This window comes from Myodes glareolus, chromosome 7 (assembly GCF_982192425.1).
Source record: "Myodes glareolus chromosome 7, mMyoGla1.1, whole genome shotgun sequence".
NCBI lineage: Eukaryota > Metazoa > Chordata > Mammalia > Rodentia > Cricetidae > Myodes > Myodes glareolus.
Window position 1 is genome coordinate 48,773,246 of NC_142032.1, and position 72,089 is coordinate 48,845,334.

At 36.3% G+C, this 72,089-nt stretch overlaps 3 protein-coding genes and 1 pseudogene across 3 annotated transcripts; 1 reads left to right on the forward strand and 3 right to left on the reverse strand.

Moving 5' to 3' along the window:
• Positions 1–10,295: 10,295 nt before the first annotated feature.
• On the reverse strand, positions 10,296–11,228 carry LOC148121374 (olfactory receptor 5B2-like). The gene has a single exon (XM_087907592.1). The coding sequence runs from the start codon at positions 11,226–11,228 to the stop codon at positions 10,296–10,298; it is 933 nt and encodes a 310-aa protein (XP_087763718.1).
• An 11,048-nt stretch (positions 11,229–22,276) lies between these two features.
• LOC148121375 (olfactory receptor 5B3-like) lies at positions 22,277–23,203 on the reverse strand. The gene has a single exon (XM_087907594.1). The coding sequence runs from the start codon at positions 23,198–23,200 to the stop codon at positions 22,277–22,279; it is 924 nt and encodes a 307-aa protein (XP_087763720.1). The 5' UTR covers positions 23,201–23,203.
• A 16,385-nt stretch (positions 23,204–39,588) lies between these two features.
• LOC146893590 (olfactory receptor 5B3-like) lies at positions 39,589–40,515 on the reverse strand. The gene has a single exon (XM_085692630.2). It carries the CDS (start codon positions 40,510–40,512, stop codon positions 39,589–39,591), a length of 924 nt encoding a protein of 307 aa, XP_085548756.1. The 5' UTR covers positions 40,513–40,515.
• A 21,530-nt stretch (positions 40,516–62,045) lies between these two features.
• On the forward strand, positions 62,046–62,994 carry LOC125397448 (olfactory receptor 5B3-like; annotated as a pseudogene).
• The last annotated feature ends 9,095 nt before the right edge of the window (positions 62,995–72,089 follow it).

Here is a 72,089-nt window from a genome sequence, read left to right on the forward strand (position 1 = left end):
GTATCTTCATAGTAAGTGTCTTTCATTTAAGTCATTCATTTATATTGAAGACATTCTTGTATCTGGCAAGGTGGGGTGTTTTAATCTTTATGTTTTGGTTCCTAGATGATAACATTTATTGAAGACATTCCCTTGTTCCAGTGTATTCTCTTAGGAAATTTTCAAGAATTACTTAGCTATGTATACATGGTTTCATTTCTATAATCTCTGTTTTATTAATCTTTGATCCAGATCCAATATATATATATATATATATATATATATATATATATATATATATATATATATATACACATATATGTTATATAAATATATAATATATTTAATTTAATTGATTTAATTTCTAAATACCTTGTTGAGGAATTTTTATCTACACTCGTCAGAGATGTAGAGCTACCACTTTCCCTTTCTCTGTTCCCTCTTTTAGTTTCAATTCCTGTTGCTGTAATAGAATGTCCTTACAAAGTAACTTAAAGGTTAGATAGTTAATTTAGGTCACAAGCCCAGGTAATAGTTCATTGATTATTGGAGCCAGTGAATTCAAGCCCTAAAAACCTGAAGGAGCATTTCACATTAATCAAAGTCAAGAATAGAAAACAATGAATTAGAAATTCATACTTAAGCTCAGCTCACTTTCTCCACTCTTACAAAATTCAGGATCCCTTGCCCAGGGAAAGATCCCACTCACAGTGCACAGGCCTTCCACTAAATCAAGACAATTGCCATCAGTCATTCATAGGTCAGTCTAATCTAGACGATCCTTCACTGAGACTCCCTTCCCAGGTGATTCCAGTTTCTTTCAAATTGCCAAAATTAGCCATCACATATTCTTACCTGATTTTGGCAACAAGTTAAAGCTAGTTTCATAGAATTATTTGAATTAATTTCTTACCTCATCTATAGTGTTTTACTTAATATACAATTAAAATGTATTAAATAAAGAAAAAATTAAAATATAATTAAATAAAATTACCCCCTTTCTTTCTTCTCTCTAGCCCTTCTTATATACCCCAAATCCAAATGAATCAATGATCTCAACATAAAATCATATATAATTAAGCTGCTAGAACAGAAATTGGAAATTAGCCTTGAACTTATTGGCTCAGGAGACAATTTCCTGAAGAGGGCAATGATGGTGCAGGCACTAATCACAGCAGTTAATAAGTGCAATTTCATGAAACTGAAAAGTTTCTGCATGAATAAGGACACTTGCTGACAAAGCAGCATCCTACAGAATTGGAAAATATTTTTATCAATTCTACATCTGATTGAGGACTGATGTCTAAAGTATATAAAATAATCCATTTTAAGATGAAGTAGAGATCTAAACAAGGAATTCTTAATACAGGAAACTCAACTTTCTGAGAAGCAAATAAAGGTTTAATATTCTTGCCTATCATGTACATAAAAATCAAAACTCATCAAAGTTCTATCTTATATCTGTTAGAATGACAAAGGTTAATATCACAATTGACAGTTTATATTGATGAGGATGTGGATAAGATAAGCCCTTACTTGTTGTTCATGGAAGTGCAATGTACAACCACTAGCAAAATCAATGTTGCAGTTTCTAAGATGAGAATTGGTCTATCTCAGGACACCGCTCTACCACACTCGGGGATAAACCCAAAGGATGCTTCTTCCTACCCCAAGGACAATTTCTCAATCATGCTCTTTGTTACTCTATTAATAGCCAAAAATGGAAACAACGAAAGGAAGCCAAAGACGTCTGTCAACAAAAGAAATCCAAAGAGAATGTATGGTTACAAAATAGTGTCTTATATAGATGTCAAATAAAAAACATGAAATCTGTAGGCAAATGAATAAAGCTAGAAAAAAAATCATGAGTTAGGTAACACAGACCCACGAAGATAAATATTGTGTGATTCACTTATATGTGAATATTACCAGCTAAATAATAGATAAAAAAGCTGCAATCCAGAGACACAAAGAGGTTAAGAATGGAGGAACGAACTAGAGGAGGACTCATGGGTCTCTCTGGCATAGGAAAATAGAACAGATTATATGAACGAATCAAGGGCAGAGGAAAGAGGAACAAAAAGGAAAGTTTAGGTGGGGAGAGAGAGGGAAGATGGGGTTGAAATAAAGAATGCAGGTATGGACAGCTAGAACTGAGAGGCATTTGAGAGGTATTATGTAAAAATAGTGCAGTGGAAACCGCTTAAAATATATGAAGGTAACTTTAACGGATTCCCCCAAAAATGGAGAAGACAGCTTGCTATCTCTTCATAACAAATGAATCTTCTAGTACCATGATTGGGTGACAACAAATTTAGTTGCTGGCCAAAGGGATTCCATTGAAACTGTCAAACAATGTGGGTTGCTGTCAGTCAGGAAAAAAGGTTGCTCTCTACAAACCAACAGCAACACCCCATTGCTGAAGACAACATCTACACAACACACAGAATGTGGAAATATCAAACTGGTTCCTACATAGAACTTTCACGCCTATATTCTACTGTCCTCCATACAGAAAGGTACTCTGAAGGCTACCAAAAGAAACATGTAATCACCAACCCAACCACAAAATTCTTTTTGTACAGTGTACTCCTGCCTGCAAAATTTGCCAGGTCAATGATGGAAAAAAGTGTTTGGGAAAAACTGACCACAATTGATCTGATTTAAGATTCACTTCACAAAGTGGAACACACACCCAACACTGCTTATGTTATCAAGAACCAGAGACTATATATCCCAGAGACATAGTTTGAAACAAAATATTAATGGTCTTTAAAACAAAGAAACAAAATATAGTTATAAAATGACTTCTAATGATATTGAGCCTTATTGAGCCATCATCAAAGGAATTTCCTCATGCAGGAATAGGAATACAAACAGAAACCCACACCATACATTAGGCAGAAGAGCAGACCTCAAAACACTCATCACTAAGTAGGTTGTCCTACATTAAATCTATTCCCTTGGAGCTCATGGAAAGAGCTGTGAAACAGGAGCCAGAAATGGTGCAAGTGCCAGAGGGGACAGAACTCACCAGGTGAAGAAGACCCTCTAAATCAAGTGATCAAAGCTCATAAGGACTCACAAAGACTGAACAAAATACACAGGGTCTGTGTAGTTCTGCACCAGGTCCTCTACCAACATATTATGGCTTTCTAATTAGTATTTTATGGGACTTCTGGATGTGTGAACAAATGGGTCTCTGGTTCTTGTAACTTCCCTTCAGCTCTATTCCTTCACTATGCTTTGGTGAGGTTTTGGAAACCTATTCCTCATATAGAGTTGTCTTGCCTAAGCCTTAACAAGAGGTGAGGAACTTAATCCTACCACAGCTTGATATGCTTTGCTTTGTTGACACCCAAGGGAAGCCTGCCCCATAAATCTCTTTTGAACAGTTTCTCAATTTATAGAGCATGTGTTCTTGTCAGTGACCTGTGTGCTTGATTTGATCTTCAGATTTTCAACTCTCCCAGGCCACAGGCAAACAAACAGTCAGACTTCTGTGCCACAAATGGAGACTGGTATAGTGATTTGTTTTGAGTCCCTATCTGACAAAGAATCAAAACTAATATACAAAACAAAGAATATCATTATAATTCCTAGAGAACAATGAAAGCCATTAAAAGATGAACTAGGAATTTTGTTGCTATAGGAGGCAGTCGTGTTTTTTTTTTCTCAGTTACTTTTGTCAACCAAACACTCATAGCTTACTTAATGATTGGGGCTTTGTCTATTGGCTAGAGGAAATACAGTACTAATTCATCCCTTTTAGCAACTAAAGGGGTTTTCAGCAGACCCAAGCATTCCTAACATGACTAAATATCTAACATGCCAAACGTGACTAGAAGTTTGTTTATTATAGATAACTAACTACTAACCTGTTTGTGTTAATTATCCTAAATAGTTTGCAATAATAACTTTCAAGTATTATATATTTACATTGTTAAAATGCTACATAGGTTCAATGTCTTGAACAAAAATTAAAACATACATACATTACAACAAAATATCCTTAAATTTGTATCAATATTCAAAAATCCATACTAATGTAAAATATTTGACTAATAGTTGCTTTTTTAGTTTAAATTAGATACAATAATCTGCCCTTTCAAAGTATCACTCCTATATCCCCCTTTTCCTATTCAGAAAGAGATTCCTGAATCTAACCTCTTTTGCTTAGGTTTTCCCTGACCATGACCAGTAGCAACTTGCAACCAATCCCCCTTTAATGATAACAAACTTATATAATTTATGAAAAATCATCCAGCCCACTTCTTTGAAATGTAGATATCATGCTTTCTCTACATCTTTCTGTTGTCTGGGCAATAGCATATTTAGGGGACTCTGAGAAAATTGAGATAATTATCAAGTCCTGGGAGAGCTACCTATATTATTTTTTGTTTAATCTTATGTGATTGGAAAGTGTAGAGCTTATCTGAAGTCCTGGATGAAGTAGTCCATGAGACTGAACCACCTCAGATAAGTGCCTTGATACTGTCCTGAGCAGTTTGTAGTTCAAAGCTGGATTTTTGGGGGTGTTTGTCAGCTTAATGGCATTACCAGAATCCAGGAGGAATAGTTATAGAGGGCAGCTCCCTTTTTGGGACTTCAAACATTGCTTTTAGGAATGTCCATAGTTCACTACTTACATTAAAGAACCACAACCTATTAAATACACCTAGGGCAAACAGGCTTAGTCCCTAGTTACTTGCTTTAGACTCAAGCCTGAAATCATTTACAGGAAGCTAGAGGATGCCTATTTATAGAATTAGATAGTAAATTATATGATAATATCATGACAGTATATATAAGGAATACAATAAATATTATAAATTATGACAATATTCATAACTCAAAAAGAGTTTGTAGGGGTTCAAATAAAAACCAAAGATTAAAAGATTAGTGGTAGTAGAATAATTTCTTAATCTTGGTTTTCTTCAGTTCTATAACAGTTGGCTCTTCTGACATATGACAGATGTTTGGACATGTTTTGGATTATAGAAGGAGAGAGCCACAGTCCAGCACCAAAACCATCTTTAATTTTAATTTAACTGGGTCTGCAAAAAGTCATCTGCCCTATATGACTGTAGAGAAGAAAAGAAGCAAACATTGTGAAAGATTTATCTAATTTTATGCTGTTGGAAATGAGCTATACCATTTGAAAAATTTACTCTTTTTCATCAAACATCTTTTGTGGATAATCCTCTTCTTTTTCTTCTTCTTCTCCTCCTCCTCCTCCTTCTCGTTCTTCAAGAGTTTCATTTGTCCAGTGTTCTTCAGATTTTTTAGTTGGATTCTTTTATTCTCCTGGAAAGACAAAAACAAAACATTTCCTCAAACTTACATGGAGTAGCTTTCCTTAGTCAGTAAATCAAAGGCATTTGTTAGTCTTATAAGTTTGGAACGAATTATTGCATCTTCTAATCAAGAGGTCTCTCATGTTAGAATTTAATCTTTACCAATTTTGATGGTATCCATAGGTTTTCTTCTCCTATGGAAGTGGAAACAAAATCACTTGCCCAACGTAACATATACACAGATTTCCATTCGAAGGTCAACACATCCATAAATAATGCAGGCTGATTTAATTGAACAATTTTTCCAACTGTCAAATATCTATTCAGTTGCCATTCCTTTTACTTTAGCATCCAAAAATTTAGTTTAAAAAGCAGTGTATAATCTGTCTCTGGGGGTTTTTATTACCCCTTTTCTATTTATTAGCCATATTTTAAAGAACAATTATAACTTTCTATAACTGCTTGTTTTGTAGGATTGTGTGGAATAATTGTAATATGCTTTATGTTAGAATATGTAAAAACTGTTTCATTTTCCTAGAGAAATATGCTGGAGCATTGTCAATCTTAATTTGTATAGGTATCCCCTAAAGTTCATTACTTCTAATAATTTATAATTATAGAATCAGCATTTTCAGAACTTGAAGCAGTCACCCATTGAAATTCTGCTTATATATCTGTTGCATGATGGACATACTTTAATTTTCCAAACTTTACAAAATGGGATACATGAATTTGCCAAATTTTATTTCTTTCAATACATTTTGGGTTAGTTCCTACAGGAAATGAAGCTTGATTATACAAAAACAAGTAGGGCATTCCCTTATAATATCCTTGACTTGTTACTGAGTGATAGAAAAATCTTTGTCCAAACCTTTGCTATTAACATGGTATTTCTTATAAATTTCTGAGGTTTCTATCACGTTTCCTACTGTTATCTGATCAATACCATGATTGCCTTGTGCTAGGGATCCCCCTAGACATGTATGAAATCTGATATGTGTTATATATAAGGGATGTTTTTTGTTTCTGATTATGTATTTTATTTGATTAAATATAAAAGTTAATTCTGAATCATCTGAAATAAGTTCAGTAGTATTGATATATAAAACAACTCTATATTTTGAGAGTCTGTTACTATATAAGAGGCTCTGGAGAATCAATCCATGAATATAGCATATAATTCTGACTTTTAAACCTTGCTATCCTGATTTATTTACTTCAATATAGAATACAAGGGCTTTAGAAATTGATGTTCCCCATACAATGTCAAGAGGGAAATGAGTTCTATTTGTAAACTGAATTCTTTGCTTTAGGGATACTGGTTGCTAATCTCTATCATGAAATTACTACAAGCTTTTTGCCAGTTTTTATTTTCTTCTCATAATGAAACAATTATAGCCTTATTAAAAGGTATGAATATTTCTATTTGGTCTATTTCTGTTAATTGACAAAGTCTTAATTTTCCTTTCAGAATCAATTCAGAAACATTTTCTACATAGGTCCTTAATTTTATACTCTGTGTAACAAAAAATCCATTCTACAATATTATCTATTTATATTAGAATTCCTGAAGGATTATGCATAGAAGGTAGTATGACCACTATGAAATTCAATCTCTAAATACAAATGATCCACATGTGTAAATTGATATTTCTATTCTATCAAAGTCAATTCTTCTTCAGCATCAGCTATAATTTTCTTGGACTATTTAGGTTCTTATCACATTTTAGTCTTTGAAATAAATTACTTAGTTCTAGAGTTACCAATTCAATTGTGGACCATAGCCAATTAATATCACCCAACAAGTTTTGAAAATCATTAAGGGTTCATAATTGATCTCTCCTGATTTGTACTTTCTGAGGGTAAATTTTTTAAAACAATCTTATATAATAGATAATTAATAGAATCTCCTTTTTGTATTTCTGGGGATAAATTGTAATCACCAAAAAGGCAAAAAATAAACCCATTTACCACTTCAAACATTTTTTAAGATATCTGTATCTGAATCAGTTAGTAGGTTTCCATATAATGGCAAATTACAAATTGAGGAAACTGTTTCAAATTATATCCAATTGCTGTTGTACAAAATATTGATACACTGGTGGGGCTCTTTTGCACCTTTTTTGGAAGAATATTCCATTGACACCTTTCAACATGTTGGGAATTCTAAGTAGGCATTATGAAGGCAAATATTTCTCTATCCTATTCCTGTAAAGGTATAGTAAATGAAACCGTCTTTTAAATCAATCACCATAAAAGACCATACTTTAGCTAGTAAAGAAGTCAAGTAAATTGTAGGCTATTAATATCTCATTGACTGATCACCTTATTAATAGCTCTTAAATTTGTTACCATTTTCTTTTTTCCAGATTTCTTTTCAATAGCAAATATAGAAGAATGCCAAGGACTTCAATATGTAAGTTTTTAGTTTACCAGCTGTTCATATGCTTAATTTTTCTGATGCCAAAGATCATTGTTCCACCTGGACATGTTTATCAGTTAACTATTTTAAATGTAGGACTGCTGGTACCATTGAAAGATCAGGAGCTTCTGTACCTTGATTATGTAAAACCTGGTTGATAGGTGACTGTCCTTGATAATGCCTTCTAATATTTTTCTCTGCTGCATACTTTAGTTTATGGTTGGTTTATAAGATTGGAGGAATATTAATCTATTTCTTCAATTTCTGTAACAAATCACATTCCCATAAGTTCACTGTTATCTTTGCTACATATGGCTTTAATTTCCCTACCTGTCCTTATGATCCTATACATTTGAACCCCCTTTTAATTTGTTTTACCTGAGATAAGGTTTCATTCACTACAAGTTGAATATTTATTTCCTGAAGAAGGCCAATCTAAATGCAAAGAAGTTGATATAGTTATTGTTTCATTCATACCTGTATCTAGTTAAACCTTAATTACATTGCCATTTATTCAAAGTTTTAGCTTTGGGTTTTGATCATTTATCAAAGTTTGCAAAATATTTGTTCTATGTGTCTCTCCTAAGACGTTTCCTAATAGCAAAGGGTTACATTATCTGTCTCTTGTCTATCAGAATTCATTAGTTCAATGCTGTTTTTTTCCATTCTTTATGCATATTCCAGAAGGATGTAACATTTTGTTTGAATCACCATCAGAGAAAACATTGTTTCTAGGAATGCCTTGCCTCTAATACCTTTTTCTGATGCCCTAGTTTACCACAATTAATTATGAGCACTCTATAATTTTGGAAAATTTCTGAGACCTCTTTTTTGATTCTTCAACCCTGTTCCAAGCATCCAAAGCTGTCATACAGCATGCACCCAAGATATGATCATCAAATAAAGTCTGTCTTTTCAAAGCAGCAAACTCTGCTTCACCAGAAGCTGTTTTTGAAAAAATTTCTTACCTCTAGGCCTACTTCATTGTTCTATGACTCTACCTTCCTCTCATCATGTTATCTACTGTATCTGAGGACCACACCATGTCTTATGGTTATTTCCTAAGTCTCAGAACACATAATTGAAAAAGTTACACTAAGCAAAGGTCATAATTAACATGTTCACATAACTTTTCTGGAAATTGCTTGAACTGCATCTATATAGCAAGTGTTAAAGCATAAGCAATATAAAACCACTAGAATATTGCAGAAGTTGGTGACACATTAAGGTCTTAAAAGATGAATAGTATGAAACACACCTCATGTATATAGAACTCATCAGATTAGCCTCTACAGAAACACAATGGCCCGTGGAATTTAACAATGAATTTTTAGGCATGTTTACTCTGCAGTTGACTCAAATTAACACCTATTATGTGAGCTATAACTTCATTTTTCTAGTAATTATCACTCATTCTTGTACTTGCTTCACAGATATATTTATAACAAATCATTTGTTTCTTTCTTCTCAGGGAATACTAAGAAAAGTTATTTTGATTTCTCCACTAAGCATTTACACTTGGGCAATTATGTTTCAGGAAACCTCATCATTTTCCCAATGTAGAAAATTTTGCACAGTTCTATTACATTATGAAAATTTGATAAATAAACTTAGTGATAAATATGAAAAACTTCAGTAGACTTATGAGTAAGACACACATAATGCCGTGTACAAAAGTAGAAATAATATAGAAAGTCAATTCAAGAAATTTTAAAAGGTCTTCTATCTCAATGAATTTTTTAAAAATATAATAATACGGAGTATATTGACATAGTTCTTCCATTGTTAAGGATAAATTGCTATATCTGTCCTTTTATTCAAAATAAAAACGTTCATGACACCTGTGTCTTCTTCAGATTGTGTGGAACAATGTATTCTTAATTTAAGTTTTTTCATTAAGACCATATATCTAATGATCTGAACATTTTAATTCTGAGTTAGAAGCAATAACAGCAGATCACTCTATAGAAGAATATTCTAAACAACCTACAAAGCATCATGTTGCATAACAGAAAAGAATATAAATTTGTGAATATATGCACATTAGCAAAATTAACTTAAGAAAAGAGAAAAATACAGAAATCAAGTTAGTAATAAAAACATTCAAATAAAGACAATTCCAGAGATAGGGAATATTAGTGCTAAATTCTCCCAATACATATCTCATAGTAATATCTGAGTTGAAAGAAAATGATAATCTAATGATTTGCATTAGATTCTTAGGGCTGATGCAGCAAAACACAGCAAACATGGAAACATCTTATGTCACATCCTGAAAGGTATATTTTAATGAACATAACAAACACAGTCAATTTGACAGTAAAGATTAACTATCATACTATACCAGAAAAAGAAAGTAAAAAGAAATAATTGAGAATTGTTAAAAAAATGTTTGACAAATGAACTAAAAAATTAAAAATTATGTTTTTAAATATGATATTCCTTGATTCTCAGGACAAAATGATATCCAGATACACGAATAATAACTCAGATCTTGAACTAGTATGTTTAAAATACAACACAGTACATCAGAAGATCTGACAAAAATGAATTTTAATATTCTATATCATAAAAAAGTAATGTTGCAACCATAATGATTATTTTTCCTTTAGAAACATTTTCATGAATGCTCTCTTAACCTCTTTGTTTCTCAGGCTGTAAACTAGAGGATTCAGCATAGGGATGATCATTGTGTAGAACACAGATACAATTTTGTCAGTGTCCATTGCATGTTTAGAGCTGGGCTGCAAATACATGAAGATGATAGTTCCATAGAAAATAGAAACTGCAGTGAAGTGGGAAGCACAGGTGGAAATAGCCTTCTGATGACCTACTCCTGAATGCATCTTTAATATCGTTATAATAATTATAGTGTAGGATACTAATATTATTATGAGAGCAAAAAAGATAGTGAAGCTGGCTAGACAAATAAGAATCAGTTCATTTGCATGTCTATCAGAGCAAGAGAGAGCCATGACTGCAGGCATATCGCAGAAAAAATGATGAACCACACGGGAACTACAAAAGGAGAGACGGAATGTGTTTCCAGTATAGATACAGGCACTCAAAAAGCCACAGGCATAGCACCCTGCAATCAGCCATATACAAAAACCTGTAATCATGTTACTGGCATAGTGTAGGGGTTTGCACACTGCTGCATAACGATCATAGGCCATTGAGGCCAACAGATAATTTTCCACAGTAGCAAAAGCTGCAAAAGAAAACATCTGAGCAGCACAGTTATTGTAAGACATAATCTTATCTCCTACTAGGAGACCAGCCATGACTTTGGGAGTGATAGCTGAAGAGTAACCAAGATCAACAAGGGAAAGATTACACAGGAAAAAATACATGGGGGTGTGAAGCCGAGAGTCCAAGAGAATCAACAGGAACATTCCCAAGTTTCCCACCAAGGCGAAGGTGTAGATGATGAGGAAGGTGATAAAGAGGGGAAGCTGAAGGCCTGGGGCATTGGTGAGTCCTGTGAGGAAGAACTGTGTTACTTCTGTCATGTTCTTCATTATTATCATCTGACTACTTATGAATGTTGTCTGAAAATTAAAAAGAAAAATAATACAATAATAATAAACATGAAATTGATAAGTATAAATATAATATATAGATACTCATTGTGCTAACAATTTCTTTGGAAAGATTGTTTTTTTACAAAAACCTGTACCTTAACTGCCTATTTAACGTGTTAGCTACAAATTTAATTTTATGCTATTAAATCTCAAGAGATCTGATGAAGAGTACATTCAGTATAAAAGAGGTCTCTATCAGTGTGCAAAGAGTGAAAGACCTTGGTGCACCTTATCCTAAGTGGGATGTCCCCAGCAAAACTCCTGCTTACAGTGCTCAAGGGATTATGTAGAAGAGGATGTGGAAAAACTGTAAGACTTAGATAGAATGTATGACTCCAAGGAAACACTGTCTTCCAGATACAGCAGGATTGATATACATATCAACTCACAGAGGCTAAATCAGCATGCATTAATTCAATCAGATGGGCCTCAATATGGAGAGGGGAAAGTAGACACATGCCACAACTTTCAACCAAGTAGATATCTGTAAACGATGCACACTGGCAAAGAAAAAAAAATCATAGTTTTTCAAAATAGTCATACTGAGTATTTCAACCACACTCCAGAACCATTACCATAAATAGGAGTAGTTGACCTTTACAAAAGGAACTCCACGGGTTTCTGGGATTTTTGTTAATTAGGGGATAACTTTAGCATTTTTGTCCTTTTGTTTTTTTGTTTAGTTGTTTTGTTTTTCCCTTTGTATGTATTTTTAGACGGAGATAGTAATGGAGAAGACATAAAGTTGGGGGAGGATAATGATGGGTCCAGAAGTAGTGAAGGGGAAAGAAAAAGATGATCAAAATATTATACCACATGAAATATTTAAATTAGAGAGAAAAATGGCTCCTCCATATGTAAACTAATTCTTAAGCAATTAAATAAATGGACAACAAATAAATATATCTTTCAATTCACTTCTGAACTCAATAAAGCTTGACAATTCCACATTTTCCCCCTGTCAAGAACTGTTTTCAACAGTTAGATTGTATTCACTGTCTCCTCTCAATGATAAGAATTTAAAGAAAATGATAAAACAAAGGATCTCTCTGGTAATTTATTCAGGATCATTTTAACATTTAAACAAGGATCGTAACATTTTCTTCATTACATATATGTATTATGTTGTCTGTTTATTTTACAGCCTTCTATGATAGATAAACATATTTTAAATCTACATTATCAACTAATCTGTCAGTATTATTTTTCTCAGTTTTCACCTTAGCTTTGCACACCATATAAAGACATTAAGTAAATTACCTATGGTGAAAATTTCTGTAGGTATATCTCAGTTAGGACTTGTTTGTGGAAACAATGGAAAACAATATTCCGTGAATCACAGTTGGTGCATTTATCCCTGAATGACAGAATTAAACTTCTTACTGTATACCCATCATTAACAGCTGTTTTGAAAGTGAAAATTTGTTCACACAGCTCACTCTGCCTGACATTAAGTCACCGAAGGAATGTAGCCTAAATATGATCACAGGCACATGTTCTCTTAGTTGCATTCAACAAATTCTCAGTCCTCTGCAGAAAAAAAAGAATTAGATTTAACATGTATTAATGTTCTAGTTGACCATAATTTCTCTCTTCTTCATCGGTAACATCACATTTGCCACATATTTTACAGATTCTAGCTGCCAGGCTAATTAAGAGACATCAGTGAAGATCTCAAGACAAAGTTAACAATTTAAAAGTATATCAACCTAAAGTTTATCTTTGAATTTCAAAGTTTAAGAGTGTAATATTTATCTTTGTGTATTTTATCTCACCATGCTTGAGGATCCTAGTAAATCCTCTGGTCTGAAGACTTCATAGTTAATTATTACCACTGAATAAAAACATTGACTATCTAAGTAACATATGAACTTAGTTCCTTCAAAACTATGGCATCAAATTGTATTTGTGATTCAGAAACTCCTGTATGCAGATCTGGAGCAAATTATATAGTCCTGGCAAGCACTGGAGACTTCTCTCAGGAGTGTACCTTTAGTTTTTCTGCTCCTACATTGTGAGGAGAAAGAATTAAATGACCCATGGGATTTGCATTGGTTACTTTAATGTGAACACATTTTTGCCTTAATATTATTAATTGATTTTGAAATTGAAGATTTATAATGGCTCTTTTACTTTATGCTCATTTTCAGACATTCTATAACATATTTCAAGAAATAACATTGTATTATTAATGGATATTTTATTTTATTCTTATAGAAAACAGATTCTCCTCTCATACAATACATCCTGACCCAATTTCTCCTGCACTTTAAAACTGTGCAAAATTAATGTGCTTCTTGTTAGGGCATTTTGATACTTTGTTTTTGTTGGCTCTCCTCCATAGTCCTTTGTTTTACCTCAATACACCACCTTAATGCTGGCACCCTTCCTTCCCTCGGCAATGCTCCTTCTTCAGAAAATAGTTTTCTGCTTTAACACCTACATTCTCACAATCTCACTTCAATCCTAGGAATGAATTTTTGTAATAGGAAATCAATTCATGCTTTTTATTACACACGATCATAATGAATTTATAAATACATCCCCAAATACATATTTGCTAAAGAAATGGACCTCTCCCACCCAAAAGCATATGCAGCTAAGGAAGGTAAATATAGGGAAACACACACACACTACAAAGAAACGATAGAAGGTAAATATAGTGTCACAGAACCTAAAGAAACACACATCTTGCTACAACCATAGGGACAGGATTCTGAGGATAATGGAAGATTTCTCATCAGGAAACCTGGAAGCCATAGCAGTAAGTTTTATAAAAGGCAACAACCATCTTTGAAGACAGATGAGTAAAAAGATTCTTGAGAACTGACACTGAGGCTGTATTTTTTATTACATGTCAATGGTGTAATAATTCCTGGTGGATTTTTCAACATTCATAACTATATGGAGTTAATTTCAAACGACAAAGTCTCCTTTCTGCATCTCTGTCTTTCTGATATCTGTCTACACATACAGAGACACATACACAGATGCACCATGACTACACACTTTTTATCTCTTTAATTTTTGAGTGACAGCAATTTTCATTAGGATGCAAGTTATAAGAACTTATAGTTCAATTGCCAAAGTAAAATTTATTTGCCCCATCCAACCGGAGACACTACTCTGTTTACAATCAATGGTCAGGATTTTTTTTATTGATTTTTATTGAGCTCTACATTTTTCTCTGCTCCCCTCCCTGCCTTTCTCATCCCCACTTAAGCCCTCCCACAAGGTCCTATCTATGAGTATATAAGAATATAATTAGCAATCATTTTATTGATTTTTTTATGTCTCTCTGGGTCTATCCAGGTCTCTGAACTATTCAGCCTCCTGTTCCTGGATCCAGGCAATCTCAAAAATGGGCTTGCTTTCATGGTATAGACCTCAAGGTAGGTCTGTCACAGACTGCCCACTCCCATAAGTTCTGTACCTATCTTGCCCAATCACATCTTCCATACAAGGATAGATAAAAATTTGAAGGCTTTGTAGCTGGGTTTATGCTCCATTCCCAATTCTGGAATCAGTCCCTCATTCGAGAGGATGGCTGGATAGGGCTTTGATTACTCCATTATTAGGAATCCTCACTATGATCACCCTTATAGAACCCTTAGAGTTTCCTACTGGACTAGGTTTCCTTATAACCCCCCAAATGTCCTCAAATTCTAGTCATTTCTCCCCATGCTCTGTCACTCCATCCCTCCACACACCTTATCTCTCTTGTTTGCATTCACACCCACCTCTGTTCACTCACAAAATCTATTCTATTTTCCCAATCCAAAGAGATCCATGTCTGACGCATAGAGTCCTATTTGCTACTTAGCATTTCTGGGTCTGTAGCATAGGATTGTATAGCATGATTATCATTAAGTTAAGAGGTGATATCTATTTATAACTGAATACATGTCATGTTTATGCTTCTAGGTCTTAGGCTCCTCCATCAGGACGATTTTTAATCCCATCCACTTCCCTGATAATTTCATGATTTTGCCATTTTGACAGCTGAGTAATACTCCACTGTGTAAATGTACCACATCTTTTTCCATTCATTGTTTGTTTTCAGGTTCTGGATATTACAACTGCTGTGTATACAACTGAGCAAATGTCCATGTGGTATGATTGAATACTCTTTCAAAATCTGGCCAAGAGTCATATAGATGGGCTTGAAGACTCCCAGTGTTCTGAGGAAATGCTATATTGATTTCCATTGTGTCTGTACAGGTTTGCACCTTGCACTCTCACCAGCAATGGAGGAGCATTTTCCTTCCTCCACATCCTTTGCCTGCATGAGCTGTCATTTGTTTTGTTTATCTTGACCACTGTGACAGGTATAATATAGAATCTCAAAGTAGTCTGGTATGCATTTCCCTGATGGCTAAGGAATTTTAACTTTTCTTGAAGTTTTTCTACGCTATTTTGCTCCATTCTATTGAGAATTCTCTGTTTAGATCTGCACCCCATTTTTAATTGGATTATTTATTTTTTTTATTTCTATTTTCCTGAATTCTTTATATATTTCAAACGTTAGCCTTGTATCTGATGTGGAGTTGGTGAAAATCTTTGCCAATTTTGTAGGATGTGTTTTTGTGCTGTTGGTATCCTTTCCTTAGAGAAGTTTTTCAGTTTTATGAGGTCATATTTATTAATTTTTGATACTAGTTCCTGAGTGGGTTTTTTATTATTTAATTGAAATTTTACATACAAATCCGAGTCCCACTCCCTCCATTCCTCCTGCTCCCTCCACATTCCATCACACACCATCCCCCATCTGTTCCTCAGAGAGTGTAAAGCTTCCCATGGGGAGTTAACAAAGTCAATTTGAGGCAGGACCAAGTCCCTCCCCACTATATATATCTAGACTCAGAAAGCTATCCCTCCAAATAGAATGGGCTCCAAAATGACAGTTCAAGTAGTAGAAAACTCCTGGTCACACTGACAGTGGTCCCACAGACTTTTGAAGCCATATAATTGTCATACACATTCAGAGGGCCGACTTTGATCCAGTGCTGATTACCATGTTTTCAGTCTGAACTCAGTGAGCTCTGGTCAGCTATATCAGGTCAGTTGTTTCTGTGGGTATCTCCTTCATGGTCTTGACCCCTTTGCTCATATTATCATTTCTTCCTCTCTTATACTAGGTTTTGGGAGTTAGGGAAAGTGCTTTGCTGAGGATCTCTGCATTTCCTTCCTTTAGTTTCTGGATAAAAGATCTATGATGACAATTAATGTAGTCATTAAGCTTATTGCAGGCTAAGGCCACTTCAGGCACCTTCTCCACAATTGTTTAGGGTCTTAGCTGGGGTCATCCTTGTGGATCCCTGGGAATTTCTCTTAGTGTCATGTTTCTTGCAAGCCCATAATTGGGTGAAATTATTGTTACATCTATGCTCCTGTCCAATAAACCTTCAACCATAATACCTTTAGCTTTGTTTATTTATCACCCGTAGAAGTTTGCCAAAATGTTTGTTTTATAGACTCTCTGAATTTTTTTGTCTATCTATTGAAGCTGTCAAGTCATTCAGAGCAGTACGGTTTTCAACAATAGGCATTGTTTTTTAATTGCTGTGGAGGAATTTTTCCAAGTGCTAAAATGTTTGATCCCAAATTGACATTTGTACTTATGAGAGGCCCCTTAGGTGTTTCACAATAGCTAAGAGTTCATTCATCTGTCTTCATTTGTTGTTCTAAACCTGGTCTTGCCACACCTTCTGCATATTCAAGAAGTCTCTGACCTTCTGTTTGGATTGTCTAAAAAAATGCTTTCAGGAATGCCTTGTCTGCAATCCCTTTTCTAGTTAATCTTGTTTACCACAAATAAAATATCTGACCTTTCGATTTTTCTTAAAATTTTTGGAAAACACTTCTCGTATCTAAGTATTATCACATGTGAGGTCTAATATCAACTGCATTTCAGATCCATTCATCTATGGGTTCTAATCTTGTTCTTAAAAGCCTAATTAAAAACAATGGGTTTCCAAAAAGCCTGTATAAGCAGTAGGGATAAATTCTGGTGTCACTGCCAGTGGCCCTGCAGTCTACCCCAGCCATACAACTGTCACCCACATCAGAGGATGTAGTTTGGTCCTATGTTGGTTCCTTCCCTGTCTGACTGGAGTTGATGAGCTCCAGGTAGACTGTTTCAGTGGGGTGTCCCCATCATGGTCTTGACTTCTTTGCTCATATTCTCACTTCTCCTAACTCTTCAACTGGGACTTTGGGAGCTCAGTTCAGTGCTCTGCTGCAGGTCTCTGTCTCTGTTTCTATCAGTTGTTGGATGAGGTTCTATAGTAACATTTAAGATATTCATCAATCTGACTACATGACAAAGGGCAGTTCAGGTACCATCTCCCAACAACTTCTAATGTCAGAACTGTACCCTTGTTCTGCTTAGCTTGGTCACTTCCCTCCCTTTAACTCCTGACATGTATAATCATCCTTGGATGGCCTCACTGTTTCTGTTTCCTCCCACTTGCCTTCCTATTCACTTGCACACTTTTTAGCCCTGAGCAATTTAGGTCAGAATTTCCTGTTGTTCATTTATTTCTTTCCTTGGGAAATGAACTTCTTAAATGAAGGGGCAGGGCTATATATTGTTCATGTTTTACTCCTGTACATATTGTCTAAGGCATAGAGAAGAGTAGAGCTGTTTGCAGCCTCCATCAGTTATCAGAGTCAAGACACGGACAGGATGTAACAGAGAGAGAATTGAGAGGACAGAATAAGAAAGCAATTCTGATATTCTATCAGGTATTATAGACTTCTACTGTTTACCTAAGTCCTACATCTTGGAGCCCAGCAGAGAACAGAGACCAAAAAAAAGCCTAATTAACATTTGACATCATGAAGTACTATTTTTAAAAGTCAATGATTCAATCAATATTAGTCCACATACTGGGTCTGATATCATTCTATTTATAGCTGACCTCAATCTTTGTAAAAAATCTGTAAAGTCTTCTTTTGTGCCTTCTATAATTTTTATAAATGACTCAGTCCTCTATCCTGATTTTTCAAGCCTTTTCCAAGCATTCAAACATTCAAATCTGCACTATGGCTTAGGGCCAATGTGTGATTATCAAATGTGAACTGAATGTGAACTGTCTTTGTAAATCACTATATATATGATTTTTGAGAAAGAATTTCTCTGTAGCTTTGGAACCTGTCCTTAAAATAACTTTTATTGACCAGGCTGGCCTTGAACTCACAGAGATCTACCTGTCTCTGCCTCCCAAATGCTGTGTTTAAAGACATGTGTCACCACTGCCCGACTTATATATATGATTTTTTTAAAAAATCTAATCTCCACTTTAATAATTCGCAGGTGAAATGTTCCCCTTACTCCACATCCTTTCCATCATAAGTTGTCATTGGTGTTTTTGAACTTAGCCATTCTGACTGATGTAAGACGGTATCTCAGAATCATTTTGATTTGCATTTCTCTGATGGCTAAGGGTGTTGAACATTTCCTTAAGTGTCTTTTAGCCATTTGAGATTCTTCTTTTGAGAGTTCTCTGTTTAGATCTATACCCTACTTTCTAATTGGATTATTTAGAATTTTGCTAACTTCTTTATTTCTTTATATATTTTGGAAATCAGTCCTCTATCTTATGTGCAGTTGGTGAAGAACTTTTCCCATTCAGTAGGATGCTTTATAGAAACTTCTCAGTCATTGCTGATGGAAATGGAAACTTGTACAAGCACTCAAAATCGGGATGGCAGTTTATTGGAAAATTGGGAATCAGCCTGTTTCAGGAACTAGCATAAACCCAAAGGATGTTCAGTCATACTACAAGGGCATTTGTTCAACTATGTCCATAGCAGTAATAGTCAGAACCTGGAAACAACCTAGATGCCCCTCAAGTGAAGAATGGATAAAGAAAATGTGATACATTTACACAAAGGAGTACTATTCAGTGGTAAAAAGCAATGACATCTCAAAATTTGCATGCAAATAGATGGAACTAGAAAAAACTGTCCTGAGTAGGGCAACCTAGACCCAGAAAGTTGAACATAGTATGTACTCACTCATGTCTGGATACTATCTGTAAAGCAAAGGATAATGAGCCTGTAGTCCTCAACCCTAGAGAAGTTAAGTAAGAAGGTGAACCCTAAGGAAAACATATATAAATTCCCCTGGGAAGGGGAAATATACAAGATCTCCTGTCAAAATTGGGAGCATGGTGTCGGGGAGAGAAGGGAGAAGAGAAGAGGAATAGGAGGGAAGAAAGGGAGGGAAGAGGAGAACTTGTGGGAATGGAATAGTGGAGATGGAGGAAGGACAGGGGTGGAGAACAAAGAAAGATATTTTGAATGAGGGTGCCATTACAGGGCTAGCAAGATACCTGGCACTAGAGAAATTCTCAGGAATTCACAAGGCTGACCCCACCTAAGACCCTAAGCAACAGAGGAGAGGGTGGCCAAATTGTCCTTGCCCTATAGTCGGACTGATGACTATCTTAAATGTCACTATAGAATCTTCATCCAGCAACTGAAGGAAACAGAGTCAGAGACTTGCAGTGGAGCATGGGGCTGAGCTCCCAACGTGCAGTCAAAGAGTGAGACAAGTGAGAATATGAGCAAAGAAATCAAGACCACAATGAGGACAACCACTGAAACAGTATGCCTGAGCTAATGGGAACTCACCAACTCCAGCTAGTCAGGGAAAAAAAAACAGCATAGGACCAAACTAGAACCCCTGACTGTGGGTGATAGTTGTATGGCTGGTTGAAACTGTGGGGCCACTGGCAATGGCACGAGGATTTATTCTTACTGCTTGTACTGGTTTTTGGAGAATATTCTCTTTGGATGATATCTTGCACAGCCTAGATATAGGAGGGAGTGTCATGGTCCTTTTTCAAAGCAATGTACCTTACCGTCTCTGTAGAGTGGATAGGAATGAAGTGGGAAGAAAGGTAGAGGGAATAGGGGGAGGGAAGGGAGTGGAAACTGAAATTGGTATGTAAAATTTTAAAAGATACTTTTTCTTTTTTAAAAAATAAAAAAAAAAGAATTCCCAGGGGTCTCATCAGATCTGCTAATGGTCACAGAATAATACTGAGGCAAACCTTTATTGAGGTAACCAGCTGTGGACTTGGTAGTCAACTATGAGGGGGAATGGCGAGGCAGCCTAACTAGCTCCACTGGACTCAGGCAATTATATCAGGCCATGCAGGACTGGCCTGAGAGGGGCCAGGCATATGTTTTATGAAGTCAACCAAAAAGCTTGTACCAGACCATGGTGGAAGTGGGAGGGAGATGGCTGAGAAGTATACACAAGGGAAAAACAAGCAGGAGATGCCCTGCAGGATGGCTGTACATTCGTGAGCACTGGGTGCATAGCTGTTGGGATGTTGGCAATGGGGAAAAGCCCCAGTGGGACAAATCAGCGACCTACAGTGGAGGGGAAGAGGTAGTGCCATTGTTTGTTGTTGTTGTTGCTGTTTCTAAACTGATTTCATTTCTTGTGGATTTTTACTTAGTAGCAGAATGTAGGATTCTCCCTATAATTATCTGTAGTGGTAATATTAATCTATATTTTTATCAAAAGTATATAGCAATCACCATTATCTATGGCTTCAGTGTAATAGATTCTGTAATAAGGCAACAACCACTTGTGGTGTGGACTATCTGTGTGCCAGGATTATGGACATCTGGCACCCTGCTCATATTTTGCATAGGTGATTAATATCTAAATCCATAAACTTATGCTCATACAGCAAGTGATTTTCCGATGAATCATCTCCCAAGTTTTTCAGATTTTTTACTATAAGTTCATGAGATTAGGATAGTGAGACCTATACTGAACCATTTATAATATAAAGAGCCAGATCCGGCTTGAGCTCAAAGATCTGATAATGTATTTTATCATTATAAATTAACTCTGAAATTAGGATGTCTTATAGACTGAAAATGAGAGGGTAAAGGAGAAGAAAGTGGAGATAAATATAACACAATAACTATTTTAAAGAAGGAAGTACCTTGTTTTTCATAACTTTTGACTCTATCTAGGTGAGCCCTTGATGGGTTACATGATAATAAAGATTGACAGTTTTTAACTAAGGCTGATTGTTTCAAGTAACACTTTTTAAATATAGCCTAATATGCTAGTCATTAAATAAAATTTAATGTTATCCCTATTAGTTGAGAACAATTAAAAGAACATAAATGCAGACACAAAACAAATTAATGTTAAAGTTTATGTAGAATTTTTCTGATATGAATTAGTATGTTTCAATGAAAAATTTACTAATGTGTCACATCTTCAATTGGTTTCTTTATACACCTAATAACTTTGATTTTTGCTGATGTAACAGAAAAATGTTGCATAAAATGTTTGAATGTGATAATATTGTCAATTAGCATATTCATAAGTTGGCCTTAAGTTATCATAGACTTTTGAGTAAGATTTCTGTCCTGCCCAGTCCCACAGACATTCAATACCAAAGAAAACATGCAGAGGTCTACATTTATCAAAAGCTTATTGGACTTAATAGGCTTAATAGGTTCAGGCTTCTTATTAACTCTTATAACTTATATTAGCCCATAATTCTCTGTATTATTCAAATGACTTGGCACCTTTGTCAATGAAGCATCTTCATCTTGCTTCCTCTACAACTGAGTCAGGACTATAGACTCACTTTTTACTCATCCCAGAATTCTGTTCTTGTTATCCTGCCTCTACTTCCTTCCTGGTCACCCCACCTATACTTCCTGCCTGGTTACTGGCTAATTGGAGTTTTATTAAGGTACAAGTAACAAATCTTTACAAGGTACAAGATCATAGTCCCACAGCAATAGACATACTATTTTTTGCTTCACTCTTCTAAAGATGATGTTAACTTTTTCATAAACAACACACTATTAATGAGGCAAATAAGGCAAATAAAGTTCTTGAAGCCAATGTAGAGTGGGAAAACATGATTTCGTGTAGAATAAAGATGAAAGGAATGAATCCAGATATTTTGTAACCCAAAACATTACAACCAAAGCTATAAACATTATCTTGACTTTAATACAATCTTTGTGAATGCATTCTTTACCTCCTTATTCCTTAGGCTGTAGACCAAAGGGTTCAACATAGGAATAAACATGGTGTAGAAAATGGATGCTATTTTGTCTGTGTCCATGGAATGACTGGAGCTGGGCTGCAAGTACATGAATATGAGTGTCCCATAGAAAATGGAAACAGCTGTGAAGTGGGAGGTACAAGTGGAGAGAGCTTTACGATATCCTGCAACAGAGTTCATCTTTAGAATGTTTTTAAAAATGAACATGTAGGATATAAAGATAAGTATAAGAGCAAAAAAGATATTAAAGCTGGCTAAATAAATAAGAACAAGTTCATTGACATGTCGGTCAGAGCAAGAAACGATCATGACTGCTAAAACATCACAGAAAAAATGGTGGACCACATTAGACTCACAGAAAGAGAGACTTAATGCATCCACAGTATAGATGGAAGCATTCAGGAAGCCACAGATATAACAGGCAATGATGAGACATGTACACATACTTGATGTCATGGTAGTGGCATAGTGCAGAGGCTTACACACGGCTACATAGCGATCATAGGCCATTGAGACCAAAAAGTAGTTCTCCAAATCAGCAAAGGTTGCAAAAAAGAACATCTGAGAGGCACAAGCACTGTAGGACATGATCTTGTCTCCTGTAAGGAATCCAACTATGACCTTTGGAGTTACTGTTGATGAGTAACAAAAGTCCACAAAGGACAAGTTGCAGAGAAAAATGTACATAGGGTTGTGAAGCCGAGAGTCCAAAAGAATCAATAGAAACATCCCCAGGTTCCCAACAAGGGTGATGGTATAGATGAGGAGAAAAATGATGAAGAAGGGAAGCTGCAAATTTGGGTCATTTGTGATTCCCATAAGTATAAATTGTGTCACTCCTGTCCTGTTCTCCATCAATGATATCTGTTAATCAACAGAAGGCCTGAAACAATTAAATAGAATATAAGAGATTGGAGAGCAGTCAAATTCACTGGATTTCTATTCCAAAAGGCTTAGCACCTAGCTCACAGATTATGACTGTCTGTAACTCCAGTACCAAGGATCTAAAATGATCTTCTCACCTCTGTAAGTAAAAGGCAAACATTATGCACAAACACATATGAAGGAAAAGAACCCATATACATAAAATACAAGCCTTAATTTTTGTTCCAAGATTTACTTATGTTTGTATTTTTATCTACATGAGTGATCTTTCTTTATGCACGAGAAAAGGGCATAAGTGATTGGTGAAAACTGAACACAAGACCTCTCAGAAAGGAGGCAGTGCTCTTAATAGCTGAGCCATCTATCTGGTCCTAAGTTAATGTTTAATTTTTTAAAAACAATCTGTGAAAATGGAGTAATTAAGGAATTAGAATCTGTGGAACTTCAATGATTTTCTACTAAAAATCAAAAGTATATATTTTAACTATATATAGACTGCTTGGTAACTGTGTTGAAATGGTTTGTTTTAATAAATCTGTGTGCCAATTAACATTTCCTGGGATCTATAAAGCTAAGACTACTGTGCTTCCCCGACAAAATGTACTATAGAGACAGTATGCTTTCTGTTACTAAGTCTTTGATAAGTTAATACATTCATGTGAATTGTGAGACACAAGAGATGTAAAATTTCTGCATATTTAAATACCCTAATTATCAGCTTCTCTTCTAAATCCAAAGAAAGTATTTGCCCACTGTAACCTTATGATCTAAAATAATTAATCTTAATTATAATAAAGAATTATTTTTATGTTTAATCAGAGTGGACTGTGTGGTATACTGTGTAGTATTTTTTCTTGCTCACTATTTATCTGTTCTCATTAAAGATTAAAGAAGTGATTAATTCCTAACTGTAGAATGTGTCTACTGAATATTTAAAGTTATTAATGAAATTATGAGCTTTAAACATTTTAAGTCATCTTTCCACAAACATTGTAATGCTTTTAATACAGCATAACTAGATATATTGATAAGAGTACACTAGAAGCAAGAAGTTATGATTAGTTCAAGGACAGCTTTATCTTGAATCAGTATTGCCAAATGCTGTACATACTAGATTTGTTGGGCATACATATATGCAGAGAGAATGTTCCACCTCAGAAGCAATTTGGAATGAAGAAATATTGCTAACAAAATCTCAGAGAGTTCAAGTTCTTCGAAGATGTACATACTGAGATCATCTAATGACTACCTAGAAAGTACCTAGCTCCTCTAAATACCATATAGTTTTCTACAAAATGAAGACATTAATGGGGACCACTTGGGGTATTATTGGGAAAATAAAGTAGCAAAACAAAGGAAAAACTGCTTGTTGTTAAGGATAGTTTGTGAGTACTTCTGACCTTGTTATCATAACTATGTGACAATAGTTACAGTATTTTAGTTCTGGGTAAGTTTAAGTCTTCAGAAATAATTTTCCAAATTGTCTTTTCTACATATGGGACCCTAGGATTGTCTGTGCCTTGTTATCAATCTCAGTTTGATTGTATTCTTAGAATATTAGTGCTTGTCTTATAATCTCAAGTACATCATTGTTTTCAAAAGTTTAATTCTTATAATTCACAATTTTAAATAAAATATTTCTGTTTTTTAATTTTTAGGTTTTCTTTACTCAGGATATTGTCCTTCACCAAGAACAGAGATCCTAGATCCCAAGTTCCTTGATTCTGGACTTTCTTTATCTCATATACATAGTGTTCCTATAGTCTAATGATATTTAAACTATGTTTGATTGGCAATATTTAGAAAGATATGAACTCTAACTCTTATTTCCTATAATTATTTTCTTCATCCTTTGGTCATTTAATTATATATGCATTCATTGAAAAGATTCAGTTGCCAATCTGATCCTTATGTAGTAACTTTCATCATTTTCTATATTATCTACAAAAGGTAGGCTTGTCTTTGTGCATGTGTATGTGAATCTCTCTCTCTCTTTCTCTCTCTCTCTCTCTCTCTCTGTGTGTGTGTGTGTGTGTGTGTGTGTGTGTGTGTAAGTAGAACAGGAAGTATGTGTATGTATATAAAGTAGAACAGGAAGTATTATTTTGTACTTTATTAGTAGGAAAATTTAAAATGTATGAAGTTACATGGTAATCTCAATATTATAAGTAGTATCAGAAACACTCAAGGTACAACAGTTACAAATTTCTTTCAACAGTAAGATTGAACTCATGGCATGAGGGTTGAAATGTGGTTGAGTGAATATTTATTTATTTCTAACCCTTCACTAGTGAGCAGAAAGATTATTTCATTTAGTAATATATTATTTGTATTTTAATAAATAAATCTTGCCTGAAGATCAGAGGCAAAGCTAAAGCCACTAGAGGTCAGGCAATGGTGACACTCACCTTTCATCCCAAAATTGGGGAGACAGAAGCAGATGGATCTATGTGAGTTCAAGGCCACCCTGGGATACACAACATCAATGAAAAAAGTCCAGGTGGTGGTCGCCTACACGTTTAAGTCCGGTACTAGTGAGTCAGACACCTTTAATCCCAGCCCTAGAGAGGATATGAAATGAGAGGACAGACAGCCTTAGTCTGGTAACTCTGTGATTTCCCAGCTTTGGTAGAGGTAAGACTTCTCTAGAGGCTTGGCTGCTTACTTTTCTGGTCTTCAGGCAAAATTTATATATCAAAATATAAATATTATACTATTACAGTTTTATTTTCTGGGTTTGTTTTTTTGTGATTTCTTTTATCTCCAAATAAATCAAACATATAGTGAACAAAAAAAGTTACAGGAACCAAATTGCATTTTATATTCTTTCTGAGAAGAATAACTTATTATATGAATCACTACATCACCCGTAGTATTTTGAAATTTATACCTAGACTCAGAATTATAAAAATAGTTTCATAATAACTCTTAGCCTTTGACCTGTTTCAGCTCTCAAAATTATTTTTAAACATCTCTTCTCAATAAACTCATAGTTGGTATACACATCCCACTTACTTTCTGAGAAATATACTTCCCAGTAGTATGTTTATGAAATGTAGGCAGTCAGTTTTAAGTAGGGGAATATTTTACAGAGAATACTTATTCTAAAACTTTAAAAACTCACAATGCAATATTTCACAAACCCTTTTCCAGGAGCTTGCTATTAGAAAGTGATCAGTTTTCAACTCATTTAAAGCAAAAGGGAAGAACAGAACTCATGCACAGATTAAGTTCTGAATTCACCATGTGTTACTCCTTTCCTCATGGCAGAATCACTTACCTCCTTATTAGGAATACATACTACTTCAAAATCATACAAGATTACTACTCTCTCATAGTTCACAGGTTGTGTATGTACACCAAAAAAACTGAACTCTGTAAGGAAACGAATGAAGAACTTGCCAAATACAGTCAATAGGATATTTTCTCTGACTGTTTTACTTCAGCTTGCTTGAAGGCCCATTGCTAATCTTCAGATTAGCAAGAAAAGTTGCATTTTTAACAATGAGTGCATGCATTAACAATAGCTGCCATTAGGAAAATAAATGACTTCTAATGGTAATGGCATGCAGTTTTACCTCTATTGTGCCACATTGGAACTTCAGAGGCTAGTGCATTGAGATTTAGAGAGATGTACAGATACTCAGAGAGCTCTGGAGAGTTCCCAGAGAGTTTATCTCAAGATCATCAACCAGTCTTTTTAGGGAAAAAGCAATTAATCAGCCTTGGGGAGCAAACTAGTTTCTGTTTCTTAGAAGTTTAATTTACTTCTTAAAGGGCAAATGAAAAAACAAAAGCCATAAATATTAATGAGATACCTTGCAATGTTTGTATATGCAATGTTTATTGGAAAATTCAAGTTGGGTTAAGAATGCCTGTCTTCTCAAACACTATTTCTTTGTGATAAGCTTTCTGAATCCTTCCTTCTAGAATTTTCCTTTTAATTCTTTCTGCATTTTATTTTAATTCATTCTAGTATTTCCAAAAGCATAATACATTATTGGTATCTATAGTAAGCCTTGTGTCCAATAGTGTATCTCAGGTTTTTGTTTCTAACTAACTGTACTTTCCTTTAATATTCAAAGACCTTTGATGAATCTTTTATATGCTATTCCTTATAGTACTCTACAGGATGATGTATGTCACATTTTACAAATATGTCTACTTATTTCTATTGACCACTAAATAAATATTTTATTTTCTATTATACTTATGTGTTATTTGTATATTCATTTATTGTATATTCACATTATTATTATTGTGTTTGTGTGTAGAAGGTAGAATTACTTGAAGAAATCGTCTCTCTCCTTTCCTCATGTTGGTTCCAGGGTTTGAACAAAAATCATAGTCTTGGAAACAAGTTCCTTTAACTACTGGTCCCTTCATCAGTGTCTCTGTATTAATTATTTATAATTGAATTCTATAATTATTTTCTAAACTGTAAAACAACCCCTTTTAGATGGTCAAGTTTGGCTGTTTCCTATTTTGTATGTTTTTAGTTTTATTCTAGACACTATTCTCTTTGCTACAAAGATTTTTTTCCTACCTTGAGACAATCATATTTTTTATTTGTTTCTGATTGGTTATGTGTTCTGTTGGGTTATTTGTAAACAAAACAAGAAATAAATTGTACCAATTGCAATAAATGTCATCAAGTGTGTCCCCTATGCTTTCCTATAGTATTTTCATAGTTTTTCTCTTTCATTTAAGTCGTTCATTTATTTTGAAGATAGTCTTGCAGCTGGAAAGTTGATGTGGATATAGTTTTCTTCTTGTGCATACCTGGGTACCCAATATCATTGTCCCTTGTTCCAGTGAATTTTCTTGAGACATTTTTAAGCATGACTTGGCTATGGATATATGACTTTATTCTAGAATGTTTGCTTTATTAATTTTAGGACAGTTTGCATTTGATCATGGTAAACATTTTTCTAATATACTTCTTGATTTATATTCTAAGCACCTTGCTGAAAAGAAAATTGTATACACTCATGAGAGATATTGAACATCTACTTTTCTATTAGTTGTACCATGTTTCAGTTTCATTTCCTGTGGTATAATAAAATGTTCTAACCAAAACAACATAAAAGTTAGTTAACTTGGGTCTTAATTCCAGGTTATAGACCTTGATTACTGGGAATTGAAGGCTACAGAAACCTGAAGGAGCACCTCCCATTAATGAAAATCAGGAACAGATGTCAAAGAAAACAATGCCACATGCTAATGCTCCATCCACTTTCTCCACTCTTACAAAATCTAGGATCCCCTTAAAAGAGTAAGATGCCACCCACAGTGCACAGGTCTTTCAATAAATCAAGACCGTCCCCCACAGACATTCACAAGCCAGCCTAATCTAGACAATCCCTCACTCAGACATTTTTCTCTGTGACTCTAGATTCTTTCAAGTTACTGAAACTAACCACCATATATACTTTTTTCCCACAGCATAGTCTCTTTTATTTTTTTGTTTTTTATTTATTTATTAAAAATTTCCACCTCCTCCCTTCCTCCCATTTCCCTCCCACTTCCCCCACTCTCCCTCTCCTTCCCTCTTCAGTCCTAAGAGCAGTCAGGGTTCCCTGCTCTGTGGGAAATCCAAGGTCCTCCTCTGTAAGCTTCCGCACTTTTCTGTGGACACCCGAACCTCGAAACAGGCGCGCGCTTTCCTGACTCGAGCCCACTAGAACGGACGCATGTCCTAGGGGTTTGAACAGACGACACACACACAAAGAGACCGGCTCATCTGCCAAGAGCAAGTGGCAAATGGCAACTTTATTAAATTCAAGTCAGATATTTATACCAGTGGGCAACCAGGATAAAAAAGGCAAGGCCTCCTCCCAACCAGAAGCAGGAGGAGAAGATTAAAGCTTCCCGGCCCCTCGGGCAGGGTCAGCCAGGGGAGGCAGGCTAAGGGCTCACTGCTAAGACCTTGAATACAGGTGGAATCACCATAACAAAGAGAACCAGGTTCTTGCTAAATTATCCCCTCAAGCCAGAGCTGGTGCAGAGACTCCAGGAAGCCGGAGGTCACACGGCCCTGCGAATCGCCAGGAGAGAAGGGAAGAAACTTTGCTAGCTACACTCCTCCCTCCATCCAGGTCTAGGAAGGTGAGCATCCAAACTGACTAGGCTTCCACAAAGTCAGTCCATGCAATAGAATCAAAACCCAGTGCCATTATCCTAGTCTTCTCAGTCAGCCCTCATTGTCAGGCACATTCAGAGAGTTCTATTTGATCACATGCTCCTTCAGTTCCCGTCCTGCTGGCCTTGGTGAGCTCCCATTAGATCAGTCCCAATGTCTCAGAGAGTGGACACACCCCTCGCGGCGGTCCTGATTTCCTTGCTCATGTTCTGCCATTTTCTGCTCCTCATTTGGACCTTGGGAGCTCAGTCCAGTGCTCCAGTGTGGGTCTCTGTCTCTATCTCCATCCATCGCCAGATGAAAGTTCTATGGTGATCTACAAATATTCATCAGTGTGGCTATGTGATAAGACCAGTTCAGGCACCCTCTCATCTGCTGCCCAAGAAACAAGCTGGGGGACATCTCCTTGGACACCTGGGAACCCCTCTAGAGTTAAGTCTCTTGCAAACCCTAAAATGGCTCCCTTAATTAAAATATCTACTTACCTGCTCCCATACCCACCCTTCCTCCATTGCAACTATCCCATTCCCCAAAATTCTCCGCAATCCTCCCCTACTCCCTTCTCTCTCCCCATCTCCCCTTACCTCACCCCACTCCCACCCCAGTGCTTCCAACTTTTGCCTGTCAACATTGTATACTTCCAATATCCAGGAGGATAACTATATGTTTTTCTTTGGGTTCACCTTCTTATATAGCTTTATTAGGATCAGGAATTATAGGCTCAATGCCCTTTATTTATGGCTAGAATCCCCTGATGAGTGAGTACATACTATATTCCTCTTTTTTGGGTCTGGGTTACCTCACTCAGTAAAGCGATTTCTATTTCCATTCATTTACATGCAAAATTCATGATGTCATTGTTTTCTACTGCTGCGTAAAACTCCAATGTGCATATGTTCCACTCCTTCTTTATCCAATGAGTAAAACTCTAAAGTTTTTATGTGCCACACCATCTTTATCCATTCTTCGATTGAGGGGCACCTAGGTTGTTTCCAGGTTCTGGCTATTACAAATAGTGCTGCTATGAACATAGTTGAACAAATAATTTCGTAGTGTGATAGGGCATCTCTTGGGTATATTCCCACGAGTGGAATTCCTGGGTCCTGAGGGAGGTTGACTCCCAGTTTTCTGAGAAACCGGCACATTGATTTCCAAAGTGGCTGCACAAGTATGCATTCCCACCAACAGTGGATGAGTGTTCCCCTTACTCCACATCCTCTCCAGCATAGGCTATCATTGGTGATTTTGATTTTAACTATTCTGATAGGTGTAAGATGGTATCTCAATGTTGTTTTGATTTGCATTTCCCTGATTGCTAAAGAGGTTGAGCATGACCTTAAGTGTCTTTTGGTCATTCCAAGTTCTTCTGTTGAGAATTCTCTGTTCAGTTCAGTACCCCATGTTTTAATTGGGTTATTTAGAGTTTTAGTGTCTAGTTTCTCGAATTCTTTGTATATTTTGGAGATCAAACTTTACCTTTTACGATTGTCACAAATAGCATAAAGTATCTTGTGGTAACTCTAACCAAGGAAGTGAAAGATCTAATTGACAAGAAGTTTAAGGCATTTAAGAAAGACGTTAGTTGGGCATTCTCATTACTGATTTTCCCCAAGGAGTATTCTTTTGTAATTTTGTTTTGACATATTTTGGTATGTAACTTTAATTAGTCTTAAACCACTAATCCATGGATATCAACATCTTCAGTACTAGGAACTCATGAATTTGCCATCATATATACTTTTTTTATTAAAGAATTATTTAATACACTTAAAATACACCATAAGGTTATCACCTAAAGGGAAGCATATTTCATCTTGAAAAATTGTTCACATCTTTATCAAAGTGCAATCCCAAATAAGGGATATTTCATGGACTTCTAGGCATAGTTTTTACTATATTTTTGTTTTACAAATATTTGCACTGATTAAAGGTAGAAATGAAATGGTGAAAGATGAGCTAGCATATCACTATTTTTTTTAATTTGATAAGAAAACCCCAGTACTTTCAGCATTTTCATTTAGGTGCTCTGATTGAATATCTCTGTTTTTCTACAAGATATCACTTCAGGGAATTGAATTAATTCTTGTTTTTTAAGTGAAGGCGCAGAAACAAAAAACATAAAATATGACTGTTCAATGACTGGGGGGATGGATTTTATTATACATAAAAGATAACAGCCTAAGACATCTAAAAGTGTCCAGAAAAGAGACATTGTCTGTGCAACTTGAAAGACAAGGAAGAATAGCAAGAAAGAGAGAGAATAGCAGCAGTACAGGAGATATGGAAAATTGCCTTATATAAAGAACCAGCAAGTATCTGTGAAAAAGGAAACCTGAGATCTGAACAAGCCTGAGAGGTAGCATAATTAATGAGGAGTCAGGGCAGGAGAGAAGGACCAAGAAGTCAGAGTGGACTCTGAAATGCATAACAAATATATGTATGTAGGAACTGAAAGAGTCTGGAGGTCAACATGGGCTATGATATACATCCACATGTACAGACAAGAGGATTGGCAATTTTGGAAAGCAGAACCCAGTTTTCTCGCAGGTTCCCAGAAAATGCTGTTGCTCGGACTTTACCTGTCCACCAGAAATCGTCCTATAGGACAGCTTGAGCTAAGCCTCGAAAGTCAGTTCTGGACATGTGCACTGACATTTGGAGTTTGAGAAGTTGGATTTATTTATTTATTTATTTATTTATTTATTTATTTATTAAAAATTTTCATCTCTTCCACGCCTCTCTCTTTTCCCTCCCCCTTCCCACCTCCCCCTCCCTCTCTATTCTTAAGAGCAGTCAGGGTTCCCTGTCTCGTGGGAAGTCCAAGGTCCTCCCCCATCCATACAGGTCTTTAAAGGTGAACATCCAAACAAACCAGGCTTCCACAAAGTTTGACCATGCAGTAGAATTAAATCTCAATGCCATTGTCTTTGGCTTCTCAGTCAGTCTTCATTGCCAGCCACATTCAGAGTGTCCATTTTCATCACATGCTCCATCATTCCCAGGCCAGCTGGCCTTGGTGAACTCCCATTAGATCAGTCCCACCGTCTCAGTGGGTGGATGCACCCCTTGTGATCCTGACTTTCTTGCTCACATTCTCCCTCCTTCTGCTCTTCATTTGGACCTGGGGAGCTACATCCAGTGCTCCAATGTGGGACTCTGTCTCTATCTCCATCCCTCACCAGATGAAGGTTCTATGGTGATATGCAAAATATTCATCAGTATGGTTATGGGATGAGGCCAGTTCATGCACCCTCTCCTCTGCTGCCCAGGGAACAATCTTGGGATCTCTCCTTGAACCTGGGACCCCCTCTAGAATCAAGTCTCTTACAAACCCTAAAATGGCTTCCTTAGTTGAGATATTTACTTCCCTGCTCCCATATCCATCCTTCCTCCCTAGTCCAATCTAATTCCCCCAAGCTATCCCCCATCCTCCTTAATGTATTTCACAATATAGAAACAGAAGAGTCATTGCCAAACTCCTTTTATGGATTTTCTTTTTGAGCATGAGATTTTTCAAATGTGATTCAAGAATATCAAGTTTTTCAGTGAGAAAAGGAGGTGATTACCAAAGCTGGGAACCTAAATTTCATCCTCAACCCCTATGTGGTAGGAAGAGAAAGAACTGTCTCCGACAAACTATCTCTTTCCTTCAAATTAATGATGTGGCTTGCCTCACACACACAAGTGTGTATACAGACAGGATCACATGCACATACTCACATGCAGATGACAGATAGGCAGACTGATGTTGATGATAGGTAGGTAGATATAAAGATATATAGATGATAGATAGATAGATAGATAGATAGATAGATAGATAGATAGATAGATAGATAGATATAGATAGCTATAGATAGGTGATGAAAAGACAACAAATCTAATCTGAGTCAGTGAAAAGATTTGAGAAAAATGAATCTAGGTATAGCACAACTCAAATATGTAAAAATAATATTTCAAATGCATTTTGTCCTGAAAACAATCTTTCTGAATGTGTGATAATTTCATCATTTTTCTTGCTTCATAACAGAGGGTTCAGCATTTGAATGGCCATGGTGTAGAACACAGACACAGTTTTACCTCATCCGTGGCATGACTGGATCTAGGCTACAAGTATATAAAAATTACAGACCCACAGAAAATAATAACAACAAGGAAATGGGAGGCACCGGTAAAAATGGCCTTTGGATATCCTGTAGCTCAGTGCATATTGAGAATCATGGTACAAATTATTGGGTAGTATACTAACTGACTATGAGGAGGAAAAAGATAAGAATACTATGAGAACAGAAAAGAAAAGAAATCATATCATCTGACTGTCAAAACAAGAGAATACCATGACTGCAGTCTGATTAATGAAAAAGTGATGGACCACCTTCACCTTACAAATGGAGAGACTGAAAGTGACCCCAGTTTGGGCACAGGTATTCAAGAAGCCACGGGTATAACATCCTGCAACAATACATGTACACATACAGTTGTCATGGTGGTGGTATAATAGAGGGGATTACACATGCCTACAGTGTGATTGTATGCCATTGAGACCAGCAGACAATTCTCAACAGAACCAAGGTTAAAAAAAGAACTTATGAGAAGCCCATTCATTGTAGGAATTGACCTTGTCTCTTATAAGAAGCCAGGTCATGACTGTGTAGGTAATGACTGAAGAATAACAAAAAACAACTATGGACAGATTGGAATGCCTAGGCAAAACTACATGGGGGTGTAGAGTTGAGATACGACAAAATCACCAAGATCATCTAGGAGGGGGCACAGAAGGGGGATCATTCCACCTTGACTGAATGTCAGAGAGCTTAACCCTACTCCTGTGCTTTCAAAGATATTGATGAGTTGTTCGACTTAAGGAGTGGCTACAAATAAGATATCATGACTAAGGGTGTGGTTACTTGGTGTTTTGGATATTAAGATGTTCCATAGAGGTGGATCCACTCCACCTTAACAAAAATCAGAGAAATCAAACCTATTCCTGTTCTTTCGTTTTAAGACAGGAGTTTTGATCCAAGAAGTGTCTGCCTACAGGATATTTGGTTTAATGTGTATTTGCAGCATGCCCTGCCTAAATCATTAGAATGCTTATCTCAAGACATGTTGGCTTGGTTTCTCAAGTACTGAAGCAGGTAATTGTTCTGTTTACCCTTTGTGTCACATTAAAGCAGTCTTTTGACTTCTTTTTCCCTTTTTCGACTGGGGTATATAAGCAAATGGAAAATGAAAGTGGATGTATTCAGTATTCAGGGTTAACTGAATAGTCCTGCCTATTCTATTCTATGTCTCTGTATTTCTTTCATATCTCTTCTCCTCTTATCTAATTTTTCTAATACATACGTTCTTACCCTGGAACATGAGAACCCCATTGAGGCTGGTTCTTGACAGATGTCATTCTGGTATGTGGTTACAATAGATGGTGCCCAGATGTGTGGCCAGTGGTACAGGGATAATGCGTTGGATACTGCTGATGAATAAGACACGCAGGTGTAAGTAAAAAGGGAAAGCTTAGGTAAAAAGTGAAATCAAGGTATGGTGAATAACTTGGTAGTAAAACTGTAAATATTTGTAGATATGGGGTGAGGAAATAGTATTTAACTGTCTCTAGATTTGGTGGATGTATTTTGATACTGAGAGGAGCTGAAGTGGAGCAAAACATGAAAAAAATCGAGTTTGTAGATAGTTTAAACATCTCACTCGCTCCCCACACTGATGTATAAACAGCTGCCCTTTGGGGTCTGTTTTGGGGAAGGGAAAGCAGTGGAACCCCTCCCAACAGGCCAGGCCTGTGGCTGCTGAGATGGTGGCTGCCCAGGCACATACTCTACAGTCACCTCCAGGTGGGAGCGGTCAGAGGCTACATTGCCCATGAGCCCCAGGAGCCTGTATGGGTACAGCAAATCGCTTTTAGTGGAGGAGACTATATAGGAATTCTCCTTAGTTTGTGATTGAAAGATTTTAGAAAGAAAAATGGGAGTAGTGAATATGGCATGGCTTTGCCCACCTAAGTTCCCAGCCACCCAAGCCTGCGGATGGTCTCAAAGCCATGACAAGGTGCTCACCTAGGAACCAAAGCTGCAATTAAGTTTATCAGCTGCTGTTAATGCTGACCTTGGTGGGACAACTAAGTACAGGAAGCAAAGCCTGTACCCCACCCCAGGGGACACCTAGTGCCCATTCCCAGGGAAATAACAGAGCTGCAGAGAACTTATTACGGCTCTGCCTGTCCAGACAAACATTGGTAAAAATACAAATGAGCAAATGGTCCCTGTCAGTTAGTGAGAGCTCTTCCAGTTTGGATTAGAAAGATAGCTCACGCACTTTTAGTGATTTCCACAGGTTGTAAGATATCCAATGACTCTGGTCCTCTTTCATGATGTTTCCAGGGGATCTTGAGCCTCTCAGTATCCTAATTTTCCCAGGCATCTCACAGAAGCTGCTAAAGAAATTGCCAGCTCTAATGAAGCATACAATTATCATGCTCATTCTGCTTTAACAACACAACTTCCAAAAAAATAAGGAGGAGATATACTCTCAGTCTACACTGGAAAAGACCCTACCCCATTTAATAATGGGTCGAAAACAAGTCTGCGTTTTTTCACAGGAGGAGAATGAATCATAGTGACTTCCAGAACATCTGATCTGTAGCAGAAGAATGACATTGCCTGATGACATCATAGCTGCTGGTGCCACCACAGAAGAATTGGAGTGAAACTACTAAACCTGCATCCCTGACCCTCTTATGTCATCATACTGCAGCCTGAGAGGAAAAGGAAGACCGGGGTAATGATTGGTGATTTCCAGCTTCTCATTGGATCCACTGCACAAACTTCTAGACCTGAGTGAGTCCTATTTTCTATGGAGCTAGCTCAAGAATGCTGACTAAATATTTTCAGTTTATCATACTATATCTTCGGACACAGAACTCATATTTGCCAATATGGTGTTCTGATGTTAAAAGAAAGGACCTAAGAACTGAGACTTCAGAAGATTTCCTGTCTGGAGGAAAAAGACGCTCAAGCAATGAAACACTAATATGGAGGCAAAGAGTTACTGTAGCCACTCTTCACAGATGAGGAGAAATGGCATGAAAGTTTTCGCTGCCATTCAGAGACTGGTACAGTTCAAATTCATCTTTGAAAGTTGATAGCAGTAATACAATTGTGAGCAAAGAAAACACTCATAACTCACCCATCACAGAAACCTTTTCTTGTATTTTGATTAAAACATATTTAAAAGCTTTGTGATTTGTCAAATTGTGTGTTTATAATTAATTCCCACACTAGAATTGTGGTATTGATCTGTTAATGTTAGTAATTGCATTTGTTCACTATGAAGATATTACTGATTAGAAAGAGGTTAGAGCTTTCTGATAAAAATTTGACATTATATGTTCTTAAATTTGATATGTTTAATAAGACATATTTAGATCATAATGCAGGTAAAAACTGTTAAAGACATCCCCATATTGGGGATCCTACACTCCTTTATTAGCAGATATTGTAACCATAGGAGCAAGTATATAACAAAGCATTTTCTGCATGCATATGATCATATAGTTGTTGATGAATACTCTTAATGAAAAAGGAAGCTAAAAAGCACATAGTGCATAGAGATGCATTGTCCCTTAAGCTTTTATTCACAAATATTAGTAGTCAAAGATAGGTAAGCTCTTCTCCTCATCCTTGCCAGGCAACCTAATACAGGGTATACATGACAAAATGTGTGTACCAATGACAGCTAAGTCTGAAAACTGGGGAAAAGGCCCCCAAGGCAGGCAGAGTCATCTGTCCTGCAGCAGAATCACTGGGTTTCCTAGCTATATTTAAAAGAGAGGATTATGTGAAGGCCCAAAGAAGTAGGTCCACTCTACCTTGATTGAAGTTCAGAAAGCTTAAGCCTACACCTGTGCTTTCAAAATTGTTGATAAGATGTCTGATATAAGGAGTTCCTATAAAAAATATATCATGACCTAGGTTGTGATTACTTGGTGTTTTGGATATTAAGATGGTTCATGGAGGTATATCCACTCTACCTTGATCAATGGTCAGAGAATTCAAGCCTGTTCCTGCTCCTTCATTTTAAGACAGAAGGTTTAACCAGGAAGTACATGCATACAGAATATTTGGTCTAAGGTGTATTCTCAACTTTCTGAGATACTTGCCTACTGATTTCCAGAATGGTTATAAAAGTTTGCATTACTACCAGCAGTGGAGGAGTTTTTCACTTACTACACATCTGCTCCAGCCTAAGCTGTCATTGATGTTTTTGATCTTATTCATATTACTCAGATATGAGGTGTCAGTCTTTTCTTTGGGTCCATGACTTCTTAAACCATGCTGATTCCTAAGTGTCAGAGACCAAACGGAATCTTAATTAAACTGAAAATAACATAAAATAAAATCGCTTGACTTTATCAGAATTCAGCATTATTTGAGCTACAGAGTTCTTTTTCAATTTCTAAGAATATAATCCTGGAAAAAATCTTTTGTCTTGGGATAGAGAATTCTGTAAAAATAAGTACTTTGTCTAAGAACTAAACACATTTCCCTTTTTAAATCTATATATTCAATATTGATGTAAGCATAGATTGTCAGAAACTCTGAAATTCCTCATTCTTTATCCAAGTCCCTCATACTCTTCCTCCAAGCAGCAGCCTAAGAATCACAATTGCTGAACATAACAGATTTCTTAGATATAACTCAAAAATATTATTTTTCCATTTTCTTTATATCCTTCCTACCATCATCTGCTAGATTTGTGAGTCACTTGTATTCTTTTTCCTCTCAAACTCTAAGAAAATTGTCCTCAAACTTTCTGCTGTGTATATTTCTAAAGTATCTTATTAATGAGAAAAAACTGAGTGGAGGAATGGTTGATAGCTATATAAAAGATTAGTATATCCCTACATGTAGTAGACATGTTAGGATAACTGGAGTGATGGCTGCATCTTCATCTCTATGCCTTCTGATAGCTGTATGCATATAATCATCAGCTATAGCATACAGAGGCAGTTTTGGTCGATTCAGTATTTAGGATTCATTGGTCCTGACCCGCCTTTACTGACCACTGAAAAATTCAACAGTGAAATAAAATTAACTTGAGGTATTCTAGTGAGAAGCCAACAACATGCTACAGAAGATAGCAAAATGTGGGTCTTGAGCTTTTCCAAGTCAGGTTTCACATTATTTTTGGATAGAAAAGTTGTATGGTTTTGTGCTAATTTGATTTACATGAAGACTGGCAAGAAGGCTGCTAACATCACAAGATATTTACCCTTTCTTCCTCATGTTGTCTTTTTTCCTACAATTCTATCAATGAGATTCTATTCTCTCCAGTGTATTTCTGCCTCTTCTGAACACACTGATTGCTGCTCCTGCTATTCACTGTTACCCAATCTGCCTCATATTCTTATTGGATAGGTATTTTTTCATGTCATGAAAGTCTACATTCAAAACATACAGTAACAAAATTACCAAGATGAAAATAAAATTGGCCATTTATACTGCTGTCTTTGTCTCACAGATCTCTTTTAATATGTTCTACTTTGTGAAAACATTTAATGCAACCTGTCTGTCTTACAATAACAATGTTTTAATATTCAGGTTTTTGTTGCTTGAATAATGAAATTTGCTAAATCATTTAGTGTATGAGACAATATAGACTTGCTAAAATTCTGAGCACTTTTAAAATACAACCAAATACCCTAGTTATTAAAAAAAGTTTAATGTTTGTTATGGTCTTCTGAATATCCATATATATTGACCACAATTTAGAAAACAGAAATGCAGAAATATAATAATTTAATATCAAACTTTATGCATAATTTTCCTAGCATTAATTTATATAATTCTTGAAAAGAAACCTATGAGTGTGTCTTCTCCTTAATGGGGTTTATTACATACCTAATTACAGTGATTTGTGCTAAAATCTCAAAAAAATGTTGAATAAAATTGACTGAATTGGATAATATAGTCAATTAGCTTTTTCACAAGCTGACTTAAAGTTATCATAAACATTTTATTTAGGTTACTTAGGTTACACTCCTCTGAACAAGATATTAACTTTTTCACAAACAACCTACTATTACTGAGGAAAAGACGACACATCAAGTTTTTTTAGCCAATGTAGGGTAAGAAAATGAGAGACCATGTAGAATTAAGATGAAAATAATGTTTTATAACCCAAAACTTTAAAATCAAAGCTACAAACATTATCTTGACTTTAACACAATCTTTGTGAATGCACTCTTCACATCTTTATTCCTTAAGCTATAGACCAGAGGGTTCAGCATAGGAATGACCGTGGTGTAGAACACAGACGCTATTTGGTCAGTGTCCATGGAGTGACTGGAGCTGGGCTGCAGGTACATGAATATGACTGTCCCATAGAAAATGGAGACAGCTGTGAAATGGGAGGCACAAGTAGAAAGAGCTTTGTGATATGCTGCAACAGAGTTCATCTTTAGAATGTTGATAAAAATGAACATGTAGGATATGATGATATGTATAAGAGCAAAAAAGATATTGAAGCTGGCCACATAAATAAGAACCAGTTCATTGACATGTCTATCAGAGCAAGATAAAATCATGACTGCTAGAACATCACAGAAAAAATGGTGGACCACATTAGACTCACAGAAAGAGAGACTTAATGCATCCACAGTATAGATGGAAGCATTCAGGAAACCACAGATATAACAGCCAATGATGAGACATGCACACACACGTGTTGTCATGGTGGTAGCATAGTGTAGGGGCTTACATACTGCTACATAGCGATCATATGCCATTGAGACCAAAAGGTAGTTCTCCACAACGGCAAAGTTTGCAAAAAAGAACATCTGAGAGGCACAAGCATTGTAGGACATGATCTTGTCTCCTGTAAGAAATCCAACTATGACCTTTGGAGTGACCGTTGATGAGTAACAAAAGTCCACGAAGGACAAGTTGCAGAGAAAAATGTACATGGGGGTGTGAAGCCGAGAGTCCAAAAGAATCAACAGAAACATCCCCAGGTTCCCAACCAGGGTGATGGTGTAGATGAGGAGAAAGGTGATGAAGAGAGGAAGCTGCAAATCAGGGTCATTTGTGAGTCCCATGAGGATGAACTGTGTCACTTCTGTCCTGTTCTCCATCAATGATTTCTGTTTGTAAACAAAAGGCCTGAAACAATTAAAAAACAGAATATTACAAGGGGATGGAGAGTTAGTTCACATGTCAGAAGCAATGTCTTTCTATTTCAAAGGACTCAGTACCTACATGTCAGCTCACAACTGTGTATAACTCCAGGATCAATGGATCCAACACCATCTTCTGGCTTCTGCAAGTGTGAGACAAATATTACACATAGTTATACATGTAGGCAAAGCACCATAAACATATAGTACTTTTCTTAAGTTTATTTTTCTGAAATTTATTTAAAAATATATTTTATGTACATGAGTGCTCTGTCTTAATACACATGCGAAGAGGATATCTGTTCACATTACTCATGGTTATGAACCAACAAGTGGTTGCTTGGAATTAAACTCAGAACCTCTGAAAGAGCAGGTATTTCTCTTAAGAGTTGAGCCATCTTTCCATTCCTAAATTATTATTTTTTTAAAAAATATGTGAGAATGTAGTAGGAAAGAATTGGAATCTTTGTAACTTCATTGATTTTTTACCAAAAATAAAAGTATATATATATATGTGTATATATATATATATACATATATATATAGAGAGAGAGAGAGAGAAAGAGAGAGAGAGAGAGAGAGAGAGAGAGAGAGAGAGAGAGAGAGAGAAAGAGAGAGAGTTTAGTAACTATGGAAAATGGTTTAGTTTAAAGCATTATTGTGTCAGGTAACTTGTTTTCCTGGGCTTTATAAAACTAACAAAACTCTTTTTCCTACCAAGAGATACAATAGGAATAGTCATCTCTTGGTCAATAACATGTCTTTGACAATTTGTTATATCCATGAAACTGTGTGATATAAGAGATATAAAATTTATGCATATTTAAATAACATAATTACCAGTTTCTGTTCTGGATTTATATAAACTTTTCATGGAAAGTTACAGATCTAAAATATTTTAACTTAATTATAGTGAAAAATTATTTTCTTATATCTAATCAGAGCCAATTGAGTGGCACACTCAGTAGTAATTTTATCTTGTTCACTATATATCTGTTCTTATTAATGATCAAACAAGGGATTAATCCCTATTAGTGAAATGTTACTTCTGAATACTAAAAGGTTCTAAATGATGTAAAGGGTTTGAATTGCATTTTAACTCTTCTTTTCACACACATTTTAGTGCTTTTAATACAGCATATCTAGATACTTTGAGGAAGACATACCCAGAAGCAAGAAGCTATGATTAGCTCAAGGAAGACTTTCTCTTGATTCAATATTACTAAAAACTGTACAGAATAGTACTGTTAACCTTACAGGTGTGTTGAAAGATCTTTCATTCTCAGAAGCAGTTTGGAATGAAGACACATAAATAACTAAAACATTGAGAACTCAGGTTCTTGAAAGAGATACATACTAAGATCTACCCCTGAAGACCTAGAAAACACCTAACTCTTTTAAACAACATATAGCCATTTACAAAATGAAGACAGTAATGAGGCCTACTTGGGGTATGATTTTAAAAAGATATTAGTATATTAAAGTCTAGAAATGATGGTTGTTAAGCAAGGTTACATGGGTATTACTTATTATGTTGTCGTTAATATGTGATAATAGCATATAGGGCTTTATTTCTGGATAAGTTTAAATCTTAAGAATTCTCTTTCAAAATTGTGATTTCTGCATTTCAGCTCCTGGGATTGTCTGTGCATGGTCAAGAATCTTGGGATAGTTTTACCCTAAGAATATCAGTGTTTTTCATGGAATTTCATGCTCATCATTGTTTTCAAATTTAAATGTTTGTAATCCATAATTGTAGATAAAATATTTCTCCTTTCTTAACTTTTGGCTTCACTTTTCTCCAAACATCCCTCAGCAAGAATAGAGACCCTGGAGCCCAGGTTCATAGTTTATGATCTTTGCTTATCTCATAAATACAATGTTCTTATAGTCTAATGATACTTAAACTTTCTTGTTTGGCTTGGCATATTTGGAAGGATATCCAATCTGTGATTTCCTATCATTATCTTGAGCATTTGGCTACATTTTTGTGTAAGTATATATTTAAAACTTTAGTTTCCATTTTTTCCTTATAATGACTTTCATCATTTGCTATATTTTATCTATAAATGGAATGTATTTATGTGTGTGTGTGTGTAAAGTAGAACAGAGTATTATTGTTACCTTATTAGTAGGAAAACAAGATTTATGAAGTCATATGCTAATCTCATTTTTATTAAGTGGTATGAGAAACACTCAAGGTGCAAGATTTAGAAATTTCATTCAACAGTGATCCTGAACTCATAGCATACAGGTTGAAAAGTGATTTAGTGAATTTTAATCTCTTTCAACCCCTTCATCAGTGTACAGAAAGATTATTTGTCTTCTCGGTTTATGTCTTTTGTGAATTGTCTTACCTTCAAGTAAATCAAACATATAGTGAACAACATAAAGGTACAACAACCAAAATGCATTTTATATTTTTCTGATAAAAATAATTTACTATAAGAATCATTAAATCTCCTGTAATATATTGACATCTACGCCTAGTCTCAGAATTTCAAAACTAGTTTTAGAAAAAAACAATTAGCCTTTGAATTGTTTTAACTCTCAAAATTATTTTTAATATCTGTTCTCAAGAAACTCATAGTTGGTATACATTCCCACTTACTTTCTGGGAAATATATTTCATAATAGTATGTTTATGAAATGTAGGTAGCCAGTTTTAAGTAGAAAAATATTTTACAGGGAATACTTATTCTAAAAATTTAAAAACTCACAATGCAATATTTCACAAACCCTTTTACAGGAGCATGTTCTTAGATATTGATCAGTTTCCAACTCATCTAAAGTAAGATGGAAGGACAGAACATATACACATATAAAATTCTGAATTCACCATGCATTACTCCTCTTCCCTTGGAAGAGTCACTTACCTATTTATTAGGAAAACATACAGAAAACCAAATTAGATTGTCTCTCACTTATATCTCACAGTTGTGTCTCTATATATATATAAACAAAAACTAGAAGTTCTTAGGGAAACCTATGAAGAACTTTCCAAATACAATCAGTCAATAAGATTTTTTTCTTTGACTGTTTTAACTCAGTTTGCTTGAAGACCCATAGCCTAACTTCAGGGTAATTAGAAAAACTGAAAGTATTAGCATTAAATGCACATATTAACAAGGACTACCAATCAGGAAATAAATAGAATCTAATGGAAATGCTATGCAGTACTTCTCCTAGTGTGCCACATTGGAATATCAGGGGCTAGTGCATGAGAATAATAGACACTCAGTGAGCTCTGGAGAGTTCCCTCCGGAGTTTATCTGAAGATTAACATCCAGTCTTCTTAGCGAGAAAAACAATTAATCAGCCTTAGGGATCAAACCAGTTTCTTATCTTAGAATTTTAATTTACTTCTTAATGGGTAAATAAAAACACAAAAGTCATTCATCTTAATGAGATACCAAGCAGAGTTTCAGTACATAATATTTATTATAAATGTTCAAGTCTGGTTAAGAATGCTTATCTTCTCAAGTTTTTTTTTTGTGAGAAAAATCTTAGAGTCCTCCTTCTAGAATTTTCATTATTTTTAGAATTTTCTTTTTATTTCTTTCAGCATTTCAAAACATAATACATTATTATTATCTATAGTAAACCTTGTGCCCAATATTACATCTCACCTTCTTGTTCCTAGCTAATTGTTTCTTGGCATAATATCTAATGATCCTTATTAATTCTTTTGTGTGCTATCCTTTATAGTATTCTAAAAAATATTGTATATCATATTTTACAAATATGTCTACTTATTCCTATTTACAACAAATTAATTTTTAATTATGGTAATTTTGTTATTTATGTGTTCATCTACTCACTTATGGTGATGTTTGTGTGTTTGTGTGTGTGTGTCTGTGTGTGTAGCAGAAAGGATGACCTGCAGAAATCAGTTCTTTCTTTTCTATATGTGGGTCCCTGTATTTGAACACAAATCATAATAATAGGTGACTAATTATTAACCTGCATTTTCTTGTTATCCTAAACTGTTGGAAATAAAAGCTTCATGAAATAGAGATTTGCATTACATAGCTGAATGAGCTAGATAGGTACAACTTGAACAAGATTAGAAATGTGTATACAGTATGTTTTGAAAAATTAATCTCAAATTTGTATTAATATACAAAATTCGCATACAATATACAAACATCCTATCCAATATAAAACATTTAAAATTTTTAGTTACTTTTCCTAAGTAGATTCAACAATCTACCATTTTATCTTGTCATATATATCTATATTCTTTACTTTTTTTCTTTCAGAGTAGATTCAATAATCTACCCTTCCATTCTATCACATCTATACCTCCTTTGTTTCTTTTCAAAACAAGAACCTTGAATTTAATCTTCTTTGTTTAACTTTTCTGACCATTACAAATAATAACTTGTAACCAACATCCCTAAACAATGACAAATATCCATATTTTGTTGAATGATCAAAAACCATTCATCCAACTTCTTGGAAATGTGGGCATCATATTTTTAAATTTACTTTTTGCTTTCTTGGGGCAATGGTATCTTTAGAGGATCCTGAGAAAATGAATAAATATTAAATCCTGAGAGAGGTAGCCTTATCATTTGTTGTCCAGTTTCTGTTGTACAGTTGTCCAAGGAGCAGAGCTTGTCTCAAGTACTTACTGGAGTATTCTGTTAGCTTGAATCATCTCTGCAAGTCACCTCAAAGTTGTCCTGAGTAGTTTGCAGTCCAAAGATGAATTTTAAGTGGTGCTATTAGATGAATGGTATCATATGAACCTGGTGGAATTGTTGTTTCAGGGCCCTATCTTTTAATATAGACTTTAGAGATTACTGTAAGAAAATTAATTATTTCTTGTGGAAAATGTAAACATTACTAACAGCAAAACAGAAAATTTGAAATTTTATAGACATATGTTTAAAGAAAGTACCTTAGAGACCAAAAAAAGGTATAGGGAAAGTAGAATTTTTATAAGCAGTTTATTGATAACGTTACTCCTGAGAATTTTTTTATCATTTCGTCCCATACCAGTTGGCTCTCCTGGTATGAGACAGAAACTCTGAGTTTTTTTAACAATATGCTTGGATTTAAGGGAAGTGAGTCACAGTGCAAATCCAAAGACAGTTTTGATTATTAAATGAGTCAGGGCTACTATTATATTGAGAAGAAAGAAGATATATATGATTAAGTAGTGATATTTTCTCTTTCAGAGAATATTGATAGCATAATCCAGATTTTTCTTTGCTTGGTGGTTCTTTCTGGATAGTTATCTTTTTACCTATAGGCATGTAGATATCCAAGGTCTCTTGATCTTTTGAAGATAGATTTTTTTTATTTTCCTGCAAAATCAAGAAAGGAACCCTGCCCCAACACTTGTGAGGTTTTCTTACAACTTGTAGCATTTTTACCTCTGTGGATGAGCTGTCATTTTTATTTATCAAGTACATTCTCCTTTTTAAACTGAATCTTGATTAATTTTATGGTATATAGGTTTTTTTCTCCTGTGGAAACAAGACTAAAAACCACTTACCAAACATGGTACATCTCCTGGTTTCCATTCTCAAGTCAATAATCTTTGAAGTACACTGGCTGACTTAATTCTGAAATTTTTTTTATTGTTCAAAGACTCTCGGATTCGCTTTGCCAGTATTTTGTTTGTTTGTTTTTTTTGTTTTTTTTTTTTAGTAAATTTTATTAAATTATAAAAGTTTCCATTTCCGCCCCCCCTCCCAACACCCTCCCACTCCCCCCACTCCCCCCACTCCCCCCCTCCTTCCCCTCCGTCCCCCAGGGCAGTCAGGGTTTCCTGCCCTGTGGGAAGCTCCAGCTCCCTCCCCCTCCCTCCAGGTCCAAACAGACTGGATCCCCAAAATCCAGCATATGCAGAGGAAACAGGTCCCAGTGTCATAGTCAATGGCTTTTCAGAAAGACCCCGGGCCAGCCACAGTCAGAGAATCCGGCCAAATTCCGAGAATCTGGCTAGATCACCTCCTCGTTCAGTCCCAGTCCGGCTGGCCCTGGTAAACTCTCATCAGATCCGTTCCCTTGTATCAGTGGGTGATAGCATCCCTCGCAGTACTGATTTCGTTTTTCATGTTCCTCCTCCTTCCGCTCCCCCTCCGGACCTCGGGGGGCTCAATCCGTTGCTCCAATGTGGGCCTCCGACTGCATAGCTGTCCTTCGCCAGAGGAAGGATCTATGGTGATAAGCAAAATATACATCAGTATGGTCATGGGCCACGGCCGATTCAGGCACCCTCTCCTCTGTCCAGAGAGCAATCAGGGGGATTTCTCCTTGAACCTGGGATCCCATATATAATCAAGTCTCCTGTAAACCCTAAAATGGCTCCCTTAGTTGAAATATATTGTTCCCTGATCCCATATTCATCCTACCTCCCTCCCCCCCCCATCCCCGGCCACCAAGCTTTCCCCGTTCCTCCCCTACTCCCTTCTCTCTAGTCCTCTCCCCCTCCATCGACCCTCCCACCCCCCCATGCACCCGAGGTTACCTGGAACTCATGTATATTTCCTACCTCCTGGTGGATAGCTAAATAATCTTCATCAGGTTCATCTTCTTATTTAGCTTCTCTAGGATCACGAATAATAGGCTCAAAGACCTTTAATAATGGTTAGAATCCACTTATGAGTGAATACATACCGTGTTCCTCTTTTTGGGTCTGCCTTACCTCACTCAGTAAAGCGTTTTCTATTTCCATCCATTTGCATGCAAAATTCAAGATGTCATTGTTTTTTTACCGCCAAGTAAAACTCTAATGTATATATGTTCCACACCTTTTTTAACCATTCTTCTATTGAGGGGCACCTAGGTTGTTTCCATGATCTGGCTATTACAAATAGTGCAGCTATGAACATAGTTGAACAAATGCTTTTGTAGTATGTTAGGGAATCTATAGGGTATATTCCCAAGAGTGGTATTGCTGGGTCCTGAGGGAGGTTGACTCCCAGTTTCCTGAGAAACCGCCACACTGATTTCCACAGTGGCTGCACGAGTTTGCATTCCCACCAACAATGGATGAGTGTTCCCCTCACCCCACATCCTCTCCAGCATAATATGGGATCAGGGAGCCATTTTATGATAAAGGTGTTGGAGAGACTGGGGATACAAGGATCATACCTAAATATAATAAAAGCAATATACAGCAAGCCGACAGCTAACATCAAACTGAATGGAGAGAAACTCAAAGCCTTTCCACTAAAATCAGGAACACGACAAGGCTGTCCACTCTCTCCATACCTCTTCAATATAGTGCTTGAAGTTCTAGCAATAGCAATAAGACAACATAAGGGGACCAAGGGGATTCGAATTGGAAAGGATGAAGTTAAACTTTCGTTATTTGCTGACGATATGATAGTGTACATAAGCGACCCCAAAAACTCTACCAAAGAACTCCTACAGCTGATAAACACCTTTAGTAACGTGGCAGGATACAAGATCAACTCAAAAAAACTCCAGTGGCCCTCCTATACACAAAGGATAAAGAAGCAGAGAGGGAAATCAGAGAAGCATCACCCTTCATGATAGCCACAAATAGCATAAAATATCTTGGGGTTACTCTAACCAAGGAAGTGAAAGACCTATTTGACAAAAACTTTAAGTCTTTGAAGAAAGAAATTGAGGAGGATACCAGAAAATGGAAAGACCTCCCCTGCTCTTGGATTGGGAGAATCAACATAGTAAAAATGGCAATTCTACCAAAAGCAATCTATAGATTCAATGCAATCCCCATCAAAATCCCATCAAACTTCTTCACAGACCTTGAGAGAACAATAATCAAGTTTATATGGCAAAACAAAAAACCCAGGATAGCCAAAACAATCTTATACAATAAAAGAACTTCTGGAGGCATTACCATCCCTGACTTCAAACTCTATTATAGAGCTACAGTATTGAAAACAGCTTGGTATTGGCATAAGAACAGAGAAGTCGACTTATGGAATCGAATAGAAGACCCAGATATTAACCCACAAACTTATGAACACCTAATTTTCGACAAGGGAGCTAAACGTATACAATGGAAGAAGGAAAGCATCTTTAACAAATGGTGCTGGCATAACTGGATGTCAACCTGTAAAAAAATGAAAGTAGATCCATATCTATCACCATGCACAAAAATCAAGTCCAAATGGATTAAAGACATCAACATTAATCCGTCCACTTTGAACCTGATAGAAGAGAAAGTGGGAAGTAGTCTACAAGATTTAGGCACAGGAGGCCTCTTCCTAAGTAGGACCCCAGCAGCACAGACAATAAGAGAAACAATGAATAAATGGGATCTACTGAAACTGGGAAGCTTCTGTAAAGCAAAGGACACTGTCAGTAGGACAAAAAGGCTGCCTTCTGACTGGGAGAAGATCTTCACCAACCCCTCATCAGACAAAGGTCTGATCTCCAAAATATACAAAGAACTCAAGAAACTAGACACTAAAACTCTAATTAACCCAATTAAAAAATGGGGTACTGAACTTAACAGAGAATTCACAACAGATGAACTTCGAATGGCCAGAAGACACTTAAGGTCATGCTCAACCTCCCTAGCGATCAGGGAAATGCAAATCAAAACCACTTTGAGATACCATCTTACACCTGTCAGAATAGCTAAAGTCAAAAACACCAACGATAGCCTATGCTGGAGAGGATGTGGGGTGAGGGGAACACTCATCCATTGTTGGTGGGAATGCAAACTCGTGCAGCCACTGTGGAAATCAGTGTGGCGGTTTCTCAGGAAACTGGGAGTCAACCTCCCTCAGGACCCAGCAATACCACTCTTGGGAATATACCCTAGAGATTCGCTTTGCCAGTATTTTATTGAGAATTTTTGCATCGATGTTCATGAGTGAGATTGGCCTGTAATTCTCTTTCTTGGTTGTGTCTTTGTGTGGTTTTGGTATCAGGGTAACTGTAGCTTCATAAAAAGAGTTTGACAATGACTCTTCTCTTTCTGTATTGTGAAAAACATTAAGGAGTGTAGGTATTAGCTCCTCTTGGAAGTTCTAGTAGAATTCTGCATTGAAACCATCTGGTCATGGGCTTTTTGTGGTAGGGAGGTTTTTGATAACAGCTTCTAATTCTTCATGATTAACAGGTCTATTTAGATTGTTCACCTGGTCTTGGTTCAACTTTGGTATATGGTACTTATCTAAAAAAATGTCCATTTCTTTTACATTTTCCAATTTTGTGGCATACAGGCTTCTGTAGTAAAATCTAATGATTGTCTGAATTTCCTCTGTGTCTGTGGTTATGTCCCTCTTGTCATTTCTGATCTTATTAATTTGCGTGTTCTCTCTCTGTTGTTCAATTAGTTTGGATAGGTGTTTGTCAATCTTGTTGATTTTCTTCAGGAACCAGCTTTTTGTTTCATTGATTCCTTGGATTGTTTTCTGTGTTTCTATTTTGTTGATTTCAGCCCTCAGTTTGATTATTTCCATTCTTCTACTCCTCCTGGGTGAATCTGTCTTTTTTTCTACAGCTTTCAGGTATGCTGTTAAGTCTCCAATGTGTGCTTTCTCAGTTTTCTTTAATTGAGCACTTAGTTCTATGTACTTTCCTATTAGCACTGCTTTCATTGTGTCCCATAGGTTTGAGTATGTTGTGTCTTTATTTTCATTAAATTCTAAGAATAATCTTTATATTAATGGAAATAAACAAAAACTGTATTGTTTTCTTACTGATATATGCTGGAGCATTGTCTGTTTTTATTTGTGCAGGCATACCCATGAAGACCACAATTGCTAATAAATGTATGATTACTAAATCAGCCCATTCTGTACTCACTGTAATTGCTTCTTAAAGACCTGAAATAGGGTTTGAAGTCAGGGATTGTGATGCCTACAGAAGTTCTTTTACTGTACGGGATTGTTTTAGCTATACTGGATATTTTGCTTTTCCATATGAAGTTAAGTACTGTTCTTTCAAGGTCTGTGAAGATTTTTGCTGGGATTTTGATGGGCATTGCATTGAATCTAGAGATTGCTTTTGATAACATTGCCATTTTTATTATGTTAAATCTACCTACCCAAGAGCATGGGAGATCTTTCCACTTTCTGTTGTCTTCTTCAATTTCTTTCTTCAAAAATTTAAAGTTTTTAATCATACAAGTCTTCCACTTGTTTGGGATATTTTATGATATTTGTGACTATAGTGAACTTCTGGAGGCATCAAAATCCCTGAATTCAAACTGTACTACAGAGCTACAGTACTGTAACCAGTCTTGGTATTGGGATAAGAACAGATAGTAGGAAAAATGTAACTGGAGCAATGACCCAGATATTAATCCACACAACTTCAAACACTTGATATTTGACAAAGAAGCAAAAAATATCAAATGGAAAAAAGAAAGTATATTTAACAAATGGTGCTGGCATAACTAGAAATCACCATGTAGAAAAGTGAAAATAGACCTATATCTATCACCATGCACAAAATTCAAGTCCAAATGGATCCATGACCTCAACATAAAGCCAGCCACAGAGATGAAAGTGGGAAATACACTTGAACACATTGGTACAGGAGCCTACTTCCAAAATATAACTCCAGCAGCATAGATACGGAAAGAAACAATAAATAATTGGGACCTCCTGAATCTGAAAAGCTTCTGGATAGCAATGGACACAGTTAACAAGACAAAACGACAGCCTACAGAATGGGAAAAGATCTTTACTAACCCCACATCAGACAGAGGTCTGATCTTCAAAATATACAAAGAACTCAATATATTGGTCATCAAAAGAACATACAATACAATAAATAAATGGAGTACAGACCTAAACAGAGAACTCTCAACAGAAGAATCTAAAATGGCTGAAAGACACTTAAAAATGTTCAACATCCTTAGTCATAAAAATGAAAATCAAAACAACTCTGAGACTTCATCTTACACCTGTATATGTGGCCAAGATCAAAAACACTGATGACAATTTATGCTGGCACTCTCTCCAAGATGCTAATGGTCTTAACTCTAAAAAGGTTAACTAAGGAACCCATATGGGTGAATCAATGGTGTTTAAGAGAAGAGAAACTGCAGGCTTTAGAATAGCTGGTACAGGAAAAACCAGATGCTCAGAATGTTGAAATATCATACAGCCTTTGAAATACTGTTATATTAGTTCTCAAAAAGATATCTGGAAAATGGAGAATGATACAGATTTAAGAGCTGCTAATTTGGTGATCCAGTCATTGGTCTCTCTACAGTATGAAATTCCTTTGCCTTCTCTATTGCCTTATAGTTATTGATTTAAAATATTTTTTCTTTACCTCAAATTTACAAAAAAAAGACATAAAACAATCTGTCTTACAGTGAGTAGTTGCAATAATTCCCAGTCTACTAAAAGACATCAAGAGATGATTCTCCCACAGGGAATGTCAAATAGTTCCACCCGATGCCAGTATTTTGTAAGTCAATCACTGGAAAAAATATATAAACAATTTCCTGAATCTATACATTACCATAACATGGAAAAGATTTTATTATCTGATTCAAATGTAGAAACTTTAAAAAAAACAATTAAATCAGAAAAATTTACCTTGTTTGTGATTACAAATTGCTCCTACAAATACAAAGAGAATATTCTATTAATTATTTAGATTATAAATTAGAGTTAAAGAAAGTTAGATCACAAAAGATGCAAATTAGAAGAGATTGATTACAGACACTTAGCGACTTCTAAAGCTTCCTAGGAGATATTTCCCATCTATGGCCAACTATGTGAATAGATCCTGGTGACCTGATCTAATGTAAACAAATTGACATTATTCAGGTACAAGATATAATCAGGAATAGGCATCATCCTATATATATAACACTATGCATACACATACATATGTATGTATATATACACACACACACACACATATATATATATATACATATACATATATATAAAATCACTCATCTGATTCCATATAGGTTTGCTGGTTTGTCTAGCACAAAGTAATGCAGAAATTGATCAGTTATTGATTGGAAATGTGCTAAAGGCCTCAGACTTTCATAAAAAAAAATCGTGTCAAAAGTAAAAGTTTTAAAAGGATGTTTTCAACACATGGCAAAAAGCTGAGGAAATTTATAAGGACATGTTCTATTTGTTCTTTATACACCTAAACAACACTATCTGCAGAAAGTACCCAAAGAGCACTCAATGGATTGAAATATGACAGATGGATTTGTTTCTTTGTATAGAATTTGGAAAATTAAAATATGTACAGCACACCATTTATACCTATTCAGGTTTTCAATGGGCAACTACTTTGAGTACAGAAAAGGCTGATTCCATAAGCACACATTTACTAGAAGTTGTGGCCATCATGAGTATATGTGCAAAAATAAATCAGACAATCCTCCAGCATATATATCTAAGAAAATAAAACAGTTTTTGTTTATTTTAATATAAAGATTTTTACAGGTATATCAAATAATGTCAGTAGTCAGGAATTTATAGAAAGATCAACCCGAATTACAAAAGATATGTTAAATAACAGAAAGGAGTAATAAATATCCCCAGAAATATTTTATACAATGCTTTATTAACCTTAAATTTTCTTAATGCTGATGAGAAATAAACAACAGCTGCACAGAGGTTTTGGACAATAAAAAAAATTTCTGAATTAAGTCAGCTTGTATACTTCAAGGATGTGTTGAACTGAGAATGGAAACCAGGAGATGGACTGTTGGGCAAGGGGTTTCATTTTGTTTCCACATGAGAATAAAACCTATGGATACCACTACAATTAATCAAGATTCAGTTTAAAAAAGGAGAAAAAACTTGAAAAAAAATAACAGCTCATCCACAAAGGTAACAATTCTATAAGTTGTAATAAAACCTCACAAAATTTGGGGCAAGGTTCTGTTATTGATTTTGTAGGAAAGTAAAAAATTCCCATCTTTAAAAAGTCAAGAGACTTTAGATATCCAGATGCCTAAAGATAAAAAGTTAAATATAAAGACAGAATCACCAGCAAAAAAATCTGACTTATGTTACCAATATTCTCTACAGAGTAATAGATCACTACTTTAGAATACATATCTCCATTCTTCTCAATATAATGGTAGTACTGACTCATTTTAAAAAAAAAAAGGCGTTGGATTTGGACTCTGGCTCTTTCTCTCTTTCTCTAAATCCAAGCATATTGTTAAAAGAAAAACTCAGATTTTCTGTCTCATGCCAGGAATGACAACTGGTATGGAACAAAAGCACAAAAACAGATCTAGGGAGCAAAGTTATCAATACCCTCCTTTCAAAAACTCTACTCCCACCATAACTTTATTTTTGTCTCTAAGGTATCTTTCCTTGAATATACATCTATCAAATTTTAATCTTTCTGTTTTGATATAAATAATGTTTAAATTTTCCACAGTAAATAACACATTTTCTTATAGTAATCTGTAAAGTCTACAGAAGAAGATGAGGCCCCACAACAACAATTCTACCTGGTTCATCTGATGCCATTCAGCCAATAGCACTACTTAAAATTCAATTTTGGACTACACACTGCTCAGGACAATTTTTAGATGACTAACAGAGATGACCCCACCTAACAGATTACTCTAGCAATGACTTGAGAAAAGTCATGCTTTTTCTTATGACACAAAAACTGGACAACAAATGATAAGGCTACCTCTCTTAGGAGTTGACAAGTAACCATTTCTTTTTTCTTTTCAAGATCCCCTAAAGATACTGCTTCCCCCAGAAAGCAAAAAAGTAAATTATTGGTAATGGTGAGAAAAAGTTAAACAAATGAATTTAAATTCAAGGTTCTTGTTTTTAAAAGAAAAAAGGAGGTGTAAATATGATAGAATAGAAGGGCAGATTAGTGAATATAATCTGAAAAGCAAAAAATAGAGGATATGTATGTATGTATGTATATATATAGATAGATAGATAGATATAAGATACAATGGTAGGTTATTAAATCTACTTTTAGAAAGCAACAAAGAATTTTATAAATATTTTACATTGAATTGGACTTTTGTATATTTTATGTAATTTTTTATATTGATACATATTTGTGTTTAATTTTGTTAAAACATATTATACACACATTTCTAATTTTGTTGAAGGTTTTGTATCTATACAGTACATGTAACAATGTAGTGCAAATCTTTATTCCTTGAAAACTTTTATTTCAAACTGTTTAAGATAATAAGGAAATGCAGGTTAATAATTTGTCATCTATTATTTTTGAACTTGCAGTTACATTAGATATGTTTTCAAAGTCAAGCAAAGATATATTTTAGATAGACAGGTCATCTTCAAACACCCAATAGATTTAAAGAATATGACATTTAAGATATTTCAATAATTTAGGTTCTTCTTTTTTATGACAGCAAGACATGACTACTCCTGTATTGACATCAAAGAAATTCCACATGAGATTTACTTTCTTTGTGGCAAAAGTAAGTCACGTTGCAAGAAAATGTCTTTGCCTCGACTACTGGCTATGCGTTGTCCTAATCAGACAAGCAGGACACAATAGAAAATGTCTGCCAAACATTGCCAAGACAAGGAGGAATAGTACTTCAGATTATCCTGCTTAACAGAAAAGTCTATTGGATATACTAGAGCTTCAGGCTAAAGAAAGATGTACCAATTTTGCAGAGGAAATTTGGGTGACTGCCCATGCAGCCAGTTGTTCCTGCCATTACTCACATTTTTTTGGAAGTCACTTGTTTGCAGTTCTTGCTTATTCTATTAATATTACTTCCTCTTTATGTCTCTGATGGAAGTAAAGACTATATAGCTATATTTATAGTTTTCCTTGTTTATCTGATGCAGAAAGCAATTTATGATGAAGTGTAAATTATGTACAAGATGCTGGACTCACCAAGATAGGATAGATATGGAACATTTTCTCTGAATGTGTAAATGCAAATAGACTGTGCATTGTTGATGTACTTATTGCCTTTTTGTTACATATAGTCACCATATTTATTGCATATATTTTTCTCGTATTAGTTATACCCTTATTTTTTAATTTAGACAATAGGGTAAATGTAGTAACATTTCACTTTTATTTTAATAAATAAAGCTTGTCTGAAGATCAGAGAGTAAAACGGCCCTCAAGTTAGCCTTACAGACAAGGCAGGGTAACAACTTTAGTCCCAGTAGTCACACTTGACTGCCATAGATCCTGGTGGTGGTGGTGCACACCTTTAATCCCACCCCTAGAGAGGAATATAGGACAGGAGGAAACAACTGTCAGACACAGGCCCATTCTGAGATTCTTGGAGGCGCGATCAGCATTTCAGATTATGATAGAGGTAAGAACCAATGGCTGGATCCTTTGCTTTCTGACCTACAGCTTGAATGCCAATATCTGTCTCTGGGTTTTTATTAATTTTGCTACAGAATGGAATGGTTGAGATGGGGGAGGGATAGAATGGAAGCAATGAAGGAGTTATCATGAAACGAAAGCCATTATGAGGTCATGGAGAAACCTGGTGCTAGGGAAATTCCCAGGAATCCACAAGGATGGGCCCAGCTAAGACTCCTAGCTATAGTGGAGAGGGTGCCTGAACTGGCCTTCCTCTGTAATCAGATTGGTGAATACCATAAATGTCATTAGAGAACTTTCATCCAGTAATTGATGGAACCAGATACAGAGATCCACTGTCAAATACCAGGCTTACATCTAGGTAATCCAGGCAAAGGGAGGAAAGTTATGAGCAAGGGAATTCAAGATCATGAATAGGGTATCTTCAGAGACAGCTGAATCAAGCTCTATGGAAAACATGAGCTCCAGACCAACAGCTGTGGAGCCACCATTGGAAGGAACAATGCATGAGGGAGACAATTGTGTACCTTGGTCTATCTGAGGGGGCCCTGGCAATGGGAATAGAATCTATCCCTGATACACGAACTCGCTTGTTGGAGCTTATTCCATATAGTGGGAGGCCATGCTCAGTCTTAATGAAGTGTGGAGTGGCTTGGTCCTGACACAACTTAATGTGTCAGACTTTGCTGATTTCCCCATGGGAAAGATCCATGCTAAGACTCCTAGATATAGCAGAGAGGGTGCCTGTACTGGTCTTCCTTTGTAATCAGATTGGTGAATACCATAAATGTCTTTAGAGAGTCTTGATCCAGTAATTGATGGAACCAGATGCAAAGATACACAATTAAGCACCAGTCCAACATCTGGGAATACAGACAAAGGTGGAGATTATGAGCAAGGTGGGGGGATTATGACTGATGGATTTCAAGGTCATAAAGTGGAAATATTCAGAGACAGTGAACCAAGCTCTTTGGAATTCATGAACTCTAGATCAACAAATGCAGAGACTCCAAGGGAAGGAACTAGTCCCTCTGCATGTAGAATACAATTAAACTTGGTCTATCTGAAAAGCACCGGCCAGTGGGAATAAAATCTATCCCTGATACAAGCGCTCACTTGTTGAAGCTCATTGCATATGGTGGGAGGCTATGCTCAGTCTTAATGAAGGGTGGAGGTGTTTAGTCCTGACTCAACTTAATGTGTCAGACTTTGTTGACTCTCCATGAGGGAGGCCTTAGCCTTTGGGAGGAGTAGATGGGGAGTGGACTGAGGAGGAGGAAGTGAAGGAGTCAGGAAGAGTGTTGGAAGAGAGAACTGAGGTTGGACTGTAAAATAAAACTGAAAAAGAGAAATAAAAGAAAAAATATTTATAATGATCACATGCTATCTGCCCCGAACATTAATAAAACAGATATTATAGAATTGAAACTTGTAATAGTAATTAAAATTAAATTAAATAAAAATAAAAATCTGTATGTATAGACAAGTCATGCTTAAAAATATCCCAGGAGAATGCATTGGAACAATAAATGTTATTGGGAGACCCAGATATCCACTTGAAGAAGAACACTGCATAACCTTCAATGTCTCAAATGCAGGACTAGCTTCAAAATAAATGAGTTATTTAAATAATAGACAAAAATCTTGAAAATACTACAGGAAATACAGGGAGGACAACTGAGGACATTGCATTGCAATATGTCTAGTTTTTGATTATGTTATCTCACAAAAAACATAACACTCAGAAACAAACAAAAATATGATAGTGTCAAGGTTTAAAAAATCTGCTTGACAAAGAAAATAGTGTATAATATAAAAGGAAAAAATACAAAATAGAAAACATAGTCAAAATTGTCTATCTTAAAAGACATTAATTTCCATATTGCAAAAATAATTATAAAACTAAATAATAAATAACTGATAAATAGAGACTATTGATATAGAATAGTGGTTGAGAGAGTTTTTTCCCAAGCCTTGTGGGTCTCTGTTCAAATCTAGATACCTACATGTAGAACGGAGAGAACTGATTTCTGCAAGTTATTCTTCCTGCTACATATATGCACAGCATAAATGAGTAGATGAACACAAAAATAACAGAAAAATTTAACAAAATATTTAAAAACGTAATTTTTAAAATAGGAATAAATAGATTTATTTGTAAAATGTGATATCCAGCATTCTGTAGAATATTATAAAGAATAGCACATAAAAAATGATTAAGGATCATTCAATATGCCTAGGAACTATTAGCTAGGAACAAAGAGCTGAGATGCACTATTGGGCTCAAGGGTTACTATAGATACCAATAATGTATTATGTTTTGAAAATTCTGAAAGGAATGAAAAGAAAATTCTAAAAGAAATGAAAATGATGGAAGGAGGATTTTTCAAAGTTTTTACCACAAATAAATAGTGTTTGAAAAGACAGGCATTCTTAACCAGACTTGAACATTTATAATAAACATTATGTACTGAAACTTTGCTTGGTACTTCTTTAAGATGTATGACTTTTGTGTTTTCATTTACCCATTAAGAAGTAAATTAAAATTCTAAGATACAGAAACTAGCCTGCTCCCCAAGGTAGGTTAATTACACTTTCCCTAAGAAGACTGGGTGATGATCTTCAGATAAACTCTGGGGGAACTCCCTAGAGCTCTCAGGGTGTCTATACTTCTCTCTACATCCCCATGGACTAGCCTCTGAAATCTCAATATGGCACACTAGGAGAAGCAAAGCATTGCCACTAGATTCGATTTATTTTCTGAATGACAGTCATTGTTAATATATGCATTTATTGCTGATACTTTCAGTTTTTCTAATTACCCTGAAGATAAGCTTTGGGTCTTCAAGCAAACTGAGATAGAACAGTCAAAGAAAAAAATCTTATTGACTGATTAAATTTGGAAAGTTCTTCATAGGTTTGTATATAAAAACAAAAACTTCTGTTTTTTATATACAGACACAACCTGTGAACTATAGGAAAGAAGTAATCCTACTCGGTTTTTCTGTATGTTTTCCTAATAAGCAGGTAAGTGACTCTGCCAAGGGAAGAGGAGTAATGCATGGTGAATTCAGAACTTGATCTGTGCAAAAGTTCTGTTCTTCCCTCTTGCTTTAGATGAGCTGATAACTTTCTAAGAGCAAGCTCCTGGAAAAGGGTTTGTGAAATATTGCATAGTGAGTTTTTCAACTTTTAGAATAAGGATCCCCTGTAAAATATTTTTCTACTTAAAATTGGCTACCCACATTTCATAAATATACTATTGTGAAGTATATTTCCCATAATGTAAGTGGGATGTGTATACCAATTTTGAGTTTATTGAGAACATATATTTAAAAGCTATTTTGAGAGTTAAAACAGTTTAAAGGCTACGTGTTTTTCTAAAACTAGTTTTGAAATTCTGAGATTAGGTGTTGATGTCTATATATTACACAAGATTTAATTATCCATATAGTAATTTACTTTAATCAGAAAGAATATAAAATGCCATTTGGTTGTTGTAACTTTATCTTGTCTGCTATAGGTTTGATTTACTTGGAGGTAAAAATAATCACAAAAGACATAAACCCAGAAGACAAATAATCTTTCTGTACACTGATGAAGAATTAGAAACAAATTGATATTCACTCAACCACTTTTCAACCTGTATGCTGTGATATCAGAATCACAGTTGAATGGAATCTGTAACTCTTGCACCTTGAGTCTTTCTCATACTACTTTAAAAATGTGATTAAATATGACTTCATAAATATTGTTTTCCTACTAATAAGGAAATAAATAATACTTCCTATTCTACTTTACACAAACCCACACACAAAAACCACTCCTTTTGTAGATAATATAGCATAATGATGAAAGTCATTATAAGATAAATTTGGGAACTAAAATGTTTTCGATATATACTTACAAAAAAACGTAACCAAATGCTCAAGATAATGATAGTTGTAAACAGTTATATTGGATAACATGCCAAATATGCCAAGCTAAACAAGCAAGTTTAAGAATCATTAGAATATAAGAACACTATATTTATGATGTAAACAAAGACCATAAACTAGGGACCTGGGTTCCAGGGTCTCTGCTCTTTCTGGGGGATATTCTCCAGAGAAAAAGGAGGAATGTTTTATCTACAATTATTGATTAGCAAAATTAAAATTTGAAAACAATGGTGAGTGTAAGATTTTATGATTAACATTGATATTCCTGAAGTAAAAATAACACAAGCATCATGACAAAGCACAGACAATCACGGAACCAAAATGCAGAAAACACAATTTGTAGAAAGAATTCTCAAGATTAAACTCACCCAGAAATAAAATCCTATATGCTGTTGTTACATTTTGATGAAAACATAAGATAATATTCACTTAACTATGCTTAAAAGTCATCATTTCTTACTTTTAATATACTAGTATCTTTTCAAATTCATAACCCAAGTAGTTTGTACTACTGACTTCATTTTGTAGATGGCTATATGCTGTTTAGAAGAGTTTGATGCTTCTTTATAGTTAGTGAATGATTGTAGTATTTATCTTTTCCAATAATTTAAGTTCTCCGTGTTTTAGTTAATGATATATCTTCATTCCAAACTGCTTTTGAGATGGAATGATCTTTCATCCTACCTGTAAGCTCAACACAGCTATTCTGAACATCATTAGCAATATTGATTCAAGATAAATTCTCCCTTGAGTTAATCATAACTTCTTGTTTCTGGGTATATCCTCAACATATCTATATGTGTTGTATAAAAAGCAATGAATTGTGTGTGAAAACAAGATTTAGAATGGAATTCATGTCCAATGCATTATTCAGAACCTTTAGCATTCAGAAGAAACGTTTCATATTTGGATTAATTACTTGTTTGATCACTAATGAGAACAGCTATATAGTGAAAAAGATGAAATTACAACTGAGTGTGTTACTCAGTTGTCTCGTATTAAACATAAGAAAATAACTTTTCATTATAATTAAGTTAAATTATTTTAGATTGGTAGCTTTCTATGGGCAAATAGTTTATCTGAATTCAGAAGAAAATCTGGTAATTATGTAATTTAAATATGCAGAAATTTTAAATCTCTTGTACCACACAATTTTCATGGATGTAAAAATTTATTAAAGACTTGTTACTGACCGACAGAAGACTGTTCCAATAACACCTCTTGACAGGAAAGCACAATTGTGTTAGTTCTACAGAGCCCAACAAAGGTTAACTGGTACAATAATAAATATATTATTATATAATATATAATTATAATATATTATATATATTTATATATTATTTTATGAAAATAAGTTATTTTATAGAATTACTAAACTGCCTACATAGACCTAAAATATTTATATATTTTTGATTTCTGTGGAAAATCAATGAAATTTCACTGATTCTAATTCCAACATTACTTTATGCTCATATATATTTTTAAAAATGAAATCAACATTAATTTAGGGCTGGAGATATGGCTCAGTTTTTAAGGAAAATACCTGTTCTTTCAGAGATTCTACGTTCAATTCCCAGCAACCATTTGTTGGCACCTAACCATGAGTAATGTGATAAGATGTCATATTCTCATACATATGAAGACATAAGACTCATGTACATAAAATATATCCTTAAATAAGTATAGAAAAAGAACTTAAGAAACAAATGTGTGGTGTTCCAGTGGTGCTTCAGCTGAGGGTCCAGATGACAACTAGCATCTATGACGAGATGCACCCATGACACGGCTTCAGATGTCACAGCTCCCAGCCTTCCAGCTGATGTCAGCTCAAGAGAGACAGTCAGTGCTCACCTATCCTCAATGAAGCTTTAGGAACAAGTACAACGGTGCTCTTTATTTCAAAACACTGGCTTCTACGGTGATTTATTACATGATAATATATAACTTGAAAAAATAATTATACAAAAAATCATAGGTGAGTACCTACATATGTCAATAAAAGTTCCATGCCTATAGACTCATCATTTAAAATGTCGATTGATTAAATGGTTTAATAAATTAAAAAATAAATGAATTCTATATTTATGGTGCTTTGCCTACATGTATTTCTGTGTACAACATTTGTCTCATAAGAGCAGAGGCCAGAAGATGGTGTTAGATCCATTAGTCCTAGAGTTATATATAGTTGTGAGCTGACATGAAGTTGATGAGCCCTTCAGAATTAAAAGCCATTGATTCTGACAACTGAACTATTTTTCCAGCCCCTTGTAATATTCTGTTTTTTAATTGTTCATGGCATTTTTTTATAAACTTAAATCATTGTTGGAGAACAGGACAGAAGTGACACAGTTCATCCTCATGGGACTCACAAATGACCCTGATTTGCAACTTCCTCTCTTCATCACCTTTCTCCTCATCTACATCATCACCCTGGTTGGGAACCTGGGGATGTTTCTGTTGATTCTTTTGGACTCTCAGCTTCACACCCCCATGTACATTTTCTCTGCAACTTGTCCTTCGTGGACTTTTGTTACTCATCAATTGTCACTCCAAAGGTCCTAGTTGGATTCCTTACAGGAGACAAGATCATATTCTACAATGCTTGTGCCTCTCAGATGTTCTTTTCTGCAACTTTTGCCAATGTGGAGAACTACCTTTTGGCCTCAATGGCCTATGATAGCTATGCAGCAGTATGTAAGCCCCTACACTATGCCACCACCATGACAAGAAGTGTGTGTGCATGTCTCATCATTGGCTGTTATATCTGTGGTTTCCTGAATGCTTCCATCTATACTGTGGATGCATTAAGTCACTCTTTCTGTGAGTCTAATGTGGTCCACCATTTTTTCTGTGATGTTCTAGCAGTCATGATTGTATCTTGCTCTGATAGACATGTCAATGAACTGGTTCTTATTTATTTAGCCAGCTTCAATACCTTTTTGGTCTAATACTTATCTTAATATCCTATGTGTTCATTTTTACCAACATTCTAAAGATGAACTCTGTTGCAGCATATCACAAAGCTCTCTCTACTTGTGCCTCCCATTTCACAGCTGTCTCCACTTTCTATGGGACAGTCATATTCATGTACCTGCAGCCCAGCTCTAGTCACTCCATGGACACTGACAAAATAGTGTCTGTGTTCTACACCATGGTCATTTCTATGCTGAACCCTCTTGTATATAGCTTAAGGAATGAGGTGAATAGTGCATTCACAAAGATTGTGTTAAAGTCAAGATGATGTTTGCAGCTTTGATTATTAACTTTTTGGGTTACAGAGCATCTAGACTCATTCATTCCTTTCTTTTTAATTCTACACTGACTCACATTTTTCGACCCTACAGAGGCTCGAAGAACTTGAAATGTCATCTTCACCTCAGCAATAGTGTGTTTTTTGTGAAAATATTAACATCTTGTTCAGAAGAGTAAAACCTAAATAAATTGATAACTTTAGGCCAACTTGTAAAACAAAGAAATTGACTATATGATCATAGACAATCAATTTTATACAAAATTTTTCTGTTATATCAGCACAAATCACTATAATTAGGTAATAAAGAAACCCATAGAAGAGAAGACACAGTCATAGGTTTCTTTTCAAGGCTTATACAAATGCATGCCAGAACAAAATTCTGTACGACAATGTAACATGGATTTTCTGTCTCCTTTTGTGTTTATTTAATTGTGCTCAAACCATAGGGATATCCTGATGACTGTGGAAAACAATCAAATTTCTTTAATTACTAGAATAAATAGTTGTGTTTAAAAAGTGCTAAGCAATATAGCAAGTCTATATTACCTTAGCAAACTGATATAGCAATTTTCAACATCCTAATAATCAAAAACCTGAATATTGAAACATTGTTACTGTATGACAGCTCATGTCTTTCCCCTCTGGCAGCTACATAGCATCTCCCAAACTCCATCTTCTTTCTCGCTGTATTTAGTTTAGTTTTCCCTGCATAGCTCTATTCTGCTAAGCCACTGGCCAAAACAGATTCTTTATTCATTAACCAATAAAAGGAACATACATACAGAAGGCCTTCAAAAATCAAGTATTTTCTGTACAAACAAGAACAGAACCCTACCAAAACATTTATGATATTTCCTTACCACCTATATGATTGTGACCTCTGTGGATGAGCTGTTGTTTCTCTTTCTCAAGAGGATTATCCTTTTCAAATGGAATCTTTATTAATGTTAACAATGTCCATAGATTTTCTTCTTCTGTGGAAACAAGAGGAAATCTCGTTCCACAAATTAGTGCATCTCCTGGCTTCCATTCTGAAGCCATCAACACATCCTTGCAATGTACAAGCTGATTTAATTTAGACATTTGTTTCTATTATACAATGCTTCTCTGCTGCCATTGTTTCTTTCACATTAGTATCAAGAAAATTAAAGATTAAGAGAGGTGAGTGGGTGCTCGCCTGGGCAGTCTGCCTGTCCTGGAAGAGAGCACAGCCCCTCCCCCTCAGATTCTGCGGCAGGGTCTTCGGTGTTCCACGGGACCCCTCCCTCCCCCTACGGCTGCGGGCCCTCTGTCTCCCGGGTCCTGGGAAGACCAGCTAGCCCTATTGCACTGCTGAGGCGCTCTTCCCAGAGAGTGCTGAGGAGCCCTATCCAGAGAGTGCTGAGAAGTCCTACCCAGAGAGTGTTGAGGAGTTCTATCCAGAAAGTGCTGAGGAGTTTCATCCAGAGTGGAGGAGATGGGCAGGCACCAATACAAGAATTCCTCCAGCAACCTGAAAGGCAACATGACATCTCCAGAATCCAGGGAGCTCGAAACTAGAAGAATTGAACACCCTACTCCAGAAGAAATAGAAGAAATCGACTCTAAGCAGATCTTTATGAAAATAATAGAGGAACTTAAACAGGAGGTGAAAATCTGCCGTAAAGAAATGGAAGACAAGTATAACAAAAAGATTGAGGAAATGAGTAAAGAAATGGAAGAGAAATATACCAAATAGTTTGAAGAAATGAGTAAATCCGTAAATGAAATTCTGGGAAACCAAGAAAAAACAATCAAACAGGTAGTAGAAACAATTCAAGATTTGAAAACTGAAATGGAGTCAATGAAGAAATCACAAACCGAGGGCCGGCTGGCTATAGAAAATCTAGGTAAACGAACAGAGACTTCAGAAACAAGCATAACCAACAAAATACAAGAGATAGAAGGAAGAATCTCAGACTCTGAGGACACCATAGAGAAATTAAACACTCTGACCAAAGAAAACAGCAAATCCAACAAATTCTTATCACAAAACATTCAGGAAATGTGGGACACAATAAAAAAACCAAATCTAAGAATAATAGGAGTAGAAGAAAGAGAAGAATTGCATTACAAAGGTCCAGAAAATATACTCATCAAAATTATAGAAGAAAACTTTCCCATCCTAAAGAACGATATTCCTATGAAGGTTCAAGAAGCATACAGAACAGCAAATAGACTGGATCAGAAAAAAAGCATCCCCTGGCCATATAATAATCAAAACACAAAGCATTCAGACTAAAGAAAGGATATTGAGAGCTGCAAAGGAAAAAGGTCAAGTAACTTATAAAGGTAAATGTATCAGACTTACACCAGACTTCTCTATGGAAACCATGAAAGCCAGAAGGTCCTGGATAGAGGTACTGCAGAAACAAAGAGACCATGGATGCAAGTCCAGACTACTTTACCCAGCCAAGCTATTGTTCACTATCAACGGAGAAAACAAAATATTCCGGGATAAAAACAAATTTAAACAATACGTAGCTACTAATCCAGCCCTACAGAGAATATTAGAAGGAAAATCACAGCCCAAGGAATCCAACATTCTCAAAACTGCCTACATTAATTTAGACATCTAGCGACCCTTCACAAGCACAACTCAAAGAAGGAAAACACATACACTCTACTACCCAAAAAAATGACCGGAGTCATCAATCACTGGTCATTAATATCACTTAATATCAATGGACTCAACCCACCGATAAAGAGGCACAGACTTAGAGATTGGATACAAAAACAGGATCCAATATTCTACTGTTTACAAGAAACACACCTCAACCACAAAGACAGACACCTACTCAGAGTAAAGGGTTGGGAAAAGGTTTTCCAAGCAAATGGACCTAAGAAACAAGCGGGTGTGGCCATTCTAATATCTAACAAAATCGACTTCAAAGTAAAATCAATCAGAAGAGATGGAGATGGACATTTCATACTCATAACAAGAACAATTCATCAGGAAGAAGTCTCAATCTTGAATATATATGCCCCAAATATAAAGACACCCACATATGTAAAAGAAAATCTTCTAGAACTCAAGGCAGTCATCAAACCACACACACTAATAGTAGGAGACTTCAACACACCTTTCTCACCAATGGACAGGTCAATCAGACAGAAACCTAACAGAGAAATAAGAGATTTATTGGAGGTACTGAATCAAATGGACTTAACAGACATCTATAGAACACTCCACCCAAATAGGAAAGAATATACCTTCTTCTCTGCAGCTCATGGAACCTTCTCGAAAATTGACCACATACTTGGTAACAAAGCAAACTTCCACAGATACAAAAAAATATTAGTAACCACCTGTGTCTTGTCAGATCACCATGGATTAAATTTAGAATTCAACAACAATGGTATCCCCAGGAAGCCAACAAACTCATGGAAGTTGAACAGTCAACTACTAAATCACCCCTGGGTCAAGGACGAAATAAAGAAAGAAATTAAAGTCTTCCTTGAATTTAATGAAAACAAACACACAACGTATTCAAACCTATGGGACACAATGAAAGCAGTGCTAAGAGGAAAGTTCCTAGCACTAAGTGCCCACTTAAAGAAAGCGGAGAAAGCACACATTGGAGACTTAACAGCACACTTGAAAGCTCCAGAAAAAAAGAAGCTGATTCACTCAGGAGGAGTAGAAGACTGGAAATAATCAAACTGAGGGCTGAAATCAACAAAATAGAAACACAGAAAACAATCCAAAGAATCAATGAAACCAAAAGCTGTTTCGTGGAGAAAATCAACAAGATTGACAAACCCCTATCCAAATTAATCAAACGGCAGAGAGAGAATTTGCAAATTAATAGGATCATAAATGAAAAGGGGGACATAACCACAGACACAGAGGAAATTCACAGAAACATTAGATCTTACTACGAAAGTTTATATGCCACAAAGTTGGAAAATGTAAAAGAAATGGACATTTTTTTAGATAAGTACCATATACCAAAGTTGAACCAAGAACAGGTGAACAATCTAAATAGACCTGTTAGTCGTGAAGAATTAGAAGCTATTATCAAAAATCTCCCTATCAAAAAAAGCCCAGGACCAGATGGTTTCAATGCAGAATTCTATCAGAACTTCCAGGAAGAGCTAATACCTATACTCCTTAATGTATTCCACAATATAGAAACAGAAGAGTCACTGCCAAACTCCTTCTATGAAGCTACTGTCACCCTAATACCAAAACCACACAAAGACACAACCAAGAAAGAGAAGTACAGGCCAATCTCACTCATGAACATCGATGCGAAAATTCTCAATAAAATACTGGCAAACCGAATCCAAGAACACATTAGAAAAATTATCCATTATGATCAAGTAGGCTTCATCCCAGAGATACAGGGATGGTTTAACATACACAAATCTATCAATGTAATCCATCATATAAATAAACTGAAAGAAAAAAACCATATGATCATTTCATTGGATGCTGAAAAGGCATTTGACAAAATTCAACACCCATTTATGATAAAGGTGTTGGAGAGACTGGGGATACAAGGTGTAAGAGTATGTACTTTCCAATGGATACCCACATCCGGTTCAGGCTGCGCGTTTTCCCCGAACTCGGGCCCACGAGAATGGACGATTGTCCTGAGGGTTGAAAAAGAGACACACACAAAAGAGACCTTTGCTCATTTAGCAGAGTAAATGGCCACTTTATTAATCTCAAGTCGGGTATTTATACCAGTGGGCTAGAAGGATCGAAAATGCAGGGCCTCCTCCCATCCAGGAGCAGGAGGAGAAGATTAAAGTCTTCCCGGCGCCTGGAGCAGGATCAGCTGGGGAGCCAGGCTATGGGCCCATTGCTAAGACCTTGAATACAAATGGAATCACCATAACAAAGAGAACCAGGTTCTTGCTAAGCTATCCCCTCAAGCCAGAGCTAGTGCAGAGTCTCCAGGGAGCCGGAGGTCACACGGCCCTGCGAATCGCCAGGAGAAGGGAAAAACCTTGGTAGCTACAAGTCTCCCTTTTTATATAAATATGATGACTAGCACCTTGTCTTAGGTGGTGATGGCCATGCAGATTCTTTACCTGTCATGGAAAAAGTATTCCAGGTCAAAATACCTTTCTGTCTTAGGTCAGAGTCTCCTCCCATTCAATCCTTAACAGTCTTTGGTTACTAGTCATACATTGAGTCCAGCCAGATTATGCTGAAAGATATTTCAAAGCGAACGCCTACTAGGGCCAGGCCGTGGCGGACCTGAAGCCACTGGCCAAGAGAAGACACTCCAGCGTATGCATGCATAAGCATTCCTGGAAGAGACAGTGCTTGCACAATATCTGAAACGTTGGCTCAGTATAGCGCCCTTGAGTAGGGCTACAGCACTGGCAAATGGGACCCCTGGTATGACTAGCCAAACTAAATTAGAGCCAATTAGCAATTTTGTATTCCGGGGTCCGAGAAAAAGCAGCAAAATCTTAACCTGCGACCAGCAGAGGTTAAAATCCTCACCCAGTTGTAAAGATTGACTACAACATCCAATCGTGAATTTAGATACTTTGAATAGTATGGTAATTCTGTGTATTTGGCAAGGTTTTAGCCTTGAGCACCCAGAGCTGCTATCAGGGCAGGGGAAGTAGCTGTTTTCCCCTCAGGGGGTCAAGCAGCCTTGGCTGAAAGGGACAGATCAGACAGAGAGACAGAAAGCTGGGAAAGGGGTAAAATCAGGCACTGGATCATCTCTCAGGAATCTGCCAACTTCGCTGCCGCCTCTGCCGCCGTGTCCATGGGATCTCTCGATCTCACCTCGTTCTCAGGTTTCTGAACAGTGGAATCCACGGTCCGCACCAGACGTTCAGGGACCCAGATCTGGAGCTCTGCATCCTGTGGAAATACGCAAAACCGCTCCTCTGCCCCAAATTAAGATCTGATCTGGACCACACCAAGTGCCGTTTGCCAGATTTTTCCACTTCACTAAGGGCTTCCTGGGGGAGGTAGGCTGCCAATGATTCTCAGCGGCTGTACGGGAGCCAGCATCCACAGTCAGAAAGTTTAAAATGTATAAAATGAATGATAGATGCTCTCTGGGGGTAGAACTGTAATCCCCCCTTTTAGTTTTGTGCAGATAAGCCTTAAGAGTGCGGTGGGTCCTTTCTACGACCGCCTGCCCCTGGGGGTTATGGGGCATACTGGTTTTGTGAGAAATATGAAACTCCTGGCAGAACTTAGCAAAACCAGCACTGGTATAGGCTGGTCCGTTGTCCGTTTTGAGAGATTTAGGGACCCCCATGTAGGCAAAAGCCTGCAGGCAGTGGCTTTTAACATCCCGTAATTTTTCTCCTGTATGAGCTGAGGCAAAGATAAGGTGTGAATACGTGTCCACAGTTACGTGAACATACTGCAAACGTCCAAAAGAAGGAACGTGGGTAACATCCATCTGCCATAAATGGTTGGGAGCCAGCCCACGCGGGTTAATTCCCAAATGGGGAACGGTTAAAAGTTCTACACATAAAGGGCACTTCTTAACAATATCAGTGGCTTGCTCCCGAGATATTTTATAATGAAATCTCAAAGACCCAGCATTGAGATGAAAGCGATCATGAGCTTTCTTAGCAGCTTCATAAGATTCTTGACTAACTGTATAAACCTGGCGAGTGAGTTCATCAGCCAAGGCATTGCCTTCACTCAGGGGGCCAGGAAGATCGCTATGTGCCCTCAAATGTCCCACATTGAAAGCAATTTTTTGATCCAGTTTGGGCTGCAACCTCCCTAGGGGCAGAAGTGACCATCTGTCCCATCATAGTAGGAGGAACTATGCCTCTGCACAGATGAATAAAATCATCCAGGTCCTTGTTTCTATGCAGGCGCAAAACTTCCTGGCAAGACCTGTTAGCATTTTCATAGGCTAATAGCTTTACTGCTGGCAAGTAAGAATTAATATCCCCAAGAGTACGGCTGCCCACCTCTAAGAGGCGGTTTATAAATGCAGAATAAGACTCTGTGGGTCCCTGTACAATTTTTGAGAGTAGTTCTCCTGTTCCTTCAACTGGTAGAGATGCCCAGGCCTTTATCGCCGCTGTTGCCACTAGAGCGCAAACTGCGGGATCGTAAGTGGTTTGCACTGTGAGATCAGAATATTGAACCCCTGTAAGTAACACATCGAGGTCATGCTGGGAGAAACTGGCGGAGGCGGCATTAAGCCCCGCGGATTCCTTGCAAATCCTTTGCAAATCACCTCTCCACAGTAAAAATTTACCCCCAGAGAGACAGGCTTTGCAAAGTTGTATCCAATCGCTGTGCGTAAGGTTGAACTTAAGGAAGGACTCCAGCAATGTTACAGTGAAGGAAACGAGAGCACCATAAGCAACGACTGCCTCCTTTAATTGCTTGACCATTTTAAAGGTCAGAGAGTCAGGTTGTCTGACACTAAGTACTTGCTGGCCAAGAGTTCCTTCAGTAGGATAGACCGACCTATCTCTACCGAGATTATCAGGCCTGTTTGTAAACTCTTGAACTCCCGCCTCCAGATAAATAGGGGCGAAAGCTGTAGCACAGCGGTTTAGGGTAGCAGAAAATGCTCTTTGTGGAGGATGCCTAATGGGGGCATCTCTGCAAGTGACCCCGCCTTCCTCCTTCTCTAGCTGTTTGGTTAGAAGTGCGATTTCGCCTTCTAATATTTCCTCTTCTTCATCTAAATTATCAATGCTTTTGACTTCTTGATCCTCAAAACTCCTGATAGAGCTCACAGATTCTACTTTCTGAATTTCCTCAAGGGTTTTGTTTAAAACCTCTAACTGTTCCTTCACTAAAACATCTTCACTAAGGAGGGCATCTCTGATAAGACACCATAGCGAATAGATCGCTAGGGGGACGGCTTTAGTTCCCCGTTCTCTCTGTGCAACACGTAGATCAGCCCTAACTTGTTCCCAGTCCTCGATATTAAGATTTCCAGTTAGAGAGAACCAAGGACTGAGCTCTGAAATTTCCTTGATGGTCTCTTGTGCTGTGTCACCTTTGATTCTGGTGCCTAGCTTTTCCACGAGCTGCAGTAGCTGATCTGCTAACTGCCCTTCTAGCTCCGGAGTGGACATATCAGCACCCATATTCCTAAAAATCAAACTGTTCAACCTATTCACCCCCTTATCACCCGTGCACAATTGCACATTACAAAAACCGACCAGATTATGGATCGTGGGGGGGCCCTCACCTCTATTGGGGTTCTTGTGGTGGATCCACTGACGGCAGGACGCGCCTCTTCATTTCTTCTTTAAAGCCAAGCCGACCCGAGGGACGCCATCTGTAAGAGTCTGCACTTTCCAATGGATATCCACACCCAGTTCAGATTGCGCGCTTTCCCGAACTCGGGCCCACGAGAATGGACGATTGTCCTGAGGGTTGAAAAAGAGACACACACAAAAGAGACCTTTGCTCATTTAGCAGAGTAAATGGCCACTTTATTAAACACAAGTCAGGTATTTATACCAGTGGGCTAGAAGGATCGAAAATGCAGGGCCTCCTCCCATCCAGGAGCAGGAGGAGAAGATTAAAGTCTTCCCGGCGCCTGGAGCAGGATCAGCTGGGGAGCCAGGCTATGGGCCCATTGCTAAGACCTTGAATACAAGTGGAATAACAATAACAAAGAGAACCAGGTTCTTGCTAAGTTATCCCCTCAAGCCAGAGCTAGTGCAGAGTCTCCAGGGAGCCGGAGGTCACACGGCCCTGCGAATCACCAGGAGAAGGGAAAAACCTTGGTAGCTACAAAAAGGATCATACCTAAATATAATAAAAGCAATATACAGCAAGCCGACAGCTAACATCAAATTGAATGGAGAGAAACTCAAACCCTTTCCACTAAAATCAGGAACACGACAAGGCTGTCCACTCTCTCCATACCTCTTCAATATAGTGCTTGAAGTTCTAGCAATAGCAATAAGACAACATAAGGAGATCAAGGGGATTCGAATTGGAAAGGGTGAAATTAAACTTTCGTTATTTGCTGAAGATATGATAGTGTACATAAGCGACACAAAAAAATCCACCTAAGAACCATTACAGCTGATAAACACCTTTAGTAATGTGGCAGGATACAAGATCAACACCAAAAAATCAGTTG

What these genes read in the sequence shown, in the direction of transcription:
- LOC148121374 (XM_087907592.1), bottom strand. Translation starts at nt 11,228, where the DNA reads ATGATAATAATGAAGAACATGACAGAAGTAACACAGTTCTTCCTCACA.
- LOC146893590 (XM_085692630.2), bottom strand. Translation starts at nt 40,512, where the DNA reads ATGGAGAACAGGACAGAAGTGACACAGTTCATCCTCATGGGACTCACA.
- LOC148121375 (XM_087907594.1), bottom strand. Translation starts at nt 23,200, where the DNA reads ATGGAGAACAGGACAGGAGTGACACAATTTATACTTATGGGAATCACA.